The 70,995-nt window shown below is 46.0% G+C and overlaps 3 protein-coding genes across 3 annotated transcripts in view; 2 read left to right on the plus strand and 1 right to left on the minus strand.

Annotated features, from left to right (window-relative positions):
- The window catches only part of LOC120313389 (NADH dehydrogenase [ubiquinone] 1 beta subcomplex subunit 10-like), a 3,839-nt gene extending 1,146 nt beyond the window's left edge, over positions 1-2,693 (minus strand). The window contains exons 1-3 of the mRNA XM_039355288.1: positions 2,496-2,693; positions 1,201-1,339; positions 463-602 (exon numbers count right to left, since the gene is read on the minus strand). Coding sequence (XP_039211222.1) covers positions 463-602; positions 1,201-1,339; positions 2,496-2,643 — 427 coding nt within the window. The 5' untranslated portion in view covers positions 2,644-2,693. The remainder of the gene's footprint in view (positions 1-462; positions 603-1,200; positions 1,340-2,495) is intronic.
- Positions 2,694-4,700: 2,007 nt separating this feature from the next.
- Positions 4,701-32,178, plus strand: LOC120313388 (60S ribosomal protein L3-like). Its single transcript, XM_039355287.1, has 10 exons — positions 4,701-4,826; positions 13,427-13,619; positions 15,006-15,174; positions 15,843-15,978; positions 21,165-21,351; positions 23,235-23,395; positions 24,442-24,543; positions 26,187-26,282; positions 29,533-29,652; positions 31,778-32,178. The coding sequence occupies exons 1-10, from the start codon at positions 4,824-4,826 to the stop codon at positions 31,832-31,834; spliced, it is 1,224 nt and encodes a 407-aa protein (XP_039211221.1). The 5' UTR covers positions 4,701-4,823; the 3' UTR covers positions 31,835-32,178.
- Positions 32,179-48,143: 15,965 nt separating this feature from the next.
- MSRB1 (methionine sulfoxide reductase B1) lies at positions 48,144-58,174 on the plus strand. The gene is made up of 4 exons (XM_039355289.1): positions 48,144-48,229; positions 54,500-54,642; positions 56,013-56,127; positions 56,895-58,174. The coding sequence occupies exons 1-4, from the start codon at positions 48,175-48,177 to the stop codon at positions 56,921-56,923; spliced, it is 342 nt and encodes a 113-aa protein (XP_039211223.1). The 5' UTR covers positions 48,144-48,174; the 3' UTR covers positions 56,924-58,174.
- Positions 58,175-70,995: the final 12,821 nt, after the last annotated feature.

Here is a 70,995-nt window from a genome sequence, read left to right on the forward strand (position 1 = left end):
GACACTGACCATCATAAACATGAATCAGTTGCCAAGCATCTGAATGTAAATCACAAGACCCTGGAGATACTGCAATATTTCAGGTGATCGGTGCTTCTTCTGGGCTCAGCAGAAGTGCCAGGATCAGCGCCGAGCTCCAGCTGGAGCCCGGTGCTGATCCTGGCACTTCCACTGAGCCGACAGCCCCAAAGAAGCGCCAATCAGCTGGAAAGCGGCACTGATCCTGGTGCTTCCGCTGAGCCCTGACAGCCTTGCAGCTCCAGCCATCTCTCGCTCAGGCTTGTGCGGTGCCACCAGTTCAGCTCATTCCCTTCTCCTGCTACCACTTTTCTAGGATGGTCGTGTACCACCTGCCAGGTGCCAATGTATCACAGGTGGTACCTGTACCACTGGTTGAAAAGCCCTGGCCTAGAATATGGGATTTGGTTTTACATAGTTTAATGTAAAAAATGGTTGACTTACATCGATCCCTATAAGCTTTGGCCACATCTTTAAATAGCTGTAGGTCCGTTGCACAATTTTCAGGGGCATTCACGCCTTCCCGGACTCTGCAAGCTCCTAGTCTCTCCCGTATGATTTTCACAATTTCCTGGTCAACTTGTCTATCAAACAGATTTGGAGAATGCTGTAATAAACATATTTACTCCTCCAGTTAGCCCTGCAAGCTCAGTGTCCTTTTACTGTAACTTAAAGCAGCCTCTTTTTAGGCTTATGCCCACTGGAAAGATGGCTCATGTGAGGTTTGAACCACTAACAAATCTTTACCAGCCTTACTATTATATACACGGTATTCTACCTTCAAACAAAATGTTTGCATTAGATAAAATACTGAAGATTGGACCAACCTGGTAGAAAAGGAACCACTTCTCATTGTCCTGTACACACCTTTGTGACTGAAGAGGACCCCCTTTGGAAGATGAGCTTTCTGCTCTTCTCCTTTCTTATTTGTTCCACCACTGTAATTTATAAGCTCAGGAAAAAAACCTGATCCTAGGACATTTTGGACTTTTCTCTTGGAGTACCTGTGGCTCTACCTATATTTCCAAGCTTGCCATATTTTAACTGCTGACTGTATTGCTAGTTACTTAGCAGGCTACAAAATACTTCAAGCAATTTAAGCACATAAGGCTGTAGTTAATGATGGCCTGCATAACAGATCATTTGGCAAGAGACTGGAACTGTGAAAAGATACAGACATACAAATCTCTTTTCCACTGCATCTCAGCTTCGTAGATGCACAAGTAGTCATCCTCCAAGCATTCTGTAATGTCTGGCACACGACGGAACTCCCGATGATAGTAATAAACTTTATTGTTTGCACGCTGGCGTTCAATCCATTCTGTTGAAAGAAAAAGTAACCTTATTCAAGACAGGAGCTAGAGAGATCTTTTAATCTAAAGCTTCCTCCTTCCGTTATGTATTCAAGATGGACAGTGAATAATATTTATGTTACTTATATGTAAGGGTGTAGATCTATACCAGAGGTCTTCAAACTTGGCCTTTTTATGACTTGTGGACTTCAACTCACAGAATTCCTCAGCCAGGCATGCTGGCTGAGGAATTCTGGGAGTTGATGTCCACAAGTCATAAAAGGGCCAATTTGAACATCCTGATCTATACATATGTCATATATAGTATGTTTTACATTTGTTATGTTTGTTATGTATATGTACATTTTGAGAGGAAGCAACTAAATTTCATTTTTAATGTGTGCCATTGTGACCACAGGAAAAAAATGACAATAAAGGTTGTCTGTCTGTCTGTGTCTGCCTATCTATCTATCTATCTATCTATCTATCTATCTATCTATCTATCTATCTATCTATCTCTCTATCATCTACCTACCTACCTACCTACCTAAAGATGAAGTGATCTCTAGGCCCTTAAGACAGCTTGCCCTTTTTTGTATACAATTTGTATTAAATTGTAAAGATAAATACTAAGAAACTAATATATAGTAAGGAAGAAATAAGAAATAAAAAGAAATCAAAGAAAAAGCAAAAGGTGCAAGAAAAGAAAGTTGAAGATTGATAGAAATGAAAGAAGTGGCTTCCGATATTCTTCACCTCCTAGGAAAGCAAGAAGGCAATTCAATCCTAAATGCCCTCAGTGGGCCTTATTTCCAGGAAGCCCCCGTGGAAAGGCCGCCCTGCCGAGGCTGCTCCCCACCTCCATGCCCCGCTCTCCAGGGCAAACCAGCCAGGGGGCCAGCTGACTCCGAATTCCCCGCCCGCCCCCCCATTGGTCCAGCGGGGAAGGCGCCGCAGCTGGAGCGGAGCCGGTCAGTCCAACCTTGGCAACTGCAGGGTACATGGACGTCGGCTCCCAGAATCCTCACCGATAGCCATGCAGGCTGCGGAATTGTGGGAGCTGAAGTCCACACACCTGAAAGAAGCCCCGCCCCGCCTTCCAACCGCTATGGCGGAGGATGACGGGAGTTGTAGTCGCAAAAGCACCGCCCCACCCTCCCTGGAGCTCCTGCCCCTCCTCCTCACCTCTGTACAGGGTGACCGGTCTGTCTACCGTGTAGTAAAAGAGCTTCTCGAAGAAGAGGGTCGGGCCGGAAGACGGCACCGGGGGCTCAGGCTTCGGAACGTCGACCGGGGGCAAATTATACGCGGCCCGCTCCGAGTCCTTCGACATCGCCGCAGCCTCTGGAACGCCTGACCGGACAAAATGGCGGCGAGAGACGAGTGCGCATGCGCACACTAGCGAGACTGCTTTCTCTTTCCGCCGGCCAATCGGTCAGGGAGGCGTCTCTCTCTCTCTCTCTGTCTCTCTCTCTCTCTCTCCTCTGTAGCAAAGATAGAGAACTGTCTTGCTTGTCGATAAACCCGTCCTGCTCCACTTTTTGATCAACACTAATCTTTTAATACAGGTTGCCGTTATTTCCCCAGTGTTACAGTTCCCTACCTCCCTTTTACAGGTCTGATTAAATAAGTGCAAGAGGTCCTCTAATTACAACCATTTCTGTAGTGACCATCTGAAGTTATAACGGAAGTGAAAAAGTGACCTCTGACCTGTTTTCCACACTTGTGACCAGTGGTGGGATTCAGCCAGTTCGCACCACTTAGGCAGAACCGGTAGCTAATTTTTTGTTACCCAGGCCCAGAATGGACTTCTGGAAGCGGTGCCCACACAAAGAACCATTTGTTCCCCTATTTGAATCCCACCACTGCTTGCGACCACTGCAGTATCCCCACAGTCACAGGATCAAAATCCAGGCACTTGGCAACCGGCACGTATTGAGGGCAGCTCCGCTGTCTTGGGGGTCCTGTGATCACCGCCTGTAACCTTCCGAGCCAGCTTCTGACATGCAAGGTCCAGGGGGGAAGCCAGATTTGCTTAACGACCATGCAATTCACTAAACAACTGCAGTGATTCGCTTAACAACTGTGGCATAAAAGGTCATAAAATGGAGCAAAACTCACAACTGCCTTGCTTAGAAACAAATTTTTGGCTCAATTGTGGTTGTAAGTCAAGGATTACTGTAAAGGCCCTCATGCCCTCACTGTTGGATTGATTGATTGTTCTCTCAGGTGAGGGACAACTGTTACTCCCTGCAGATCTTAAATTCTAAATCATTTGAACTAATTTACTATCTTGCTTGGAAATTATACACATTCTAAATACTTCAAATTAAGAAATAATTTTTAGTTTATAAAAATATGAACTGTCATTGAGAACAATTTTTAATAGCAATAGCAATTGCACTAAGATTTATATGCCGCTTCACAATCCTTTTACAGCCCTCTCTAAGCAGTTTACAAATGTCAGCCTGTGGCCCCCAACAATCTGGGTCCTCATTTTACCCACCTCGGAAGGATGGAAGGCTGAGTCAACCTGGAGCTGGTGAGACTCGAACTGCCAAACTGCTGGCAGTCGGCAGTCAGCAGAATCAGCCCGCAATACTGCATTTTAACCCAATTAATATGTATTTATGTAGCACTCTAGGCAAAATTCTGGTACTTTGATTTATTGGCATGGAGTGTGTATTCAGAACATGTTTTTGGATGAAGAATTGGGAGAATTGGAATGTGGCCGTGTTGATTTTTTTTATTTATTCCGGCGCTAATAAACCATAGAAAATGCCTCCGTACAGATTCCTGGCTCCACTATCTCTTTATGAGTTTCTCACGCTATCCCTTGATGCTGAGCTTGACATTTTGAAATTAAGGATTTAAACATTTTGACTTTTAGAAAAAAAAACTTTCGATGCTTGCATAGTTGACTATAAATCCTTTTAATCTGAAAAATCTGAATGTACAGAAAGGAACCCCCAGAACTCTTGTATCTTGAGAGCCTGGCAGAAGCACACTTCCTTTTGGCCAGAGGGGGGTGTTTTTTAGATTGGAAGGAAGACTTGTCACAGGGAGAAATTGCTGAACTGTTTCTTCAGTAGGATAAAAGAGAAACCTTTGTGCAGGACACTTTTTTAGACAAAGCCATTGGGGGGGGGCTGCATGCCCATCCCAGGGGAGCCCATTTTCTCTGGGCTCTGGGCTGAACAGCAAAGGGGCAGAAGAGGCTCCCCTTTCCGTGGGCTTCCTGCTTGGCTCTGGGGTGGGCTCCACCAAGAAGTAGAATTGGTGGTGGATGATAAATTTGTCTACAGTGACCTTTCCTCTCTCTCCCTCCCTCTCTCCAGGCAGTGCTTGACCCATCAACCCTCCCGAGGGTGAAATGGATAGTACACCAGAATGAAGCCAGCTGCTAAATTTATGTTTTGGGGAGGGAGAAACATCTTTGGCATTAGGTAAGCCAGGCACTTGCTGGTAGCCTCTTTCTCTCTCGGCAGTCCAGTCGGCTGAAGACGTCAGATCATGGTACGGGCAAGCAATGGGCATGGCCTTCGGTGGGGCTGGGGGGCTGAGGTAGGGGGGAGTCAGTGTCTGAAAGCAATGGCTTGCAGGAGTTCCCCTTCTATTCCCTCATCTAAGTCATTTATAAAGATATTGAAGAGTACTGGGCCTAAGACAGAACCTTGTGGCACCCCACTGCTTACTTCCCTCCATGTAGATGTAGTACCGTTAAGGACTACTCATTGAATACGGTTTGTCAGCCAGCTACAAAGCCATCTGGTGGTGATGTTGTCTATCCCACATTTTTTTAGCTTACCAAGAAGTAGGTTGTAGTCTAGTTTACCAAATGCCTTGCTGAAGTTTAAATATACTATGTCCACAACATTTCGCTGCTCTATTAATTTAGTCACTTTATCAAAGAATGAAATAAGATTGATTTGGCATGATCTGTTTTTAAGAAACCCGTGCTGGCTACTAGTTATAACTTTCTTTATTTGTTTCTAGATGTTCACAGATCTGTTTTTTTTAAAAAATATTTTCCCCAATATCTTCCCATATATTGATATTCGGTCAATTGGCCTATAGTTTCCTGTGTCTGGTTTTTTTCCCCTTTTTTGAAGATGGGAATCCATCAGGTCCTGGCGATTTATATTCATCAAGGTCAGACAGGTATTCTCTTGCTTATTTTAATTTTTATTTCTAGTCTGTCTTTTACAGTTATGTTTTTGGTAGGTTGGGCTATAGTTTCTTTTTGTGTGAAGATTGATGCAAAGAATGAGTTAAGCAGCTGTGCTTTCTCTCTACCGCCTATTACTTCTTTGCCATCTTCTCTCTTTAGTGGACCAACTGTTTCCTTGACCTTTTTTTGTTATTAATATGTTGAAAGAAACTTTTTAAATTATCTTTGACTTTTGTTGCAAGTCTTTGTTCATTCTGAGCCTTTGCTTTCCTGACTTCATCTTTGCAGATTCAGGCTAAATGCTGATATTCTGCCTTAATTATGTGTCCCTCTTTCCATTTTTTGTACTTATCCTTTTTGTCTTTCAGTTTATCAGAGAGATCTTTGTGCAACCATGTTGGTTTTGTTCTTGGATTTCTTGTTTTTCTTTTTTAGTGGTATTATGTTGGACTGGGCTTTTATGACTGTATTTTTCAGTGTTTCCCATGCTTCTTGAGTTGTTTTCCCCTTTGGGATTTTTATCCATGAAATTTTGCTTAGACTCTCCCTGAGTTTGTTAAACTCAGCTCTTTTAAAGTTTAGGACACTGGTTGGATTATATTCTATTGCTTGTGTTTGCATTATATAGAATTCCAGTATGACGTGATCACTCTTGCCCAAGATTCCGGCAATTTCAACTCCTTCTATCGCTTCTTCTCTATTAGGCCCAGTATAGCTTTTTTTCTACTTCCCTTTTCTACCTTTTGGGTGACAAAGCTGTCAGCTAAGTTGGTTAGGAATCTGTTTGATCTCCCACTTGCTGCAGAGTTTGTCTTCCAGTTGATATCAGGGTAATTAAAGTCTCCCATTACTACTGTGGTATGTTTCTACATACATTTGTTAATTGATTAGCAAGGAGTTCATCTATTTCTTCTGCTTGGCTGGGTGGCCTGTAGTATACTCCTATAGCAATGTCATTCTTTTTTCCTTTTATATTAACCCATATGGATTCTATGAGGTTTTCATCCTTGGTTTTGTTTATTTCTGTAGAGATGTAGTGATCTTTTATGTATAATGCAACTCCACCTCCTCTTTTGTTGGGTCTGTTTCTTTTGAATAGTTTATATCCTTCCATCAATACATTCCAGTCATGAGTTTCATCCCACCATGTTTCAGTAATGGCAACTATATTGTATCTGCCCTCTTGTACTAATACTTCAAGTTCACCCTGCTTCTTCCCTAAACTTTGAGCATTCGTGTACAGGCATTTGAGTCCTTTATTGGTCTTGGTATGTGTAAGGACCCACCCCACTTTGCATCTTAAGAAGACAGAACTCTTGGAATAATTCTTCCAACAGGAATCCTTTATTAAGAGAAAATGGTTGCAGGCATGCTAGACAGGACTTGGGGTTCAAGCTCTCCCATTCAAGGTTTTAAGTGGTTCCCCAGTAGTCCCACCCAATCAACCCCCCTTCCAGTGATAGTTTCAAGTATCACAATTCCATCCCCTTTCTTCTTCCGTCTGGATGGAGACTTCAGATAACTACATGAAAGGCAATTACTCTTCTTTGATATGTTAACGCTTAGAGGCCACAATAAACACACATTCAGTCCTTTGAATTGTGCTGAAGGAAGTGAGGGCCATAAAGCCCCTTTGCTCTCCCCCTTTTCTCCCTCTTATGGCAGAATCCAGAGAAGGCAGAATTGGGAGTTTCTATGTTTGATAATTAAAGATGAAATATAATTGGATTCTGACATCCGGCCCCTCTTAACAATAAGAGAGATCCACCTGAAAGAAAACACCAGTAAAAAATTTAGTTAGGCTTGTTAGGATACTCTGTGTGAAACTTCTTCAATAGCTTCGGGGCTTCTGCACGCACAGTGCAGACGTAAATTGCACTCCCCTATCAGAGATGATGCGTTGGGGTGCCCCGTGCAATCTGTAAATGTGCTGGATGAAAAGTTTTGCTAAGGCCTTTGCAGTGGGAATTTTTTGGCAAGGGATAAAGTGCACCTGTCGGAAAATAGGTACGTGGACTGTTCCAAGAAACAGTATCCCATTGATTTCAGCAATTCCCACTATAAAAATCCATGGCATTTCCTCCAGGGGGACTGAGGGATTGCAATGGGTTGTACAGGCCCTGGCGATTTCCCTTGCAACCTCTTTGCTGATGCACAGGTTGGGCAGCTGGCAACATAACTTTCTATGTCCTTTTTTATTGATGGCCACCAAAATTGCCGTTTAATTAAGTGTAAAGTTTTTACAAATCCAAAATGCCCTGCTGATGTTGTGTCATGGCAAAGTTGCATGAAAGTTAGTCTTTGAGTTGTTGGTATATATAACTTTTCCCCTAACCAAGGCAATCCGTCTCTCATTGTGCACACATGTTTGTTTTTCTGGAACCAATCATCTGTTTCCAAACTTTTTCTGAATTCAATCCCAGTTTGGCTGTCCAGTTGGGGTTTTATTTTGGCTTGGGTTCTTGTGGTTACTGGCGCTGCCAGTTGTGATTCTGCCATTATTGGTCTAGAGTCTGTGGTTCGTGCGCTGTTATATTGGGGCATGCGAGATAGGGCATCTGCCAGGAAGTTCTTTCTTCCTGGTAAATGTTTGAGCTTAAATTGGAATTGGTGAAAATGCTGGGACCAGCGGGCTTGTTGGGGATTGAGTTTCCTGGAAGTTTTCAGGGCTTCTAAATTTTTGTGATCAGTCCATACCTGGAAGGGGATTTTGTTGCCTTCCAGGAACTGTCGCCAAGTGAGTAATGCCCAACGTATCCCATAAGCCTCCTTCTCCCATACGGGCCAGCGCTGTTCTGTTTCCGTGAGTTTCTGAGATGTATATGCACAGGGTTGCAATACTGCATCATCATTTTCTTGTAATAGCACAGCCCCCACTGCCACATCACTTGCATCTGCCTGTATTATGAAGGGCTTGTCCATATCTGGGTGCCTTAGTACTGGTTCGGCAGAAAACAGTCTCTTTAGTCTCTCAAACGCTGCTTGGCACTCCATTGTCCATGTTAGTGGCTGGCTAGGTTTTACTGAGGGTGTTCCCTTCGTTTTTAGTAAGTTAGTGAGGGGCAAGGCTATCTGTGCACATGAGGGGATGAATTGGCGGTAAAAATTTGCAAAAGCCGGAAACTTTGTAAGTCTGCTTCTTGTGCGGGGGTGGTGCCATTCAATACTGCTCTGACCTTCTTGGGTACATTTCAATGCCTGTGGGGATATGCGATAGTAGTATAGTCTATCCTTTCTGTGGAATTCGCATTGGAGAGTTTGGCATATAGTGTGAGCGGGCTAGCATCTCTTTAAACCGCTCTGGACAAGTTGAAGTGTTATTCTTTGTTTCGGTTAAAGAATAAGAATGTCGTCCAAAGTAAACAAGGACCCCCTTAACAGGTGCCTCCTATAGAAACTCATGAATTAATTTGCATAAGATGCAGGGCCCTTGTAATCCAAATGGCAAGACTTGATGGATAGACCCCATGGGGCAGTTAAATGCAGTCTTTCATTCGGTCCCCTTCCTTGATGCTTACTCGGATAGCCGCTCCTTAAGTTAGTTTAGCAAAAAATTTCCCTTTAGCTAGGATGTGACAGCAGTCTTTCATGAGGGGCAGCGGGTATAGGTTGCTTTCACTGATTGTATTCAAGGCCCTATAATCCACGCATAAACGTAAAGAGCCATCCTTCTTCTCTCTAAAAAGGAACGGGGCAGCCACTTTAGGCTTGGCTGGCTCAATGAAACCTCTCTCCAGGTTTTTTTTTATAAATCTTTCCATTTCCTCCTTCTCCTTTGGGCTCATGGAGTATAATCTGGGCTTCGGGAGTTTTGCCCAGGCTTGAATTCAATGGTACAGTCTGTGGGTCGGTGGGGGGGAAGCTCATTCGCCCTCTCCTCACTGAAGACTTCAGCAAGGTCCCTATATTCCTCTGGTATTTCTGTTAATCTTTTTTCCTCTCCTATGGATGCTTTTTCTATTCTTGATTCTGGTAGCCTCCCTTGGGGTTTTAAGTCCATAGGGTCCCCCTTCTGGAATTTGATTTCTGTCATCCTCCAATTTACCCAGGGGTTCCATTTTTTCAACCATTCCATCCCTAGAATCATTGGGCATTCCATACCTGGGGTCACCACCACGTTAATTGCTCTTCATGGTTGCCCGGAGAGATATTGGCAAAGTGGGCTATGGTCCGCTTGGCCCCACCCCGCTAGATCCGTCTAGCTGGCCCAAATGAGATTGGTTGTTCCATTCTCCGGATGGGATGCCCAGATTCCCGCACATAGTGGTGGGCTATGAGGCCTACGGGTAACGCCCGAGTCTCTTAAGGCTTTCCCTTCACAGCTTCGGGCATGGGGGGGAGTAATAATATTATGTTTTGAAGATTGGTTTGATGCATCCACTTACGGGTCGCCCTCCGACTGTCATCGAGGCATCCACCGGCCCTGTGGTGTAGGCTGGAGTTCCTTTCCCCTTGTGAGCAGAGGTGGGGGTTTCTGCAATTTCCATCATTCTCATGGCCGTTTCTTTTGGCTTAGCTGAATACTTTCCGGGTTTGTTGATTGGGATCTGTCTGGGTTGTGCTGGGGGGCCTTTGAGCGGCATTCTACAGCTCGATGCCCTTCTCTTCCGCACTTGAAACATCTCATTTGCTTCTTGGCTGTATCCGATGATTTCACCGGTTGGTGTGTCAGCTCAGGCGGGGGGCGGCTCCATTGTTTTCCTCGGCGGTGCCTCTTCAATATGTCGATCTCTGCTTCCTCTGCCAAGACGTACCATTCCTCAAGTCGATGTGGGTCCCCTCGGGGCAGGCAAGCATCATATAGATCATAGTTTAGTCCGTCTTTGAAATGGCCAAGGAGGATGTCTTCTGGCCAATTCAGTTTGCTGGCAATGGCCCGGAATTCTTGTGTATACTCAGCCACTGGGCGTTTGCCTTGCCTCATCGTTGTTATTCTTTCACGGGCTTTGCGATCAGCCAGGGGGTCTTCAAATCGTCTTCTCAAAGAGGACATGAAACGGTTGAAGTTACTGAGTTCTGGGGCATTGGAGTCATGCAAGTTCACTACCCAATCCGCAGCTGGTCCATCCAGGGCAGATTGCACGATCCGGATGCGGGCTTTGTCGCTGGGAATATCCTGCCCATATTCCTCCATGTAGCTGAGGACTTGGGTTAGGAAAAACCCCAAGCGTGTTGGCTCCCCTTTGAATTTCACTTCCAACGGTGGACGTCTTGGAATGGATCGGTGCCTCTGTTGTGGGTGGTAGTGCCTTCCGTCCAGATTGCCATCTGTGGTCCGGTAGGGGGTGGGAGCTCCTGGATCAGTAGATGTCCCTGGGGTTGCAGGTTCCATGTCCCCCTCGGTGTCTCTCCCTTTGCGGCTCCAGGAACTGGGGCGGCCGTAGGGTTCAGTATTCTCCTCTCCTAGGGAGCTGAGAGTTCTCTTCATCAGGTCAATAGCTTTCTCTAGGATCCAGTCTGAGTACGGTGCCCAGCTTCCTCCCTCTTCACTTGCGTGCAGGGATTTCTCCATCTCCTGCTTCCATTCTGGTTGCTTGGTCCCCCGTCTCAGGGTCACCTTTCTTGATTCCTTTCCCCACTCACTTTCTTTCCAACGCCCATCGACCAGCGAGGCTTGTGGTCCTGTGTCTCCACCACTTCTTCTCCTGAGGAATCTGGCCTCTCGGATCCCAACATCTGGCAAGGTTCCAACTGGGTCAGCGGCTCTCTTTCCAGGGAGTTTTCCCCCTCTCTTGCTCCATTGTCTGACATGGTAAATTTTTGCAAAATCCCCCGGCAAGGGTCTTCCTTCCAGGTGGATTAATTTTGCAAGTCCTGTCTAATGTAAGGACCCACCCCACTTTGCATCTTAAGAAGACAGAACTCTTGGAATAATTCTTCCAACAGGAATCCTTTATTAAGAGAAAATGGTTGCAGGCATGCTAGACAGGACTTGGGGTTCAAGCTCTCCCATTCAAGGTTTTAAGGGGTTCCCCAGTAGTCCCACCCAATCAACCCCCCTTCCAGTGATAGTTTCAAGTATCACAATTCCATCCCCTTTCTTCTTCCGTCTGGATGGAGACTTCAGATAACTACATGAAAGGCAATTACTCTTCTTTGATATGTTAAAGCTTAGAGGCCACAATAAACACACATTCAGTCCTTTGAAGTGTGCTGAAGGAAGTGAGGGCCATAAAGCCCCTTTGCTCTCCCCCTTTTCTCCCTCTTATGGCAGAATCCAGAGAAGGCAGAATTGGGAGTTTCTATGTTTGATAATTAAAGATGAAATATAATTGGATTCTGACAGTATGTTTCTTGTATCTCCTACTTTGTAACTGGGATTTCTATCCTTTCCATCACTTTCTATTTCATTATGTTTTTCTTTTTTATTTCTTTTTTCTCTACTTCCTCCTTATGTGATTGGTTACTAAAAGGAAAAGTAAGAACTCTTTGAACTAGGAAGAAAATTTCTGGCAGTGAGAACAATCAGTCGGTGGAACGGCTTCCCTCCAGAAGTTGTGGGTGCTTTATTTACTGGAGGTTTTTAAGAAGAGACTGGACAAACATTTATCCAGAATGGCATAAGTTTCCTGCTTGAGCAGGGGGTTGGACTAGATCAGTGATGGCAAACCTTGTAGAGACCTAGGGCCCAAAACTTGGCCCCACCCCCCTCCCCCATCCCACCCGCCCCGCACCCGCCCACCCGCAGGGCCACTCACCACCTCCATGGCCTACCAGATTGCCAGATTGCCCAGGTGGCCCAGCAGCACCATGGCGGCCACACCATCCACCCGTGCCCCACAGCACCAACTGCGTGCAGTGGGGCGCAAGGGTGGAGTCTTGTCTCTGCTGCCCAGCTGCCATGTCCTTGGCTGCGCTGCTCTGTGTGGGCTGCGCGTGGGGGCGACTGTCCTCTGGGGGGGCTGCTGGTAAGGAGAGGGCCGTGTGGGGAGGCGGGGCTGGGGCGACGGCACACTTGCCCATAGAGAGGGTTTTGAGTGCCGCCTCTGGCACGCATGCCATAGGTTCACCACCACTGGACTAGATGATCTCCAAGGCCCCTTCCAACTCTGTTATTCTGCTGCAAGGCTCTGTTGATCACAGTTTAAGCAGGGGGAGGGGGAGGAACACAGCATCTTGGAAATAATATACAGAATTATTGAAATGTTCTGGAGCCATCTGGTCATCTTTGTTTAAAGTATTTCATAAACCCCTCCAAGTGGGAATCTCATTGGGAGAGAGGAAAGGGGCCTCTGGTGCGAATGCAAGTCACAGGCAGAATTGCCTGCGCAACCTGTTAAGATCTGGGCTGTCCCAGTTCTTAGAGTAGCAACTAACAAAGTAATATTTGATGCCATAGTTTAGTCATTTGTAACTTGAGCCAGGGGGAGGGGGGATTCAGTAAGTTTTGCTGAATTTGCTTGCTTGTTTACTTAGTATGAACAGGGCGGAGAAACCCCTTTCTTTGTTGTGAGAACTACTAAAGTTAAAAATAGAGGATTTCCCATCTGGAGCAGACTTTCCTCTATCTGGAATGGAATAGTATCTCTATTGCATTCAATAAAAATATGTAGCAAAATTTTATACTATAAATTGGTTACCTATATGAAAGAAAATATCATAAAATAAATTAGGCATATTGCTATGCATTTTACATATAAAATTTACTATATTGAAAATAACAGAATCACGTGTATCTAAAAGTAAAAATTGTAAACAGAACTAGTTGGGACAACTAGGGAGCTTGTTCAAGTGCGGGGCTACCAACAAAGAACAAATAATAAAACGTGGCTTAAGGTTTCAGTAGCCCATCTGTCATCCAAATTGCTCTAGTTTTTTTATGCCATTCTGCTCCAGATGTGTTGGGACTTTTACTTCCTGCCTTCTCTGACAAGGTTTTCATGATCTTTGCAAAATCGTAGAAGTAACTAGTCGCTCTTCCCACCAACTCCCCCCACCTTTCTAGTCTCATCGGAAGTTTTCAGCTCCCAGGCACGGCCACTTGGGTTTCCTTCCTCATAAGAGGAGCCGCCGACATCGAGGAAAAGTGAAGAGTTGGCCCAAGGATGATCCCAGCAAACCAGTCCACCTGACCGCCTTCCTGGGCTATAAAGCTGGCATGACTCACATCCTGCGGGAACTTCATAGATCAGGACTAAGTATGTGCCAAGTTTGTTTCATTCTATTCCTCACTTAGAAAGTTTCATAGACCTCAGCAACTGGAAGGGGCAAATCAGGAGCAGGTCTGACAAGTGGCCCACAATCAGGCTTCTACTTGAACTCATCCAGAGAAGGGCAGATCACTGTTTCCTTAGGTATTAGTTTCTCTGTTAGGTATTTCCTTAGGTATAAGCTACTCTTTCTTGTAGGAGTTCATTTTCAAATTTAATATCAAGTTGTTCCTCCTCCTCCACACGGTAAGTTCCACTCCTGGTTACATCTGTGTACTTAGGGAAGTGGTTTGCTGTTGTTCTCTTTTGTCTTTTTGTCTAGTTACCACCCAGGTTTCCTGATGCTCTCCTAGCCACATACAGGACTCAAAGCTCTGTCTTTGCCCCAGGACCCAGGTTATGCCATGTCCTGCATGCTGGCAGGATCTCCAGGGACTTGAAAAATGCTATCATGTTCCATCCTTAGCTTCAGCCTTCTTATGAGGCCCCAAGAACCAGGAAGCACATCTGGAGTTAACTTCTGAGAAGTTTCCTGTATTGCTTTTCACTTACAGATGAAATCTTGCCAGAATAAAACAACTATTTGTATCACTATGGATATACTTTGGAAATCATTGAGGGGGAGCCGTTTTAACCCTCTTTCCCCCCCCCCCCGACCAAACTTTCCGTGCTCCACTGCCTCTTTGAAATGCAGCCCTTCCCTACTGGGAATCCAGACTGCATTCCACCACAGGTCTCTTCTCAAGGCCAAACATACCCAGTTCTTTTGATCTAGCTCTTCCTAAGGCCTCTAATCTTCCTCATTCCTCCCTTTAACCTCTTCCACTTTCAGTCCTTCCTAGAATATTGTGCTCAGACTAGGGTAGAGTATTCGAGGTAAGGTCTGACCAATACAGAACAGAATGGAAGTATCTGATACCTGTGGGAAATGGAAACACTGATAGTAGACATTTCCATGTGACTTAGTGTGTGGAATTCTTTTCTTTTTAGAAAACTCCACCCAAACCAGCCTCTCCCAAATTGTTAGGACTGCCACCCATGTCCAGAGGGTGCATGGTTTGAGAATGCTGGTGTGGAAAGAGGCCCTCACCAATGGATATCAAATAGGAAATACAGTGAGCTGCATAAATATTGTGCTTGTCTGTGTTTGCTTTTTGTTAATTGAACAAACCTCAATTGGCTGGGTTTTTGCAACAATTTAGCCATAACCCATGATTTATATTTTACAGTGGTAGGCTTTATATATCCCCTTCTAAAAAACTATAAATAATGGTTTGGAAAAGAAACCACCTTATGGCTTAGTTGGATATCGGAGCCCCACCATGAAGCCTTCCTGGATCACATCCTCAGTCTTTTCCCCCCTTTAATCTCCAGAAATCTCTAAGCGAGAGGAAGTGGAAGCTGTCACTATCATTGAAACTCCGCCATTGGTGGTCGTTGGGCTAGTGGGCTATATCGAGACACCAAGGGGGCTGAGAAATTTCAAGACCATCTTTGCAGAACATATAAGTGATGAATGCCGAAGACGCTTCTACAGGAACTGGTGAGGAGGGGGTCAGTGTGAGTGAGCAAGGGGAAAGCCCTGCTTAAACAGGAAAACATTGGCTCATAGCTGTGCTTTGGAAATGCTTTGTGGGCTAAGCATGCAATTATGAATACACACCCAGGGGTTCTGTAAGATTGTAGGTATTTTCCTTCAGCCTTTGGTATGACTTTGGTAGCCAAGAGTGGCTCCAAGTTGTGATGGATGAGGAACAGTAACTTTCTTAAGTATATTCAGCATGATTAAAATAAAGCTCAATTCTCACATGTGAGACTTCCACTAAAAGGGTTTGTTGTTTAACTGGTTGAACACAGCCCCTGTATTGTAAACCTCTATGATAAATCAGAATATCAGTTCAATGTTTTCATAAACCAGTCTCAGAATTATGGGTATTACCTGACTGTAATGTCTGGGGGCTTGGATAGGACTTGGCCTTCTGGGAAGTGCTCCAGCCCTTCCCCGAAGAACCTGAAGTTGAGCCCCACTGTCCGTGGATTGGTAGGTTCCCACTGGCGCAAGTGGCTTCTCGCTCTCCTGGTCTCAAACTAGGGAGGCTGGCGGTGAATATCAGGACAGGCTTCTCACTGTTTTCTTGGGAAAGCCTGGTTCGAAATAATTCCAGTTGATCTTGGATCTGTTGGCTGATTTTCCCTGCCTTTTCTTTTCAGGCACAAGAGCAAAAAGAAGGCATTCACCAAGTACTGCAAGAAATGGCAAGATGAGGCTGGGAAGAAGCAGCTGGAGAAGGACTTTGTGTCCATGAAGAAGTACTGCAAGATCATCCGTGTCATTGTGCACACCCAGGTGAACATTTTCCACATGTCCTAGGAGGGTTGTCTTGCCCACTGGCAAGTCAAACTCACTCATGATTTGTTGCTGGTTGTTTCTGCTTGATTGGACAAAGACTTCACTGCCAGATATTGTCTGTTATGCAACATGGGTTTCATCTTCAGTACTGAATTCTTCACCCTGATGGACAGCTGAGGTTGCTATCCCTCCCTCTCACTTCTGGTTTTGATTAAGAAGCACAAACACTGTGTGTGTAAGTGAAGCCAAAACAGAGAATCCAGTCATTTGTGGTTAGCACTGCAAAGTCTAGGTCCTGGCTGAAGAAGACCTCCAGACCTCCCATGAATAGAGCCCCGCTCTGTAAGTCACTAAAGCAGCCTGCCATTTGAGTTGGGGGGGGGGGGGGCCTTCCGCCTCAGTTTGAAAAAAGCTGCTGCTGCTTTCAGGAGTCCTTCAAATGATGGCAGCCTCACTAGTCCACTTTTGGGTCACACAGTGGCCCACTGGAGGCATTGAGGAAACCCCCAAGTGAACAATGGAGGTGGGAGCCCTCTTTGCTGTCCCTGTGCAACAGCATCCTTGAAGGCCTGATGCCAAGGTGGGGGAGGGACAAGCACCTCGGTTTTAGTGGTCTTAGGAGCTGGTCCTCCAGGTATTCACCCAGATCTCTTTTCCAGCCACCTGATAACAACTGATGGCAAGAAATCGCACCATTCTAATTTAAGCAATTTCCTCACTACAACATCTTCATAGCAACCTCACATAGTACACAGAACATGGGATAATGGGGTTGGAAGGGACCTTGGAGGTCTTCCAGTCCAACCTGCTACTCAAGCAGGAGATCCAATAGCATTCCAGACAAATGATTGTCCAATTTCTTCTTGAAGATCTTGAAGAAGCACCCAGAACTTCTGGAGGCAAGCTGTTCCACTGATTAACTGTTCTCTCTTACGGGAAATTTCTCCTTAATTCTAGATTTGATCTCTCTATAATCATCTTCTACTTATTACTCCTTGTCCGGCTCTAGGTGTTTTTGAGAATAGGTTGACTGCCATTTCTCTGTGGCAACCCCTCAAATATTGGAAGACTGCTATCATGTCATCCCTGGTCCTTCTCTTCAGTAGACTAGACATATCTAGTTTCAGCAACCATTCATTGTATGGTTTATCCTCCAGACTTTTTGCTTGTTTCTTTTTCTTTGTTGCTATTTTCTGCATTCTTTCTAGAGTCTCAAGATCTTTTTTATATCATGGTGACTAGAACTGGATGCAATATTCCAACTGTGGCCTTACCAGTACAGTATAAAGCAATACTAACACTTCCTGTGATCTTGATACTATCCCTCTGTTGATGCAGCCTAGGACTATGTTGGCTTTTTTGGTGGCTGCAGCACACTGCTGGCTCATACTTAAGTGGTTGTCCACTTGGACACTTAGATGCTGTTGAGTCACATACCACCTATTCTGTACCTGTGCATTTGGTTTTTCTTGCCTAAATGTAAAACCTTACTTTTTCCAGTATTCAAGGCTATCAAGATACTTCTGGATCTTGAGCCTTTCTTCTAAACTGTTGGCTATTCCCACCAGCTTGGTGTTGTCTACAAATTTGATGAGTTCCCCTTCTATTCCCTCATCCAAAATCATTTATGAAGATACTGAAGAGTACTAGGCCGAAGACAGAAGTTGTGGTTCCCCACTGCATGCTTCTTTCCATTTAGATGTAGTTCCATTGAGGATTACATGCTGAGTGCAGTTGGTCAGCCAGTTATGAATCCGTCTGGTGGTGAAACTCTCTATCCTACATTGTTCAGTCTTATTAAGGGGTAGGCTGTGGTCTACCTTGTAGAATGCCTTACTGAAGTAAACTATGTCCACCAATTTAGTTACTTTATCAAACAAGGCAACAAACAACAAACAAGGTTTGTTTGACATGATCTATTTCAGGGCTTTTCAACCTTTTCACCCGTTGTGCCACTTTTAGGATATGGCAATATCCGAGTACTACCAGTCGCCTAGCAAAGTGTCAAAAACTTGATGACCAAAAAAAAAAAAAAAAGGAAAAAAGTGATAAAGTACAGGTAGTCCTCAACTTACAACAGTTCACTTAGTGACTGTTCGAAGTTACAGTGGCACTGAAAAAAGTGCCCCCCAAGCCACAGCCGAGCAAGACACCTGCCTGCCCACCCAGCGGCACTCTTCCTCCTGTCCGAGGTTTTCATTGTTGTGAGCATTTCTGTTGAGGATTGAGGGCAGGGTGGGGGGGGGTTTGGTTTTTATTTCACCTGTCTGCTGGGTAGTTGCAGCAGGTTTTGGTCACTTCACATGGCCCTGGGACACTGTGACCATCATAAATATGAATCAGTTGCCAAGCATCTGAATGTAAACCAAAAGACCCTGGAGATACTGCAACAATCCAGGTAATCGGTGCTTCTGGGCTCAGCAGAAGTGCCAGGATCAGCGCTGAGCTCCAGCTGGAGCCTGGCGCTGATCCTGGCACTTCCACTGAGCCGACAGCCCCAAAGAAGCGCCGATCAGCTGGAAAGCGACACTGATCCTGGTGCTTCCTCTGAGCCCTGACAGCCCTGCAGCTCCAGCCATCTCTCGCTCAGGCTTGTGCGGTGCTGCCACCAGTTCAGCTCATTCCCCTCTCCTGCTACCACTTTTCTAGAACATTCGTATACCGCCTGTCAGGTGCCAATGTACTACAGGTGGTACCCGCACCAGTGGTTGAAAAGCCCTGATCTATTTTTAGCAAACCCATGTTGGTTTCTAGTAATAGTTTTGCTCTTTTCTGGACCCTCACAAATCCACTGCTTGATATCCAACATAATTGAAATGTTACAAGCCTGTCCCCATTACTATTAATCTGGCACAACAAGAATTGGATGATTCCTGAGGAAATGGAGAAATAGGACTCATTTTTTTGTAGTCCTAAATCTCGCTGCCCTGATGTTCATGAGATGACAGTGAATGTAACATTGCAAGAGACAGAGAAAAGCATCTCTCCTCCCTTCTCTTAGCTATGTGTGATTTCATAGGCTACTTTTGTGCCTCCTGATCTCTTTTGTTCCAGGCTAGAGCCCTCATCTCTGCCATACTTCATCAAAGGAGAGGGAGGTGCAGGAGGAACATGAAGAAGCCCCTCAGAGCCCCTACTGGTTATCCATGAGAGGTCCAGGTTGGGAGACCCTGGAGCAGAGTTGAGAGTCCTTCTCTCTTCACCATGTAGGGCAGGGGTCCTCACTTTTTAAACGGGCCATTGATTGTCCCTCAGACTGTTGGGGGGCCGGACTATAGTTTGAAAAAAATTAATGATTATAACCAAAGACCACCAGGATAGGCCAGGAGGAGGGGGCAGGGGGATGGCAAAAGGGCAGCAGGGTAGGACTAAGGCAGGACTTCCCTCAGACCCTCCTTCCCTCTCATTCCAATCTCCCTCCTTCCTTCCTCCCTCCCTGCCTCCCTCCCCTCCTTCCTCACCTGCCTCCCTCTTTCTCATTCCCACCTCCTTCTTTCCTCCCTCCATGCCCAGGAAGGGACAAGGGGATGGGGAGAGGCTGCCAGTGGCCAAGGCTTGAAAGGCCACTGTAAATTCCTGGACAAGAGCCATAGAGCCTTAAGAGCAGAGTGGTGGGAAGATATTTGCAATGAGGGAGGGAGAAAAACAGGGAAGAAATGCAGCTGGGGAAGTGTCATCCTTTGTGAGGAATGAAAAAAGGCACCATCAGCTGAAGGTGACCAGCAATTGGCCCTTGCCCACTTCACACACCTGGCTCTGTGGGTTCTAGGGGAGGGGATACCGCAAGCGGAGTGAGAGTCGACATCTGCCGCACAGCCCCCAGCCTGCCCGGTTTCGGCAGGCAGCGCTGCACTTTCCTCACAGCACGGAGAAGCTGGGTTGGGCGAGGCAAAGCTAGCGAGAAGCTGAACCTGCCTCGGTGTGCTCACAGGAGGCAGCGAGCAGCATGTGGTGTCCTGGGTGAAAGCAAACTAAACCGGGCAGGCTGGGGGCTGGGTGGCAGATGCCAACTCTCACTCCGCTCGCGGCATCTCCTCCCCCGGAGCCCACAGAGCTGCATGTGTGAAGTGGGCGAGGGCCAATTGCTGGTCACCGCCAGCCGATGGTGCCTTTCTTCATTCCTCGTGCAGGGTGACTCCTCCCCAGCTGCGTTTCTTGCCTGTTTTTTGCTGCAACTTGTGTGCCTGCCCGGCACAGATGGCTGACACAAAGTTATAGATCGGCTACCGGATGATCTGTTTTATCTCCTCTGCTCTCTACCTCCCCCCTTTTTTTCTCTTTGGTGCAACTCCAGCCTCCTCCCAAGGCTGTGTCTTTTTTCTCTCTCCCTCTCCTGCCAAAACTGCCTTTTATAGCCTCCTCTGTCTCCTCCCTCCTCCTCCCTTCTCTTCTGGGTGTACCGGAAGTGCCGATCCTGGGGCTTTTGTCTGGCCCCAGCAGCCCTGCAATCTCAAGGCAAGTCCTGCACTGCGCCTCTTTAGCTTGCTCTCTCTCCCTGCAAGTCCGGTGCTGCACTAGACCCCCAACGTTTGCCAGCGAGCCGGATAAAAAGACAAGGCGGGCTGCATCCGGCCCATGGGCCACAATTTGAGGACCCCTGATGTAGGGCCTGCAGGGCATGCTTCGAAAGAGTGGTGCTTGGAGCATTGCATGTTAACCTTTAGGAGGATGTCAGCCCTCCTTAAGGCTTGAGAGCCTCTGCTGAAGGGTTTCTCTCTTGTGATTTGGTTTGAGGTGCTTGTAGTGATGGCCAAATTTCTCCCTGCAGCCAGTGAAGGAACATTTGACAGTGAATTCTGTATTGGAGACTTTCCATTACAAACCAATTTCTATAGCCTCAACTCTCTCTTCAGAGGACTGAGTGGGTCCCCTTTTTTCACTGAACATTGGTATTCCCACAATGCAGTTGGCCAAGTGAGAGCACATGAACCCAAAATGAAATGCTGCTCCCCGATCCCAAACACAATTAAGATTACCTATTCCCACATACTAAACTTTTCAAGTGTGTCATGAGACGACAGCCACAAAGTCCCAACCTTTGCAACAGCCACATTCTGCAAACAGGTGGAAGGTTCTGAGAGACTGGATCTCCTGCTCATTCCCTTTGTGGCCAGTTAAGTGTTGATCATGAGCCTTTGCCCCCTCTGCTGCAGGGTACAATTTGTGAGCTTTTTTGTTTGCAGATGAAACTCCTGCCAATGCGGCAGAAGAAAGCACATATTATGGAGATCCAGCTCAATGGGGGCTCTGTAGCAGAGAAAGTTGACTGGGCTCGTGAGAAGCTGGAGAAGCAGGTGGCCGTGCAGAGTGTCTTCAGCCAGAATGAGATGATCGATGTCATTGGAGTCACCAAAGGGCATGGGATGAAAGGTAGGAGGCAGCAGAGCTGGACCCCTGAAGCGTCTTGGATCAAAGGCTGATTGGAAGTGGTCTGACTACAGACTGCATTCCAGATGAATGACTCCAGAAGCCATTCAAGATGTGGGGAAAAGTAGATTTTTCTTTATTTATTTCTGACCAGAGATGTCCACACCTTCCCTGGGGCCTGATAGGTTCCCTCCTCAACCCCACTTCAAATTCTTTTAAGAATTTAAAATGACTGGCTGGAGAATTGTGGGAGTTGAAATCCACACATCTTTAACCTGCCAAAGTTGAGAAACATTGGTTTAAAGCTTGGATTGGAGCATCCCATGTTTTCTGCCGGAATAATATTTTAGAAGAGAATCAAGAGACTACTAAGCCCCTTTAGTGAGTGGTTGCACCCCATGTTGTGGTCAACTTGCCATTAAAAGGCAGTTGGTAGAGAGCATTCTGGGGAAAGGGGGGAACAAACCAGTTTGTGGCAGCTGGCAGGACTGTTGGCATAGGGATATAAAGGAAATAAAAATCAGGGCAGCCATTTTGTGAGAGTGCCTACAACATGCTTCCATAATTCCGAATTTGAGGAAACTGCTCCTGTTCTTTTTTAGCCCCTTTTCTTCTTTAAAAAAGGGATGCTGATCCTGTGATCATCAATCAAAGAAGGCCAGGTCAGGAAAGAGGAATGTCTGACACTACAAAGATGCTTTTTCTTATTGCAGGGTAGAACATAGTAATGGAATCTTGTAAGCGTTTTGAATTTCTCCTGATTTTCACTTTCTCAGTTGTTTTTTCTAAAACTCTCCTTTTAATTCTTCATTCATTTCCTCTCCATCTGAAGACTAGATTGTTTTGTCCTTCTAGATAGTCCTTGGCTTACAACCATTCGTTTAGTGACTGTTTAAAGTAATAACGGCATTGCAGAAAGTGACTTAACAATGAGTTACACATCCCCGCTGCCACGTGATCAAAATTCAGATCTTGGCAACTGGCATTATGACAGTTGCATGTCCCGGGGTCATGAGATCCTCATTTGCGACTTTCCCAGATAGCTTCTGTTCTGGATCGGTTAACCCTGTGTAACCCTGACTAGAGCATGTAGGTCTGTATGTTAGAATGTTTGGCATTTATTGGGTTAAGTGCTGTCTCCTTAAGAGATGGCTTATGGGTAATGTAGTTTTAGCTAGTTAGCTATCTCATGTTAACAGGTCAGTAGTAGTAGGAGCCTCTGAGCTCATTATAGGACATACTGGCTACGTGCCAGTTTGGAATGCCTTTGTTTCATCCAGCCTCATGGCTCCTAGCCCCACGGCTTGGAGGTCCTATGCCAACATGTGAGTTATGCAGAAGAAGAGGGGAAAATCCATTATCAAATTACCTGTGGAATGAGCTATATTGCTGAAATATGTTTCTGGATGTATCTCTACATAACAGTGAGTTATTGTTTAGAATTCCTAGAAATAAAAGCGATATTTCTTTGCTTATTTTCATTGAGTTATCTGCCTGTCTGGATGGAATTAAAGCAACCTATTCTGTCTGGGACAGAACAGCTTCCAACAAGCAGAATCTACGGAGGAAGCCCATAGGGGGAAGCCAGATTCAGTTAATAACTATGTAATTCACTTAATGACTATGGTGATTTGCTTAATAGCCAGCAACAAAAAGAGTCATCAAATTGAGGACAACTCACTCAGTGATGGTAGTTCCCATCCCAATTACAGTTGTAAGTCCAGGACCACCTGTATGGTAGCTATAATTAAACTCCAGCAGCCCCAGCTGTATGGTTAATGGTGAAGGAGGGCAGCTGCATCTGGAGTAATGCAGTAATGCACCCCTGCCTCAGACATTTAGAGGTCCACCCTCCTGCCTGTAACCTCAAGGCTGCCTTTCTGCAGGAGTGACGAGTCGATGGCATACCAAGAAACTCCCAAGGAAGACTCACAAAGGCCTGCGGAAGGTCGCCTGCATCGGAGCCTGGCATCCTGCCCGGGTGGGCTACTCGATTGCCCGGGCTGGCCAGAAGGGCTACCACCACCGCACAGAACTCAACAAGAAGGTATGACTCCTCCCCCTGACAACTCATTTGAAGCCCAAACACACAAACAGCCCCCAATTGTACCCACCTCTGGCGGAATCGGACTGTTTTGGGAACAACAGATGCAACCCACTGATCCATCTTTCCTCCTCGCCCACTACCTGTTTGATAGATATGGCTGGTAGGTGTGAAGCTATCAGGCTTAGCAAGTACACGGCAAGGGTCATCTGGGAGCAGAGAATTCAGGATTAGACCCATTTTACAGATATGGCAGGACTGCAATTTCCCATTCCTTGCTAAAGTCACTTTAGAATTCTGGGAAAGCCCGTGCAATACACCACCTCTAATTCTGCATCTTCTGCAAGATGGAAGGGGGGAGGGCTGTTTTTACCAAGAAACTAGTAGCAAGAAACAAATGAGGTTCAAGATTTTAGGAGAGCTTCTTTATGTCATTTTTGCTTTGCCTTCTGTAGGTGAACACTATAAAACTGATATGTAACTGAAGCCTCCCTTTTTAATATAATCCATTACATAATTTATTACATAAAACCTAATTTATATTTGCAATCCAAAAATATCTGTCCCATATAATCTACTTTTTTTCTTTCTTGCTTTCCTCTCTACAGTTTATTTAGACAACATTAGTGGTAGCCTTTGTGTTATGACATATTTTGAAAGTGCGCTTGCAAAGGCTATTGGTGGCTTTGGAAAACCATCCTGAAACGGGCAAATCGCTTTTGTGTTCTGTTGCCTAGAAAGCTGCAGGGTCATCTCCTGAAGTCTCCAGGCGTCAACTCAGAGGAGCCCTTTGCTTCGAGAGTCCATAAGCCACAGCTTTCAGCAGCTCAGAGCAAATCTGATTTTTGCAGGGCGGGGGCGGGGACTGGGATGATGCAGCATCTGGTGCCTCCTTTGTGCTGATGTGGCCTGTAAGAACAGGATTGAGGCCGGAATTGGGTATGCAAAAGCAGGCTGGGCTTAGGCACCAGTGACCAAGGTAGACTTGGCCAGCCTTCATTCTCTAGTTGGATAAGTTGAAAGTCACTTTGACCAAATCTTTCCTTTAGGTTTATCGCATCGGCCGTGGGATCCATGTAGAAGATGGCAAAGTGATCAGAAACAATGCATCCACCAATTATGACCCAACAGAAAAAACCATCACCCCACTGGTAAGGAGGCCAGAAGGAAGATTAGTTCTTCTGACTGGAGAATGAACCTTTGGGTGTCTCATCATGAGCCCTTCTCTGCATGTACCATCTTTTTATCAAGATGAAAACCCATGTTTTAAAGGAATATCTTGTCTTCAAAATCCACCCCCCCCCAATGAATTCCAGTGCTGTTCTGAAAACAATGGGAAAACCTTTGGAAGCACCAGGGTATTTTCTCTGACCACGTACTTGATAGACAGATACACCTGGTCCTTAATCCTAAAACTCTCTTGGGGAGTTCTCTTCCGATCAGCCTGCCTCTTATACGATTCCCTAGCCTTATTTAATGCTTTCTGCATACACACATCCCAATGTACTTTTCAAACTATCCATCCAATCAGCTTAGGACAACAAGGAAGGGGAGCCCTGTGGTAGTTCTGACATAGGTACAAAATCCGCTGCCATTGCTACCTTAAATGGGTGAACCCAGTGCTGCTATGTACAGAGTTATTGTAGGCTACTTCTGTAAAGGCAGAAGTTCTGCCCAATTGGTCTGCTGGTAGTTCACATAGCAGCACAAGTATTGCTCTATCATTGCATTAGCTCTCTCTTCCCCCCTATTGATACTCGGATGGAATCTAGAACTAAGCCCCTCTGAGGATCCTATCAGTTTGATAAACTCCTGCCAGAACTTTGTGGTAAACTGCACCCCCCCAGTCAGAGATGATGTGCCTTGGGACTTCACGCAGCCTATATGTGCTGTGCAAACAACTTGGCTAAGGTCCGAGCTGATGGGATTTTCGGGCATGCTTGCTTCGAAAACAGATCAATCACAGTCTGGATTACGGTATTCCTGGAACTCTCAGGCAGTTCCACACGAGAAGCTATGTCTGTTCCACCAGCAAGACTGGGCTTCAAATCTTGACACTACCCTGCAGATACCCACCCCCTCCCTGGGCCTGTTGTTACCAACCAGGCATCCATGGGCACCAGGCCTATAGACATTCCGTGCCATATTCTACTTTTAAAAAAGTTTCAAGTTTATTTTAAATTCAAAAATCCACATGGAACGCTATAACTGTAGGAGTCCTGGTCGTGCAGAGGTTAGAAAGCAGCATTGCAAGCTGACTCTATCCACAGCCAGGAGTTTGATCCTGACTGGCTCAAAGTTGACTCAGTCTTTCATTCTTCCAAGGTTGGTAAAATGAGGACCCAGATTGTTGGGGGCAACAGGCTGACTCTGTAAACCACTTAGAGAGGGCTGTAAAGCACTCTGAATCAGTACATAAGTCTAAGTGCTATTGCTATGAAGCAGGCTGCTGCTTTTGTAATTTGCTGCACATAAAATACCATAATGCTTTAGGATTCCATTTGCTTCCATTGGTGTGTTTAGAAAAAGGGCTGCAGCTAGAAAAAGTGAAATAAGTTGTCAGGGGGCATGATATACATCACAGGAGAGTATTCCCGTCGTGGCATTGGCATGTTTGCAATTGGCCATCCTTGCAAAGACAGCCATTTTGCGCATGCTGAAATTTCTTTGTGGCAGCCATTTCTTTTGAATGCCATGACATGCTCCCCAAGGGTCTTCTGGTGGGGACTGCTGTTCCTCAGTGAATAAACACCACCCTCAGCCCTGATGTCTTCCCTGCCTTTCTGTCTTCCAGGGTGGATTTCCTCAGTACGGAGAAGTCAACAATGACTTTGTGATGGTGAAGGGCTGTGTGTTGGGTACCAGGAAGCGGGTGCTGACCCTGAGGAAGGTGAGGGCCTCACTGAGGCATCGCGAAGGACAGCGGATGAGTCCAAGGATGAAGGACAAGTGTGGTTCTTTGGGGGGAGGGTTGACCGATGTGGGGAAGACCGATCCAAGGGGCCAAGGGTTTCTGCTGCTCTCGAGAGGGGGAGGCTGGGAGGATTCAGCCTGAGCAAACGAGCATTTCAGCTCCTGTGGGAGGAGGGCAGCAAACCTGGAAGCAATCAGCCAGCGGCTCAGCAGCACATTGCTGGCATGCCAGAGTCTTATGCAGGGATCACCACAAAATGGGATGGGAAATGCAGTGAAATCCCTACAGAACGGTCCTGGCCTGAATTTCTCAGGAGAAACATAAGAGGTTACGAAATATTTGTATTCATTGTTATCTAAGTCAAGTATCTAGCCCAGGAGTGTCAAACTCAATTTCATTGAGGGCCGCATCAGCACTGCAGTTGCCCTCGGGAGGCCGGGTGTGTGTGGCCAGAGTGGGTGCGGCCTATTGGGTGGGCGTGGATGGAGTGGGTGTGGCCTATTGGGTGGGCATCGTTTGCGTCAAGGGGGCCTGTGGGGGCCTGGGCAGGAGTGGGACTGATCTGAGGGTCTCTGGCAGAAGGGGGTGGGACCAGGGCAAGTGCCAAGGCATGGGCCATTGGAGGAGCCTCACCGTTCCTCTAAGGCCATGCGGGGGGCGGGGGCGGATGGTGGTGCGGGCTGCCCAGAGCCCTGGGCAGCAGAGGTCAAACGCCCAGCCTGGCCCTCGAGCACCCGCAGCACCAAGCCCAGCTGCACTTACCTCCTCCTCAAGGCTGCTGCTGCTGCTGTGTTTGCTCTCCTTACCCAGGTTGCTCCTGATGGGTATGAGGGCAAAGTCAGAGGGAGGCCCATTCCCTCTCCATGGGAATAGACCAGGCTTTGTATCCAAAGCTTCCTTAGCAATAGGATGGGAGACCCCCAGGATCGGCCAGGAGGAGGGGGCAAGGGGATGGTGAGAGGGCAGCAGGGCAGGACTAAGGCAGGACTTCCCTTGGAGCCTCCCTCTCCTTTTTTTCCTTCCTAAGTACAGAGTGGTGGGAAAAAAATTGAGATGAGGGAGGGAGAAAAACAGGCAAGAAACGCAGCTGGGGAGGTGTCACCCTTTGTGAGGAATGAAGAAATGCACCATCGCCTGGAAGTGGCCAGCACATGGCCCTTACCTACTTCACATATCTGGCTTGATGGGCTCTGGGGGAGGGGATGCCATGAGCAGCGTGAGAGTCAACGTTACCTGTGCAATGCTGCCCAGCCCCCCAGCCTGCCCACTTTTGGCAGGCAGCGGGGCGCTTTCCTCACAGCGCTGAGAGGCTGAACCGGGTGGTGCAAATCCAAAAAGACGTGTGATGCCGCCCAGCCCCTAGCCTGCCTGGTTTTGGCAGGCAGCAGGGCACTCTCCTCACAGCGCCAAGAAGTTGAGCCGGGCGGTGTAAAGCTTGCCAGCTTTGCACCTTGCTGCCTGCTGAAACTGGGCAGACTGGGGGCTAGGCAGCATTGCACTTCTCATCAGTTTCGCGCCACCCGGCTCAGCTCTTGGCGCTGTGAGAAGAGCACCCCGCTGCCTGCCGAAACCCCTCTCCCGGAGCCCATCAAGCCGGATAAGTGAAGTAGGTGAGGGCCATTTGTTGGCTACTTCCAGGTGATGGTGCATTTCTTCATTCCTCACAAAGGGTGACCCCTCCCCAGCATGCACCCAGGGGGTGGGGCCGATGCAGCAGGGGCTGGTTCCTCGCTGTTTCCAGATGGCCTTGTGGAGCTAAGACTGAATGCATTTCAGCATAGATGGCCACCACAAAATTGTACATTGGCTCCCGGCCGGCCTGAGCCAGGGCCAAGGCAGTGGGGGCCGTTCCCTCACTGTTTCCAGGATGCCTTTATGGGCCACATGAAACCACTTCGTGGGCTGCATCCGGCCCCCGGGCCTTGTGTTTGACATGTCTGATCTAGGCCCTCTAGACCAGGGCTTTTCAACCTTTTCACCCATTGTACCACTTTTAGGATATGGTAACATCCAAGTACCACCAGTCGCCTAGCAAGGTGTCAAAAACTTGATGACCAAAAAAAAAAAAAAAAAGGAAAAAAGTGATAAAGTACAGGTAGTCCTCAACTTACAACAGCTCGCTTAGTGACTGTTCAGTTACAATGACACTGAAAAAAGTGCCCCCCCAAGCCACAGCCGAGCAAGACACCTGCCTACCCACCCGGCGGTGCTCTTCCTCCTGTCTGAGGTTTTCATTGTTGTGAGCATTTCTGTTGAGGATTGGCAGTGGGGGTGGGGTGGGGGGTGTTTAGTTTTTATTCCCCCCGTCTGCTGGGTGGTTGCAGCAGATTTTGGTCACTTCACATGACCCTGGGACACTGTGATCATCATAAATATGAATCAGTTGCCAAGCATCTGAATGTACATCACAAGACCCTGGAGATACTGCAACATTCCAGCTGATTGGCGCTTCTTCTGGGCTCAGTAGAAGCGCCAGGATCAGTGCTGCTTTTCAGCTGATTGATGCTTCTTCAGGGGTCAGCAGAAGCACCAGGATCACCTCCGCTGAGCCCTGACAGCCCTGCAGCTCCAGCCATCTCTCGCTCAGGCTTGTGCGGTGCTGCCACCGGTTCAGCTCATTCCCCTCCCCTGCTACCACTTTTCTAGGATGGTTGCGTACCACCTGCCAGGTGCCAATGTACCACAGGTGGTACCCGTACCACTGGTTGAAAAGCCCTGCTCTAGACTGTACCTAATTTTGGGCTCACATTTTGCCTATGAAAGGCTTTTGCAATCTTTATTTATTTAATTTGTTTGCCACCCACCTTGTCATGATGTGCAATGATTGTGCATTAGTTAAAATACATTCTGAGCCCTAAATTTCAGTGAGGGGCATGGAAATTTCCCCCATAGATTTGTATCTGCCCTCTGCCGATGAACTCCCAGGTCATGTGCACTTACTGCATTTATATCATTTCTCGGAGAGATCAAGGCAGCAGAAATGGGGATCCCCCTTCACTTAATTGCCACCCTGAGCTGAGAAAATGGGTCTGGCCCAGAGATCCACACTGAGCTTCCAGGGTTGAGGAGGGACCTGTATCTGGGTCTCCCCAGTCCAAGGCCAACATTTTGACCACAGTGTTTGGACCTGTGGCCTGGAGAAGCCCCCCCCCTCTCCCCTCCCCAGTTCTGGGGCTCTGCCTCTCTTCTGGATTTCTGCTGTAACCGTTTCCTCCTGCCTCCCCAGTCCCTTCTGGTCCACACAAGCCGAAAAGCTCTGGAGGCTGTGGAGCTGAAGTTCATTGACACCACCTCCAAGTTTGGCCACGGTCGCTTCCAGACTGCCCACGAGAAGCGGGCCTTCATGGTGAGTTTGTGCTCAGAAATACCCCTCCCAAGCTGGACAAACAAACTGTGGGAGGGGAGTTCTGTCCATGAAACCATGATTTGTTTCGGTCATCCAGGAGTTCTGTGGAAAGTGTTCTGCTGGTGCATTCCCAAATTGACTTCAGGATTTGATCCAAACCGGTTATTTCCTTTGGTAGCTGGAAACCAGCCTTTTAATTAAGAAAGGAAGCAGTGAGGTTTGGAGTGAGATTATTCTGGAACCAATGCAATTTTAAAAAATTTATTTTCATTATATAGTAAAGCTTGAATTATCGAGTGAAATAGACACATCCCTCTATTTGCAGTTTTTGCTGTAAAGACACCAGGGAAACCTGTTTCCATTCACAAATTGATCTAAGTGCTGTTTTCTGTTCCCAATGTGGTTCAGTCCTAACAATTACGTTTTCAATCAAGATTCTGAAGGTTTAAGAAATGTTCTCATCAGATTCTTTTCTTTGTTGCTAAACAATAACATGAAGATTTTTCTTAGGCCTCATCTCCACCCTCCTTCTCTGAAGTGAACACTTTGCTATCAAAAGTGAGCCTCCCTCTTGGCCCCAGCAGAACTGGATCACAGTGATCCACCAAGAAAGGTTTTCGGTCAGGAAGTACAATATCAGCCCTATGCCAGTTTCCAGGGAGCAGGACCCTGAACTGCAACTGGCCTCTGCCAGATGGGCCCCTCCTAGCCGCTGGGGGAGATCAGCGTTGGGGAAAACCTTCTGCCAGCCCAAATTTGCATTTGTCTTTGTGGTCTCCAGCAGCTCATCTTTCCCCCTTTCAGCAGGCCTGGAGTCGTGCTGGAGAGGAGAGAGCCTAGGGAAGCCGGGCGAGGCATCAGGTCAAAACACCCAAGTGGTGAGCCAAATAAAAAGCCGTGGGGCTTTGACCACACAGTCACAGATGCCATCTTCACCTTTTTGTTCACCTCTGCCGGGGAATTTTTTTTGCCATATGGAATCCAAGACAGAAGAGAATTGCGTGTAAAAATACGTTAAATTTTTGAAAACGTTAGGATTCTTCCCACTCAGTAGTTGCAGGTGTGGGGGAACATAGAGAGGCAACCAGTTCCCCCGTGGGCTTCAGAGCTGGTCTTTGCTTCCTTTCCTCCCCTCTGGGGAGGGCTCTTCTTTCACCATCCTCTCTTCAACCATCTTGGACATTTTGGTCAGAATCCAATATAGGCCACCGTGCAGTCTTTTTCTTAAAAAGGGAAACAAAAGCCATGGGTAGGGCTTCTGCACAGTTTAGCCCTATGTGATGATAAGACAATCCTTATAAACTGGTGTGATACGAAACAAATGAAGAAGGAGAAATGTTTTCCCTTTCACGTGTGGCTAATGCTCAGGTTCATCAAGAAAAACTGACCAGGAGAACATTCAGGTTACTGCAGAAATTCTTGAACGAGCACAAAACCCACTGAAATTTAATCTCCTTTTTTAAAATGGAGAAAAATCTCCCAACTACTCTTTCTTCCTGGAAATGTGGAATGAAACCATAGAAAAATGAATCAGGCATTACTGTATTGTTGAACCTTTCTTCTTATATCTATGGAAGACTAAAATGCCCCAATTGCTCAGTCAACTGATATTCAGAATAACAGAGTTGGAAGGGATCTCAGAGGTCTTCTAGTCCAACCCACTGCTCAAACAGGAAACTATACCATTTCAGACAAATGGTTGTCCAATCTCTTCTCACTCCATCAATTCATTGTTCTGTGAGGAATTTTCTCCAATTAGAACGTCTCCTGGCAGTTAGAATTTCAAAGGTGGTTTTGCAGTGTTTAGGTTGGGCCTTGCTGCAACTTGACTCTGAAGATGGCCAAGAAATAGAATTGCAACACCTGGACTGCAAAAAGTTAGACCACTCCCAGAGGGCAGCAGAGATCTGGAAAATATGAAATATTTGCTGCCAGTTAGGGAAGAGGCTGCAGCTCATATCTTGCAGCCCAGCACAGGTCTAGATTCTCTAGAACATGTGAAGGAATATACAAAAGGCAGACTTTTCCACAGAAATCCATCACAAACCCTTGGCATACAGTTTTATCCATTTAATTGTAACAGTCTGAGAATTTGACAACTATTTTTTTTCTGCTTCGGTTTCAGGGCCCTCAGAAAAAACACCTGCTGAAAGGGAAGCCAGAAACTCCAGAGGAATTGTAAAGGTGTTTCTCTGAAGGAAATACTTCTAAATTGTTCATGTCTGGGGCTTTATCAAATATGAGTGCAAACATAGTCTCTGTTTTTGAAATGGAATAGTTTTTGTCAATCTTAAGAAAAATGATCACTATGTTGAAAGAGAAAACCCAATATTTATAATAAGGAATTACAGTATAAAAAATCAAAATGGTACTTGAGATGGCATGATTAAAGTAGTTGTCATATTGACTTTTTTGATCACCTCACCCATGGACGTCTCTGGCAGCGAGGCATTTCTGGACAACCCAGATGTTTGCATATATATATTTGTGCTTTTGGCTGGTGCTAATAAAGGTATTATCATATTATGTAAGTTTGATTTTTCTTCTGTCACATTTCAAATTCTTGATTGAATTGGTTCCTTGGTTCTTCATCTATTTAAATCTTTTAAAAAAATGAACAATAAGCAGTTTGATAGCGAAGATTATTTTTTCAGGTTACTAGATGAAAAGTTCATGAGCATCTGTGGGAGGACCAAGGGGGAAGTGACATCATAAGGGTCATTTCACAGGTAATCTGCCTTGTTCCTGACACCTATGAAACAGGCAAACATCCAGCAATCTGGGGTGCAGATAATGCTGCTGGTGTAGCTTCCAACCAGAGGATATGAAATTTTCAGTCTTGGGTATTAAAATGTATACTCAACAAACCTTGGAAGCCGTTGAAGGATAGTAAAAATGGATGAACTCCTAAACATAAATGTAACTTGTGGCCAATATTTATGAACAATATTTAAGATGTGCAAACAGTCAGCTAAAAATCAATTAACCTTTCCAAAAATAATCATTTTAAAAAATACTGTCTCAAAGTTAGCTTGCGTTTAAAGCTTAAAGCTTAAAAAAGAAACCTGAAATTTCCATCTGAAATGGATCAGTTGTTACAGGAAAGATACTTGTGTGAAACTGAAAAACAGGATAGCTCTTTCTACTGCAAATGTTTTACGTCACTGCTAATGTCAACTAGTTGAAAGCCTTTGAACAACAGAAGATTTTTTGAAATTATATTTTTATGCCAAAGCTTTAGATCTCAAGGAAATCGTCTTTACCCATAAAACATGAGGTTTTCTTAAAATTTTGGAAACAGCATGACCATTAGGGTGAATTAGCTATGGCTTATTTAGCCATGATTTGTTGACTAAATTCAAATCCATACTATATAAGTGGTGCCAGAATGCTTTAATAGTTAATTTAATTTCTGTCCTATGAGTAATAATAATTTATTAAATGTTTATACTGCCAAATTCCCAGTGATTCTGGGCAGTTAGGAACAAGCCCAGCAGGAAAAGAAAAATAAATACTTCAAGGACTGATACAAGCCTTTATTTTCTTTCACATTCTCTCCTGTTCTTGCAGCCATCAGATACACATATTATCCCAGGTTGGCAAAGCCCTTATAGAAGTATCCAGTTCACTAATGTCAATGTGTGCATTGCTGTTTGCTTTCTTGAAACATTGCATTGCAAAGAGTGGCCTGGTGGAGCTGCTATGTGGTCCTGTGCCTCCCCTGGTTAGCTCCAAGACTCCTGCAGTTTGCTGTGGGTGTACATAGGAAGACAATCCGGGAGGGCCCCGGGAGGGTGGGGATAAAGACAAGTAGAGAATCCATGCGCTCAGGTAGAGAAGCACCCTGGTCCCCTGACTCACTGGCGGCAGCAGTCGGTTCTTTCAATTAATGCTGTCCGCCTTCTTCCTGGCCCCAGGAGTTTCTGAACTGAAGCACATTTTAAAACTCAGACTAGGTCATGTTTCCTTTGAGACCTTTGGAGTGTTGATGTCTCCCCTGCCCCGTATTCTTAGCCTTCAGCCTCTACTGGGGTCAGAGTGAGTTCAAAACCAAAGCTTCAGTTCCCAGCTTTCAGGCTTCCAATAGTCAAGAAATGGGGAGGCTGTGAAGAGACCAGATTTTCCCCCAAAAAACTGTCAGTCAAGCATCTTTCCTTCCGCAAGGCTAAAATGGGAATTGCTGAGCAGTTTTGAGTCTTGGAGTTCCCAACTCCAATTGGCTTCTCTCCCCCCCCCCCCGCACGTTACCCCTTTTGTAGTAGCTGAAGGGGTCTTTTGCTCTTATTTCCTCTTTCACACAGACCCTGTTCAATGTTATTGATAGTTCTGCCATTTACCTGATGCTTAAAACTAAAGTTATTTGCAGAGATGCAACATGGAGAAAATTCCAAGCATCCGGGGTCTTGGCATACCTCCTGCCTTTTCTTTCCTATCTGGAGTATTTCCTTCTGCCATAAGACATATCCAGACAAATCTCCTTCATCTGAAAACAGTTCCAGAGAGAAGAGAGGCCAGCAGGGAGACTTGGAGGAGAACTTTGTTCTCAGGCACAGGTTCCCCTATGACCAGGTCTCTGGTTAGCTCTCTCAAGAGACTAGAGCAGGTCAGCTATCAGAGGACATCACCTCACCTGTTTCTGACATCCTCAGCTGGAAGTTCTCCCTGCGATCCTTCTGTGAGAGCATCCTCCAGACCAGAATGCATCAGAGGTAAGATGATGTCATCCATATTTGGTGATTTGGCATCACTAAAATTTTCTGATGGGAAGTGTTGCGTCCTTCGTGAAATGGCAAGACACGAGAAGCCGTTGTAGTTCTCAGGAACTTCTTTATTTTCGGTTCAGCATACTGGTTACAAGACGCCAACAACGCCCAAAACTCCCGGCCTCTTTTATAGGCCATTCCTGGGTCAATCTGCAACTTTTGGCACGCCAGCACTTTCGCATGCGCACAAGTACTGGCGACAGCCTGTCTGGTCCCGGGCAACTTGCACCTTCCCGGGACCGTTTGCAATGCCCCGAGCCTGCTTACACAGGCTCAGGACATAACACCCCTTCTCCCCGGGCTAAAACTATTAACCATGCCATAATAACACATGACCCATTTCGAGTGTGGTGCCATACTACCCAATGCCAGGCATTTCTTTTGCTTCCATCAGTCTTAGTGTTCTGTTTCCTCTGTTAACTCTGTTTTGCCAATAGAGTTACAAAATCCTCTAAATACTTAGGAGATTTTCTGGCTCTCTGTGACCTCCTAACCTCTGGGTACCTGTCAAGTACCCCTTGACTGAGGGGTGGTGCATACCTGTCCCCCTTGTTACACCCTGGTGATTCCCAAGGACCGTGCTCCAATGCCTGGCCTGCTTGCTTGCCCACCGGGCTTGTCAGGCCAGGGCTTCTTTCTTTGTTTGACCTGGTTGTCCTGCCTAGCTGCAGGCTCTCTGGCCCCTCTAAGTGACTGTCACTGTTGGGCGATTCTGTAGAACCTCCTAGGTCTGTCCAAGACCTGTCAGGAGGTTGTCTGTCCCCTGGTTCCCGTTCTGTCCCCGGGCTTGTGGGGGTTTCAGTGCTGTCCCAAAACTCAGTTGTCCCCTGAGTGAAGTCAGAGGTGTTGTAGTCGGGATTTGGTTCCTTGACCACCTCCCTGTATGTTTGCCCCCTTCTAGGGACAGGGGTAGTGTCGGGCCAACTAGAAGGAATGTGTGCCAACTCTCTTGCGGGGTATGGTTTATTGGGATGCTCCCGGGTATCCTCCCTGACTGGAGTACTGAGTGATGTGGGTGAGTAGTGATTATGCCCCCGGGGTGACTCCCTGGCTGGAGTAGGCGTGGATGCCTGATATCTAGTTGAGCTCCTTGAATTCCTGTTTGGAGCACTTGCGGAATCTTGAGATGAGCTGTCTGTAGCTTCCTCATTAATTATGGGCAGCAGCCCATACCCTTCCCTTTGCCCAAAGGGGTCCCCCTCCCCCCGTGGAAAAGACCCAGGAGTCTCAATGGGAAGGTCCCGTCTAGGGCGAAGCTGGTCGATGTGTCGACGCAGGACACGACCGTTGTCCAGGGACACCTCGTAAGACAGAGGACCTGTGACCCTGGATATGGTAGCGGGGACCCATGAATGACCAGGCCCGTAATTACGAGTCCAAACCGGGGCACCCACAAGTAGTTGTCTAGGTGCCCTGGGGTGTGTGAGAGAAGAAGGCAGTCTGTCCGGATGCAAACGGTCAAGCTTGGTAGTCAGTTTGCGCCCCCAACGAAGTTCAGCTGGGCTCCTCCCCGTAGAAGTGGACGGTGTAGTGCGATAAGAAAGGAGAAAGTCAGCCAACCTGTGATGCCAGTCTCCGTAGGTAAGTTTCTTCAAGGCGTCCTTGGTGATGCGAACCATGCGTTCAGCCATACCGTTGGTGGACGGGTGGAAAGGTGCAGAGGTGGCATGATGAATCATGTTAGCCTGTAAGAAAGCTTGGAATTCGGAAGAAGTGAATTGAGGGCCGTTGTCAGACACGAGGACGTTTGGAAGCCTGTGTGCAGCAAAAATCCCCCTCAGTACTTGAATAGTCTTTGCAGTGGTGGTGGAAGAGACAGGTACAACCTCAAGCCATTTTGAATGGCTGTCAACTAGGACCAAGAAGAATTGACCCTGAAAAGGCCCAGCGTAGTCAATGTGCACCCTAGACCATGGAGACTGTGTTTCCTCCCATCTATGTACAGGAGCTTGGGCATTTCGGGGCGCGAGCGTTGGCAAAGGTGGCATGCGTGCACCGTAGCTTCAATGTCTCTATCTAACCCAGGCCACCACAAATGGCTGCGCGCAAGCGCCTTCATGCATACAATGCCAGGATGACCCTCGTGGAGGGAACCTAAGACCCTAGTCCTCATTGAGGTAGGGATGACAACTCTGCTTCCCCAAAGCAGACAACCCTGGAAGGTGGACAACTCGTTCCTTTTAGACCAGAAACTCTGAAACTCAGTACCAGGACAGCTCTCTGGCCATCCAGATAAAACCCAAGAAAGGACACGTGAAAGTGTGTGATCTGTGCCTGATTCAGCAGCTACATCTCTGGCATTTAAAGGAGACTCGGGCAAGGCCTGAATGGAGAGAAGATTGATAGCTGGTGCAGGGTCAGCTTCTATTACCGGCAGAGGCAACCTACTGAGGCCATCAGCATGGCCCATTTCCTTCCCAGGTTTGTGAAATAGGGAGAAATCATAGGCAGAAAGAAAGATAGACCATCTTAGCATTCTGGGGGAGATGATTTGGGGAGTCTGCTTACATGTAGTAAACAATCCCAGCAAAAGCTTATGGTCAGTGAAGACCGTGAAATGCCTGCCATATAAAAAATCATGGAATTTTTTAATTCCAGCAACCACAGCTAAAGCCTCCCTGTCTATTTGAGAATAATTAGGCTCAACAGAAGACAAGGTTCTGGAGTAATATGCAACAGGAACCTGAGTTCCATCTGACCTGAGGTGGCTTAGTACAGCTCCTACCCCATAAGGAGAAGCATCACAAGCGATGCACACAGGAAGGGATTCATTGAAATGTGCAAGTACACTGTTAGAAGTGAGTAAGGCCTTGACCTCATTGAAACTTGCTTCATGTTTTTGTGACCACTGCCACACTGCCTGTTTGTCCAATAGCCTGTGAAGAGGCTCAGCTACACTAACCTTATGTGGAAGAAAGGAATTGTAGAAATTCAGAAGGCCCAGAAAAGCCTGTAGTTTGGCCTTAGACTTTGGCCTAGGAGCATGCATAATAGCTTTCAGTTTGGATTCAGCAGGGTGAATCCCAGTAGCATCAATTTTGAATCCCAGAAAATCAGTAGAAGGCACCCCAATTTTACATTTGTCCTTCTTAAGCTTGAGGCCCGTTTTCCTGAACCTTAACAGGACAGCCCTTAATCTCTCAGCTAAATTGTGTGTAGAGTCTCTTGCAATTAAGACATCATCAAAATAGGGGCAAACCCCTGGTATACCCCGTAGTGTGTTTTCCATTATGCTTTGGAAAATTCCAGGAGCAACATTTACTCCAAATTGTAGCCTCTTCACCTTGAATGCTCCCCTATGGGTCACAATGGTCTGAGCTACAGCAGCATCATCATCAACAGGCAGCTGTTGATACGCCTGAGCTAGGTCAAGCTTTGCAAAAACACGCCCCCCCTTGAGGGAGGCCACAATATGACTGACCACAGGAACAGGATAGGCATGTTGCTGCAATGCCTTATTCAGAGTGCATTTGTAATCAGCACAGATGCGAATGTCCCCATTTGCCTTGAGAGGCGTGACAATGGGGGTTTCCCAGGGACTGGAGTCAACAGGTTCTAGAACTCCTTGCTGAATCAGTTTGTCCAACTCAGTGTCAATTTTACCTTTTAAAGCAAAAGGGACCCTTCTTGCTTTAATTCTAATGGGAGTGACAGTGGGGTCTAGCTTTAGTGACACAGGGGGTCCTTTGTATGTGCCCAGCTGGGGGCTGAAAACATCTGCAAATTCTTTGCAGACTTCTTGTAGGTCAAGCGTTTGCAGACTATTGAGCCCTGTGACGTGTATTCCCAAGGCCTCAAACCAATCGAGTCCTATGAGACTCGTTCGTTCACCCCCTACTACTATTAGATCTAGAGGACCTTCAAAATCCTTATACTGTACGTTAAGGGTGGCCTCCCCCTTAACACAGACTCTGAAGTTTTGAAAGTCTGTTAACACAATGTCGGAAGGCCTCAACTTGGCCTGAGTTCCACTGCCAGAACAAATCTTCCTAAACGTATGCATGGAAATGATCGAAAGTGCAGACCCCGTATCCAGTTCCATAGCCAATGGAACCCCTTGTAGCTTCACCTTAAGTGACAGCTTTTTCTTAATGGGCTTGTGTGTGCCTGTCCTATAGATGCTTCTTCGCGAACCGCAAAACCCCACCCTATTTTGGCTGGGAACCCTGGTACCTTTCAGGCGTAATTCTTCCTGAGGTTGTACCTTCTGACGGCCCAGGCACACAGCTGCAATGTGTCCTTGTTTTCCGCATGCCCTGCAGATAGCGGAGCGGAACTTGCAGTCGGTTCTCTTGTGGCGACCTCCACAACCGAGGCACTTGGGGAGAGCTGAAAAGCTTCCTTTCTGTTTCCCTTCCTTCGTGGGGTAGAGACGGTCCACTTCATCGTCAGGATCCTCCTCAGAGTTCCTTTGGACTTCTTCCTGGTGCACGGACGCAGCATCTGGAGTGCTTCTGATCGGCCGCATGTTCTTGATGGCGTCACCCGCTGCTTCTTCTGCAGTGACCTCTCTCAAGGCATCTTGGAATGATAAGTCTTCTTTGGCAAAAAGTCTCTGTTGTAACTCTCTATGCCTTAGTCCGCATACAAATCTGTCTCTCAGTCGTTCTTCGAGGTCCTTGAACTTGCAGTGTTTAGCGGCTTTTCTCAGCGCGGCAATGTTCTCCGGGTCGTTGATCCCTCTGTTCGAAGGTGTAGCGCCACGCGATGACAGACAGCTTGGGCTGGAAGTGCTCTTTCAGTAGCTTTTTTAAATCTGCATAGCTGACAGATTCTAGAGGAACAGGTGCTGCAATGTTCTCAGCAATTTCGAATGCGTCTTGACCGCAAACGCACAGCAGGGTGGCATTTAAACTATCTTCCCTTACTTGGTTCACCTTGAGATAGTTTTCCACCCTGGCTACGTAGGACTCCCACCTCTCCGGATGTGAGACGTCGAATTCCGAAAGCCTTCCAATTTTTGCCATTTTGTAGAAAGGAAGGGTCTATCCGCCAGCCTACCCCCGATGCTCACTGGATTGGCGGGTTGCTGCCGAGTCAATGCTGTTCCTGCCGCTCAGGACTCACTCAGGTAAGCTTACACCTTTCTTCTGTCGATATAAGGCATCCCACCTTCGTCGCCAGTGTTGCGTCCTTCGCGAAATGGCAAGACACGAGAAGCCATTGTAGTTCTCAGGAACTTCTTTATTTTCGGTTCAGCATACTGGTTACAAGACGCCGACAACGCCCAAAACTCCCAGCCTCTTTTATAGGCCATTCCCGGGTCAATCTGCAACTTTTGGCGCGCCAGCACTTGCGCATGCGCACAAGTACTGGCGACAGCCTGTCTGGTCCCGGGCAACTTGCACCTGCCCGGGACCGTTTGCAATGCCCCGAGCCTGCTTGCACAGGCTCAGGACATAACAGGAAGCAAGAGTGTAAAATTAAAATTAAATCTGCCCGGAGGTTTGCAAATCGAAGGTTTGGTGAAGCCTGTAGTCTCTTACAGTGAGACCAAGGGTGAGGCTGCAGAACATAAGCCAACGTGGTGGGAACTAAACATTTCAGAGAATGCACAACTACAGTTAACAAGGACAGCTATTGCAACACAGTTCCAGGCCTCTCAACTGTAGAATAAACTGTGTTTGGTTTATTCATTTGAATTATTCCATTCTCATCTGTCTATTATTGAGTGTGCACAAGAGAACTCAGCTTAAATACTGCAAACAGTAATTAAAAGGATCCAGATTAAGCAAAGAGGAAGAGAACTGCACACTCGGCAGGGAGGATGCATCCCTAACTTGATTCAGAAGTAAACACGGCAACTTTCAGTGTTAATTAATGCCTTCAATGGATGAATTGCAATGTTAATTAATAATTAATACTAATTAAGTAGCTAGTGGAAGTGTGCGTGGTAAGATAGCTTCATGCTGGGGAAGCAAGTAAAGTTACAGGTAGGAAGATCAGAGAAAAGAAAGGAGCAGAACATGACTTGGAACTGAAGAATCACATCAGGCACTAAGGAAAAGCAGGGAAACTTCTCTCTACTTTTCCCAGGAATAACTGTGCCCAGTGGTCACATCTAGCAACTTTTTAACCATCTCCCTTAAAGATGTGGTTGCTGTATATGCACAACACATATACTTGATTAGGATTATATTTGCCTGTTTCTTTGGGCATGGTTTAATATGTTGCAAACCAACTCATTGCACAGTTTAACAAATTGGGTGGACTCAGAAAATGGGTTAATTCAGAACACCAATTATGTATGTTGTATGAACAGTCACTGGGATTCAGTCTAAAACCACTGCTCATTTGCTTTTTCTTTCCTGCAGCAATTAAAAAAGATGGAGGAAAAGACCAGCCATGGACCTTTCCATATCATCTAAACCTCTTGCAAATTGAACAGGGAGGAATGGGTCTTGCACTTTAAAAGCCTCCTGGGGAACAAGGTTTGACCACCACTTATTAAGTTGCTTCCAGCTTGATTCCTTTTGAAATGCGCTTAAGCAGGTGGCTCTCAACACCTCTTATAGCTGCAAGAACTGCCCAGGTTTATCCCTTAAGGGAGCTGAACTGAGCTCAGCTTAAGATCCCTTCCAATCATTCATCATTGGCTTCCTCAATCAAGTACCTGAAATTCATGCTGGAGCTTCTTCTCAATCCACTCAGTGATGTGGGGGAAAGGTGACTTCCCATTCTCCTAGCTGTGGCCATACCTTCAGATCCAACTGTGGAGGGATCCGGAAACTGTACCTGGGGCAAAAATGATTTTACTCTGAAGCATACCTATACTTCCTCTGTCGTTTCTGCTGGAAGTTGGATGTTTTCCAGTAGGCAGGGAGAACACAGAATACCTCATTTACCTTTCTTTGCTTGCTTAAAACAAGACTCCATCTGGGGATCATATCCCAGCAAACCAGGATTAATGGTTCTCTAGTTCTTAATGGGAATTCAAAAGAAAGAAGGCCAAAGCTATCTATTTAGAACTAGCACTCTGCCTCTTGTTATACTTCTGTCTTACTCGTGGTCCAGATGTGGTTGAACTACAACGCCCAACATCTGTCAACACTGGCCTTGCTGACTAAAGTTTCTAGGAATTGTACCATATTTATAGAAAACACTGAATTAAAGATGACTACATCTTTCCCATCCCTGCAAAATAAATACATAAATAGGGTTATATATGAGTAAATCCAGAGGATCTCTAGTTCTTCAATCTTGACGTGTTTAACTAGTCTCTGAAATTCTCAAAAATGAAAATAAGTTGAGGTTCAGACTAAGCATATGGACCCAATCATTTAACAAGGGCTGGAGACTCTTGAATCAAATTCTATTTTGGGAAAGAATATTAAAGATAGATGTGGAAAAAATATAATTGTCAGAATCCAATTATATTTCATCTCTAGTTATCAATTATAAAAAAACCCATTTCTGCCTTCTATGGTTTCTGCCATACGATGAAGGGAAGGGGGTGAACAAAGCGACTTTATGGCCCTCACTTCCTTCGGTATGCTTCAGAGGAACTGGTTGTGTGTATTGCCAAAAGAGCTAACCATAAGAATGGAGCTATTGCCTTTCATGTAGTTTTCTTTGAAGTCTCCATCCAGCTGGCAGTAAGAAAAAGGGGGTGGGAGTGTAATGCCTGAGTCTGTCGCTGGAAGAGGGGGGTGATTGGGTGGGACTACTGGGGAACCCCTTAAAACCTTGAATTGGAGAGCTTGGACCCCGTCCTGTCTAGAATGCCTGCAACCATTTTCTCTTAATAAAGGATTCCTTTGGAAGAATTATTCCAAGAGTTCTGTCTTCTTAAGATGCAAAGTGGGGTGGGTCCTTACATTAGACAGGACTTGCAAAATTAATCCACCTGGAAGGGAGACCCTTGCCGGGGGATTTTGCAAAAAATTACCATGTCAGACAATGGAGCAAGAAAGGGGGAAAACTCCCTGGAAAGAGAGCCGCTGACCCAATTGGAACCTTGCCAGATGTTTGGATCTGAGAGGTCAGATTCCTCAGGAGAAGAGGTTGTGGAGACACGGGACCACAAGCCTCGCTGGTCAATGGGCGTTGGAAAAAAAAGTGAGTGGGGAAAGGAATCAAGAAAGGTGACCCTGAGACAGGGGACCAAGCAACCAGAATGGAAGCAGGAGATGGAGAAATCCCTGCACGCAAGTGAAGAGGGAGAAAGCTGGGCACCGTACTCAGACTGGATCCTAGAGAAAGCTATTGACCTGATGAAGAGAACTCTCAGCTCCCTAGGAAGAATGGGACTATTACCTTTCATGTAGTTTTCTTTGAAGTCTCCATCCAGCCGGCAGTAAGAAAAAGGGGGTGAGAATGTAATGCCTGAGACTGTCGCTGGAAGAGGGGGGTGATTCGGTGGGGCTACTGGGGAACCCCTTAAAACCTTGAATGGTAGGGGTTGGCCCCTCAGGTCCTGTCTAGAATGCCGGCAACCATTTTCTCTTAATAAAGGATGCCTGTTGGAAGAGTTATTCCAAGAGTTCTGTCTTCTTAAGATGCAAAGTGGGGTGGGTCCAATGATGATGATTTGTTGTAAAGACTATATGGTTGGATGGAAAATGAAAGACGAGAATGAAGAAGTTGGAAGAATGTTGCAACAATTTGAGAAATATGAATGTAAAAATCAATACTGATTGTGAAAAGAAAAAGGAGGGATTTGTGGGAAAAAGAGCTCATTGTTTTTACAGAACTGTAAGAAGACATGCTAGCCTGTGAAGAAAATACACTGTATATATTTTATTCTCATGAGCCTAGCTGAAGCTTGAGAATTGTACTGTATGTACAAAGACCTTGCTGTACTAAAAACCGGTCTTAACCAGAGAAAGGTTTAAAGTAGATAATAGGACATTTGGAACTGAGCAGCAGAAGACAGAAGTTGAACTAAATAATGAATATGTAATTGCTAAAACATAGACACTTTTGAAATTTGAAATGGAAGAACAAGTAGAAGACTATATGGTAAAATTGTCTAAGTACTTTGGAACGGAATATTGATGGAACAAAAGGGAAATATGTGATTTAAAAATTTGAAAATTACATATTATAACTTAAAAGAGAATTTCTGTAAAATGATAAAATGTTGGTATATAACTCCAGAAAAATTGTCTAGAATATGTAAAAATACTTCAATTTATGTTGGAAATGTGGACAACATGAAGGGTCATTTTATCATGCGTGATGTACTTATAAAAAAGCCAGACATTTTGGGTTCAAATACAGATGTTACAAAGAATTTTAAAGATCAACATTCAACTGGAATCAGAACTGCTCTTGCTGGAATTAATGGGCAATCAAGTAGACAAGAGTCACGGAGGAGCATCCTTATATATGATTTGTACCATGAGACAATTATATGTACAAAAATGGAAAGATTCCTAAATATCCATAACAGAGGTTGGTGAAGGTAACAGAATTACTAGAGATAGAAAAATTAAGTTCTTTGATAGGCGAAAGATCAACAACTACTTTATCAGTGACTGGAAATGCCTTGTAGACTTTTTGCTGAAAAAAGAGAAAAATGGACTTGTGATTGACAGGTTTCAAAAAGGGAGTTTATGGAATTCCCTCACCTAAGTTACTGATGAAGATATTGAAGAGTACTGGGCCTGGCTTTCAATTTTGACGTTGTACTAAAACAGACCCAGGAAGAGGGGGCTCCGTCTTTTGCATTCGATTTCACCCCACTGGGGACCCTGGGAGGGTTGAAATTTGCCCTTGAGGTGACAAGCAAGGGGGGGACCCTCATTGATCTGAGGAAGCCCTCCAAACTGCCAAGGGAAAGATTGGCTAGATTCACGTAGCCAGTTGAAAGCTGCTGATGTCAACGCTGTAAACATTGGATGTTCCAACTCTGACAACTGATGAAAATGGCAGCCATTTTCTCTTTGCTTTTACCATGCTTTTTCTAGTATTTAGAAATCAGGGGCAGAAGGGGGGCGGGTTGGAATGAAAGCTTGAGGTCAGTTAGCCATAATAATAATGCTGCTTTGTGAGAACTGAAGGACGAGCTGATGCTTTGGTGGGCTGAGGAGCTGGGGAGAAAGCCCACATTTTAGGCTAATTGGAGAATGTGATTTATGAGAGCTTATTGGGGGTGGGAATTGCACTTTGTTACTTTGTTTTTTGGGGAAGGGAATTTAGTTTTTGGGTTCAACTATGTAGTGCCGATACTTTGTTTCCTGAATAAAATGTTCTTTAAGGAAGAATTTTTGCCTTGAAGTTCTTTTGATGGGTTTCATCTATTGGAACCATGACAATAACCGAAAAACTACCTTTCTACCTTAACCACCTTGGGGTCCTGAGCTCCAGTCACCTTCCCTAAATCAGGGGGTAGGCTGACAAAGACTTGGGGAAGATCTCAGCATGAAGGAAGAAGTACCTGTAACAAGCACCCTGGCCATGGTTGTTGCCTCAGCAGAGGGAGCGCAAGCCAGCACATCGGTGGTGAAAGAAACATTTGATGCCTTAAAGCAATGCCAATTTCTACCCAAATCCAGCTGCTACAGTCGACGTGGTCACAGCCAATCTGGAAGGGGAAGCATCTGAGTGGCTAAACAATCTGTACGATGAGCAAGCGCCTGAACTGGGGAATCTCCATCTCTTCCTCCTTGGATTAAGAGCCAGGTTCGAGGACTCATCCATAGCCCTCAAAGCAGAGAAACAAATTCACAAGATAAAACAAGATGGTAGACCTTTATTGGAATACGTACAAGAATTTCGCAAGGTAGCAGGTCGGATAAAAAGGTGGCCTGAGCAGTCCCTAGTGCGGTGTTTCTCAACCTTGACAATTTTAAGGCATGTGGACTTCAACTCCCAGAATTCCACAGCCAGCATTGCTGGATCACCTTTCCCAGGCCTGTGTCTATTGGGCTGTTCTTAATCAATTGCAGGAGTTGTATCAGGCAGCAGTAAGGCTGGACGTTGAGGTTGCTTGCTACAAGAAGCCACCACCTCCAGAAGCTGGGCTGAAACCAGAGCAAGACAGGTGGCCTCCTCCTCGAAAATCCCCAGCCATTGCGGCCGTGGAATCCCCCATCTGCCGGTCCACCCATCAAATGCTTCAGGTGTGGACAACAGAGGCACCGAGCAGCAAGTTGCCCGATCCTGTTTCCCCAATAGGGGAGCAGATTGGGGCCACCAGTGAGGAAGAAAGCAATCCAGCAGCCAGCGAAGGAAAAATCAAACTGGATCATGCAAGAACCTGTTGCCCAGGTCACATCAGTCACAAAGGAGAGCGCCGAGGCCCAAGCTGGACCTGCCACCATTCTGCCCTCCGACGACAGCGACGATGGAGAGAATGACCAGATGGTGAGTTGACCCATTCCACCTTTTTCTCTTGCTGCCAAACTCATAATCACTAAGACGGGTGTACAAGTGGATTTGAGAATGCTTATGGACTCAGGGTGCTTCCTGTGTGTTATTAGCTTACCTCTTGCCCTTAAAATGGGTATACGAGCAAGGTTGCTCTCCAAGCCCATGAGATTTGAACAAGCTGATGGCTCTTTAATGGGAGGAACTTTAGTCACACAATTGACAAGCTGATACGCTTAGAAATAGGTGAACATTGGGAGTTCCTTCGCTTCATAGTGGCTCTGAAGATGAATGAGGCTGTGATTCTAGGTCTATCCTGGTTAGACAAATGGAAACCTTTTATTTGGTGGGAAAAGGGGATGAGGACTGTGGGATTACCAAACCCCCTCTTAATTTGGTCTACGTTACTGGAGAATTTAGTTCCGTGGTGGCGAACCTATGGCACGTGTGCCACAGATGGCACGCAGAGCCTTCACTGGGGGCACGCATGCCGTCACCCCAGTCTTAGGCCTTCAGCTGAGTTTTATAAAACCTTTTCACTTTAGGCCTCCGCCCTCATGTGCAAAAAAAAAAAAAAAAGTTCAATCCATCAATTTCTTTTTTGTTTTTTTGCAGGACAAAATGGCTATTTTTTTTTTTTGCATTATCAAATAGAGAGGAGAAGCAGACTCTCATTGTGCTATTTTGTTTTCTTCCTCAAATCTTTTTTTTTTAATTTCAAAATTTTATTTATAATACAATTAAAAAAAACATTGGATGTAACGTGACATTCCAATATATACATTCTTGTGAGCCTGTCCCTTTCGGCCCATTGTAATATTTTATATAGTGTCTCTTCCTCTGTGGGAATTTCAATCCATCAATTTCAACTTCTTGGGGGGGGGGAGATCTAGCAAAGTTGGAATTGATGGATTGAACTTTTTAGTCCCACCCAGTCTGCCGTTACCACGGCAACCACGCCCACCCGGCACCCAAGGATACATAAGTGGGTTTTGGGTTGCAGTTTGAGCACTCAGTCTCTAAAAAGTTCGCCATCACTGGTCTAGTTGTTTTGGCGCGCAATTGTGGAGGAAATTTAAAAATAAAAACATATATGCTTTTAGTATTATCATATTTTATATTTTATAATTATCATTGTATAATCAGTTGCCTGAGTAGATGCTTTGAGTATATAGGGAACATACAAGCCTCAGGTGGAGGAAGGGGGGAGAACAGGAGTTACCATGGGGCCCAGTGTGAGTCACCATCGAGGAATTGTTTTTAAGGACCTTCTGGTGCCTGGTACCCCTACTGGATCTAACAGGTGTAGAAGATGGGAGACATCACTCCTCCAGAATTGATATAGGATAGTAGGGGAGGGATCTTATTAGTAAGATGTTTAGGCGCTTCTGATAGATTGTAACCTCCAAAGCCTAAGCCGATGGGGCCATGGGGGAGGGAATGGGACGTCACGATAGGATGTATAATAATATGTGATTTTGGAATTTGGGGTGTGGTTCAGTGCTTGGCTACATTGCATTGCCTTCCTGAATCCACCACACTTTGCAAACCGTTCTTTTTTCAGACTTTTTTGTGAAGTCTAATAAACTTCTTTTCTATTTGTAACTCAGAGTGCATTTCAATCTGTTACTATTTTTGTGTCTAACACAATGCCCTATAGCGCCATCTTGAGGGAAGACGTTAAAGCGGATTATGTCCAGGATTTGAGAACCTCTTTTTCTAATGCTGGAAAAAGTAGGCCTAAGTACATTTTCTTTTCAGTTTTTGGCTGCAATTTTTCTCACGGAGGCCAATAAAGTTCTAGCATGTTCTCCTCTCTCCCACTTGGCCTGCTCTCCGTGTGCCCGCGTCCTCCGTTGCCCGTGCAGGTGCCGGGTAACCCTGAACGGGCCAAGCCATCGGGAGAGGAGGGGGCGAGGAGGGAGGGGCTGGCCGCTCGCCGTTTGGCTCTGCAGATTTCCCCCGCCAGAAGCTCTTTCCCAGCGGGGGGGGGATGCCTTCCCGTCTCGGGCCAAGCAGGCGGCCGGCTCTGCCCAAAATCCAGCACCCGCCCCCGTCTCTGCGTGGCCGACCGGTGTTCCTTCCCCAATGAGGCGATCGCGTACAAAGCGGCGGGGGAAAGGAGACCCTTGCGGGGTTTTCAGGGTTTCCACCCAGGGCTGCAAGCGGCCATTGGGAGAAACGCCTCCCGGTTCCAACGGGCCGCTTTGGGCAAACCTAACCACGTAAAGCCCCCGACGGGCGGTTTGGCCGCCGTAGCCGCTCCTCAGTCCCGGCCCGCCGCTCGGGCTGCCCAGAAGCGGGGCGCCCCTCCCCCCGAACCCTCTGGGGAGGCGCTACCTGCGCAGCAGCGCCCCCTGCCGCCCCTTGGCGGCCCGGGCAGACGGCCGGAGGAGGAGCGGCGGGGGGGGGGGGGCAGGCGGGCGACAGACCGAGCGGGGCGGCCATGGCCTTCTGCAGGTTCTTCGGCGGGGAGATCTATCAGAGTCATTTCGAGCCCGGTAAGGCGCGAGCGCGGCTATCGCTCCGGCCCCGCTCGGCTCTTCTCGCGACTCCGATTGCGGAGGGCGTCCCGGGCGGGTCTTGGTTACTCTTTGAGCCGGCCCTCCCCGGACTGGCTCCCGGAGGGGTCGCGCTCCCAGCTCCCTTCGGCCCCAAGCAGGCATCGAAATTCGGCAGCGCCGGAGGGCAGCAGCTGGGCGAAAGAATCCCTGGGTTGTGTGAGTTTGGGGGGGGGGGACGGGGACCGGCTGGCTGGAGAAAGTTGCGCGATGCCCTCCCCCACCCTTTGTCTCTAGAGATGGCTGCCCAATCCGCTCGCTGTGGCCGCCCCCCTCCCCGATGCAAACGCTTAGCTCCCTCCTGGTGTTGAGGCGGGGGGGGGGGGGGTTCCTAGAAGCAGAGGAAACCGAGATCGGGAAAGTTGCATCCTTTGCATTTGGTGCTCCCGGGAGATTACAGCCACTAGATGAGAAGAATCCCACGGCCGGGAGGAACCTTGGAGGTCTTCTAGGGCAACCCCCTACCCAGGCAGGAGACCTTCCTAGAGAGTTGGGAGGTGCAGCATGTACAGTGCTGAGCAAAGAGGCAGCGCCTGTGTCCTGGACCGAACCCAGGTCTCGAGAGGGATCAGAAATTAAAGATCTACTGGTTTTGCCCCCCACCTATCTATTTAAAGCAGACCACACCCCTACGAGGTAGAACAGGGTAACATCCCCATTATTGATGTTCAGGAAAAATGCTTTTGAACTATGCCAGTGTTTCCCAAACTTGACAATTTTAAGGCACGAGGACTTCAACTCCCAGAATTCCACAGCCAGCGTTGCTGGCTGTGGAATTCTGGGAGTTGAAGTCCTCGTGCCTTAAAATTGTCAAGTTTGGGAAACACTGAACTATCTTGTCACAGCTTGAATTCTTGTCACAGCTTGAATTCTTACCCTGACCCCAGTGCAAGCGTGTTGGGGAGGGTGTGTGCATGTGCACTGAATATTTGTCCTAGCAAATGCAGAAATATCTGCAGCACAATTTCTCCCCTTGCTCACATTTCTCTTGGCATGCAGGCCACTTCTGATGCTGTTTTTCCAGCTTCATATTTTCTCTTCCTTCCTGTTTATCTGCAAGTGAAATGGGAGGGAGAGGTGTGTGTGTCAGCCCTGGGGGGGGGGGGTAGACCAGAGGAGGAAACTGAGTCCACAGGAAGACGAGCAGTACATATGGCGACTGGCTAAAGGTAAAGAATCTTGCAGGCTCCTCCCCTCCCTCTGATGCCCCAGAGGGTCTGAAGGAGCCTGCCTGCATCACCCCAATGCTTTCCTCTCTGAAGAGAACTTCTGGCCTCTCCTGTGTCTGTCTCTGATCAGCACTTGCTGATGGACTTGTAGGGAGGAAGAGAAAGTTCTCAGAAGGTTCCCAGGCTTGACAGGAGGAAGTGTGCTGCTCAGGTCACACACACACACACACACACACACAGCAGTAGGTCAAAAGATCTTTATTGAGCTGCCCGAACCAAGTATACAATTCCCAGCAGCTCTTGAATAACAAAAGCCACACACATCCCCTCTAAGTTGCCCCCTCTACGTTCCACCAGGAGTTCTAAGGAACCGGCAAGAGGGGTGGTCTCAATTCCGGAAGCCAGGCAGAATCCAGAACAAAGGTGCTCGATGAGGCAAGAGTTCCAAGGGCTTGAATGTGTCTGCAGGACAAGGCACCAGGCCAAGGCACAAACCAGAGGTCCAAAGTTCAACACGAGTTTGAAGGCAAAACATGTGAAGCAGGAATCATGGAGCACGGCATCCATGCACTGTCAGGGCTGCCTCTACCCAAATGCTAGGAAAGGAAAACCCTTCATTCCGTAGATTTAGAGAAAAGGTACTTTTACTAGGAAAGAAGTGACTGCAGTTAATTCAGGCGAGATCTGAGACAAAACTGCGTGAAAGCGTTCAAATTGAAAGAAACCCTAGAGTCCACCCCCACCCCCTTGCCTTGTAATTAGGCAACTAGAGTTCAATCAATGGCCAGAAGATGTTTTTGCAAAGTCTCTGTTTCAGGTGCATCATCTCTGACTGCTGCATGCCAAAGCCTGAAGAAATGACCTTGGAGAGATAAGCAAAATCTAAGCTGGCCATTGAAAAGCTTCACCCCCCCCCCCGCCCCTTTCTGTGGCAGCTGACAGCAATGCTCCTCTCTTTGTGTGGGATTAAATAGGCAACATGGTAGGGCTCCTGACGACGGGGAAGACTGCCTCCTTGCAAGTAAACTGGCCGACCGGGTGTTGTGCCTAATGCCTCTCCGCCCTCTGTGTCCTTGGATGGGGGGAAGGGGTGGACTCCACTTCCTCATCCTGGCTGACTGTAGGCAACTACTCTTGTTCTTTGCTTGAAGTCTCTGGCTGACCTGCTGCAGCTGTGGCTCCCTCTGATTGGGCTCAGCCTGCTAGTCATCTGGTCGTTCCAGCTGTGCTGCTCGTCAAGCTAGAGCCCCCCTCTCCCCCTTACTCTCTTCCCCTGAGGGACCCAGCTCCTCCTCCTCCTCTGGAGGCACATCTGTGACAGAAAGTTACAAAATATCTCACCCTTACATATTTATCCTAAGGAGACCCAATTTGATGCAGTGGTTATATGTTAATATGTTAATCATGAGAGAAGGGTCCTCTATACCAGAAATGCCTCCAATATTCTCCTAAACGGTTGCCTTGGAGCATGAAGCAAATGGGGAAGCTTCGGCATGGGCAGATCAACCTATGCAATCTGCTTTTCCATTTTGGGGAAGGAAATAGGTTGTTTAATTGCTGACAGTCAGGAGACTAAGTCAAAAGCTAAAATGATCAGTATTATTTTTAAGAAGCCTTGGATATCAAGTGAGTTTTTCCATTAAAAGCTCCCACTTTCTGGATTTTCAAATTTGGATGCAGTCGTGCCCTGCAAAAGCAGCAATCCACATATTATGAGATGCAGCGCTGTTTCCTCCCATTGCTTTTTTGCTTTAACATTGCAGTAAAATTCCTCTGGGCCACCAGGCCTGTTGCTGTCTCAAAGTGGAAAAACCGTTCAGGTGGTTTCTCGTGAAAATATCCTGGAGGACGGAAGAGGCAGCCTCCTTGTGCAAGAAAATCCCTCTGCAAATAATGATGTCTGATGCTTGTGGAATCTTCATAGCGAGAGACAGTAATGCCATTTTTTTCCATTCATGAGAATATTTCAAAATCATTCTATGGAGATAAATATAATTTCTCTTAAATGTATGCCAAATAGATTTCTCTCTAAGTTTATATCATAGTTTGGCTGTTTATGGAATTCATTTCTGGCAGCAGTTAATGATTTGGGCCTTCCTCTTGGGGCTTCTTTCAATTCTCACACACGTTGTTGAGGGCACAGATCGCCAAGCTCAGAGGCCTCCCAACCCTGATCTTTGCCTTCTCCACTGTCCCCATAGAGTTGCCATCTCCAGCCTGCAGGCCCACTTGGCATTTCTGGTGGCTCCTTCATGCCCTGGCAGCCAGTAGCAAATTTCTTGACTGCACATTCACAGGCCCTGATTTATGCCACCACTTCATGCTCAAGAATAAAATAATTTCTTCCACCATTTCCCATAGTTTCATGTAACAAAGAAAGTCAAACTAGTGTCAGTTGCTGGTTTCCCTGCATTTGTCAGTTTTACTCTTCTTCCCTAGCAAAAGAAAAAAATTGAACTGTCCAGTAACAACTTAATTTTAGGTTTCTGGCTCTGCAGTCCTAACTAATTGCAGCGTCATGGCAGAGTCTGGAAAGTTTCGACTATGGGGTATCTGATTATATGTCCAAATTACAATTGGCTTGGTGATGCATAGCTAATTATTATTTATATTTTTGAATTAAATGTTTTCCCACTTCCCAAACGGTGTGAAAGGGGGAGAGCACAAGGAGAAAACTAAGTTCAGATTTAACCTAAGTCTTTTCAGACATAGGATGTGGTATACTTAGTATTAATCTTTAATAACAATGACGCTTAGACATATACTGCTCTATAGAGCTTTAGAGTCCCCTCTAAGCGATTTACAGAATCAGCCTGTAGCCCCAACAATCTGGGTCCTCATTTTAATAACCTTGGAAGGATGGAAGGCTGAGTCAACCTTGAGCCGGTCAGGATCAAACTCCTGGCTGTAGGCAGAATTAGCCTGCAATAGTGTACTCTAACCACAGGGCTCCTTAATATAATGAAGCTGTACCAGCTGTTGATTGCTCTTTACCAACATGAGAATCCAGATTCCTTGTGAAGCATTCTTGAAACATTCTTCCTCTTGATGCAATCTCAACCCAGGGCTGCTTCTTCTCATGTCCTACATTCCAGTGGATTCACTGCCATCTCCTTCATGGTCCAAGGCAGGAGACCCTATATCATTCCAGACAAATGGCTGTCTCTTTTTAAAAGCCTCCAGTGATGGAGCACACACAACTTCTGGAGGCAACTTCCATTCCACTGGCTGATTGTTCTCACTGTCAGGAAGTTTCTCCTTAATTTCAGCTTGCTTCTCTCTTTAACAAGCTCTCCCCCATTTCTTCTTGTCCTCCCCACGGGTGCTTTGGAGAATAATTTGACCCCCTCTTCTCTGTGACAGACCCTCAAATATTGGAAGACTGCTATTATGTCGCCTCTAATCCTTCTCTTTGTTAGACTAGTTCTCTCATCATACGGTTTAGCCTCCAGACTCCTTATGGTCTTTGTTACTCTTTTCTGCACTCTTTCTAGAGCTTCAGCATTGTTTTTGTATTGTGGTGAGCACAACTGAATGCAGTATTCCAAGTGTGATTTTACTAGTACAGTGGTACTAATGGTACTAATACTTCATGTGATCTTGGTATTATTCCTCTGTTTATGGATCCTAGGATTACATTGGCTTTTTTGCATCTGCAGCACACTGCTGGCTCATATTTAAATGGTTTTCCACTAGGACAACTAGATCTCTCTCACAGGTACTACTGTTGAGCTAGGTACCATCCATTCTATACCTGTGCATTTGGTTTTTTTCGTCTACTCTAAGTGTAAGACCTTTTCTCACCACTGAATTGCATTTAGTTGGACAGGGCCCAGTGTTCAAGTCTGTCACCAACTGGGGGATTGTGGACCCCTGTATTAGTGGATTGATAGTTTCCTTAACTTCTTTCTTGCTTTTTGCATGTTGAAAGAATTTTTTTTATTTTTGGCATTTGTTGGTATTTGGGCTATTTGCTGGTATTCTGTTTTAGTTATATGTCCCTCTTTTGAATTTTTAATACTTGTCCTTTTTGTGCTCTCAGTTTGTCAGAGAGTTCTTTATGCAACCATGTTAGTTTCGTCTGGGTCCCTTGTTTTCTTTCTCTGCTATTGGATTAGGTTGGGTTTTTATAATCTTATTTTTCAGAGGTTTCATAATGTCTTGAATTGTTTTCCCCATTTAAGATTTCCATCCATGGAATCCTCCTAGTTTTATGATAATGTTTACTGAGGGCATAGTGCTTAAAGTCAGATAGGTGAAGTTGGCCACAGCATTGTGTACAGTAGCTAAATAGGGTTAGATTGTTTGTGTATCACATCTTTCAGATGTGCTGAACTCTTTGTGGAATTCCAGTAGCCATTGTGGAAGGTGCCTTATTGGAGAAGGCTGAACTAGGTCAACCAGCTCAATATTTTGTTCTCCACTATGAAAATAATATTTACAGATAGCTAACTTATGGTAGTAGTTAAGCCTGGTGATTATAACTTGTGACAATTGTAAAGCGAGTCACCACATGATCAATCTAATTTTACGCCCTTTTTTGCAGCAGTTGAATAGCAAATGTGAATTTGTTGTTAAGTGAACACTGTGGTCTTTAGTCAAACCCATTTTTCACCATAGGCCAGTTTTTGCCATAAACAAAAAATAAATATCAGTTTATAAATGGCAGTCATATGACCGTGGGATGCTGCAAATGATCATACGGGCCAGTTGCCAATCGCCCAAAATGCAGCCATGTGACGGTGGGGAGGGGGCATTGGAACCTCAGAATTGGGTCTTAAGTAATGCGGGAATCTGACATAACTTCAAACAGTCATTACGTGACCAGTCATAAGTCGAGAACTACCTGTAGGAATGAGTACAGAAGGAAAAAATATGGCAACCTTCTAGAAAACCTGTGATGGTTATCAATTTTTGGCTGATGTTTGAGATGAGTGTAATGAGGCGCGCTTTCCTCTGCACACCAGCCTTCCTGTGAATGTGTGCCTATTTAATTCCTCCGTGTCATATATATTCTTCTTCCTCCTTGCCTCCATCACAGGTATATACATTTGTTCCAAATGCGGCTATGAATTATTCTCCAGCCAGTCCAAATTCCTTCATTCGTCCCCTTGGCCAGCCTTTACCCATCCTATTCACAGTGACAGCATCTCCAAGTACTTAGAACGGCCAGGAGCTTTCAAGGTGAGGACTTGGGTTGTGTTGCAACGGACTCAAACCTTGGCAAGGGCAGAGTTCTTGAATCAGGATCCCAAATGCAGCTGAAGCTTGCTGGTAAATCTGGCAATTCCCAGAGTTGCATTTGAAATTGTAGGGATTGTTTCCAAGGTTCGGCTTTGAAGAGAAGCTGTTTATTCAGAATGCAAGCAGCTTCTCTAACAGGGGCGAGGTAGATTTATCCTCTTGTTTTTGCTTCCTTTTACAGCCAGTGTCAGAATCCAATCATATTTCATCTTTAATTACCAAATATAGAAACTCCCAATTCTGCCTTCTTTGGATTCTGCCATAAGAGGGAGAGAAGGGGGAGAACAAAGGGGCTTTATGGCCCTCACTTCCTTCAGTACACTTCAAAGAGCTGAATGCTGAATGTGTGTTTATTGTAACATCAAAGCGTTAGCACTAGAGAACCTTATCATAACAAAGCAGGATACTTGCCTTTCATGTAGTTACCTGAAGTCTCCATTCAGACGGAAGAAAGAAGAAAGGGGGTGGAATTGTGATACTTGAAACTATCACTGGAAGGGGGGTTGATTGGGTGGGACTACTGGGGAACCCCTTAAAACCTTGAATGGAAGAGCTTGAACCCCAAGTCCTGTCTAGCATGCCTGCAACCATTTTCTCTTAATAAAGGATTCCTGTTGGAAGAATTATTCCAAGAGTTCTGTCTTCTTAAGATGCAAAGTGGGGTGGGTCCTTACAGCCAGTGTTGATGCCAGTGCATTACAGTTTAAACAGTTCTTGTCTTTCTCTTTGTTTTAGATCAGGTCTACGGGCTTTCCTCAAAACCTATATTTATTTGTTTTCTCTAGACACCCATCTCAGTCAAGTGATTCAAATTGTTTTAATTCTAAAACAAAACTGTACAAAATAAATATGTACAGCAGCTCAGAAAATTACAGTATCAGAGTAATTGTCAGTAAAGCCAAGAAACGGGACCCAGGCTCTGACCCATGGCCAGATTTTTAAAGCCTTATGAAATTTTATAAGTATGTTTAGAAAATATTATAGTGCTTTTGAGGTATTTTATAGATACCACATTTTCAATTAGAAGCTTCTTGAATATATTGATCAATAATGAAATATTATAAATAATCAAAGACTGCTTTCCAGGAGGAAGACAAAAAACCCAAGGAATGAATAGTAAGGAAGCAAGTAAGGGACTGCAGAGGGAATAGCATTTCCTTCTGAACAAACCTTGTAGGAAAAACGATGGGACTGGACATGGAGTACTCTCTGTTATGGGCTGATTTCAGGAAAAGGGTCTTTGTATAGAAGCAGCTGATATATGACAGCAGAGAGGTTGTACTCTTAATTCCCTCTAAATTTCCTTGCAGGTCTCATGCGGCAAGTGTGGGAATGGCCTGGGTCATGAATTCCTCGATGGTGGCCCCCAAAAGAGCCAATCTCGTTTCTGAATATTTAGCAGTTCTCTCACATTTGTTCATAAAGGTATTGTTAACCTACCACCTGCCCTTCCTTACCCAGATTGCAAAATTATTTTTAATACTATCTCATAATGTAATATTTGGAAAAAATAGTTTTGGCCGCAATGTTCTATGGACTGCATGCAGTCTCACTGTGAAGAGTTCTAAATGATCAGAAAATGTACCAGTAGCTTTCAATAACACAGCAAGCCTTTCCAGAATTGTATTAGAGGCTATCCATTCTTCTATCCATTCACTGGGGTAAGCTCAGGCCAGGGTTTAAGGGCTGGTGTTTAAAGGCTCCATTCAATCTATAAACTATACAAATCTGCCTGCCATTGGGTTGAATTTTTCCAGGTTGGGAAAGAAATAGACACAAAATCCTTAAGCCCCATGATCCCCATCCATTCCCTCAAAATAATTGAAATATGGGGACCAGTTTACTCTTCCTGGCCATCAGTTGAATTCCCTTTTCCAAATAAAGGGAGATCATCCCTCATATATACAAACCACGTACCCACGATTCTTCACCAGCAAATGCTCTGGGCAGCTGACCTTGAAACTCTCCCCAAATAGGGTGGAATGTTAGTTAGTTGCCCAATTTTTCACAGTGGAAAGTCCAACTGTTAAAGTCAGGGGCAGTGTACATTTTGACATTCAACAGTTTACTGAATTTATTTTGACTTGCTGCCAAAGAATGCTTCAAATTTTATCTGTAGCAAAGCAGCTCCTAAAATTCTGTTTGGAATGAGAACTGTTGAACTTGCTATCTCTCTTTCTCTTACTTTCCAGATCAATCTGGGAAGAACATGGAAAAATAAACAGGCTGACAGCACTTTGGGGAAACTCCACTCTGAGCCTTTGGTGTTGGATGGGAAGCTTCCATTGCAACGTGATCTTAAACTGAACAAAACCAACTTGCTGGACTTCTCCTCTTCCTCCATTCAGATCCAAGTAACCAGCACCTGGTCCGGCCATGAGATGCTTGGCAGAGTGCTCCAAGTGTGGAAAGCCGCACCCCAGAATTCCCCCAAGAGTTCCATATGCCAGAATATTTTGCCCCAATTCAGATGTGAACTGCTCAGGTTATTCTGCTTAAGCTAGCAGGCCAGGGCTAGCTTAAAGGGGGCTGCAAGTGAATAGACCCCTGTCTTAATGGAGCATGGCAGTGGCATTTTTCAGAAGCCTTTTTCAGTGGCATTTTAGGCTTTCTGGCTTCCCCTCTTCTCACTGTCTGCTTCCACTGCTTATGTTATGCCAGAGAGAGGAGAGTTACTACCAATTGCAACCCAATATTTGCCCCTCTTTCTTCACTTGGTCCTGAGTGAATGGGCTCCTAGCCTTCGTGCCAATGTGGTATCAGAGAGATGGGGTGTGCCCTTATAGACTACTTCTACTTGCGAAACCCACAAGAAATGTGGCAGGAAGCAATGGTGCCTCTGGAGTAATTTTTTTGGGAAATGTTTAAGATGTATGTTGGTGTTTCTGGTGGAGCTTAAGATCCCTGTGATGCATCAGATCCCACCAATCATCTCCCTCTAAGCACATTCCTCCATCATCACTCTGCTCCAGCAGGAGGTTAAGCAAGGTAATAATTTTAATGGTCTGCTCCTGGCCAGAAGAAGCTGCCATGGCTGTTGTAAGATTTACAAATGGGCTGTATTTAGATTCTCCAAAAGGCCCCTTCTTCCCTACAGCAGACAGTCTGCAGTCCTGGGTCCCTCGTCCAGGACGCACTATAGAACACCCTAAAATGCTGCTACTCCAAAATCTTTCCTTGTGCCCCTCCACACATCCTCAGAAATGTACTTGCCTTTTCCTCCAGACTGACCTCCTCTCTCACTGTTTGTGAGCAAGACTTTCTGGCATCTGAAATCATCCTTCTGTCAAGGTGAAAGTGGCGCCTTTCCAACTCCCTGACATAACCTTAGCATCTGGTGGATGCCCCAAGCATCATGATAACATTACACAGTGGATGTGAATATGTAATATCTGCATATAGATTGTGATGATGTCTTGATGCATAAGCATCACTGTGGCTTCTGCATATTATATAATTCACATTGTTTCCATAATGTTGCTGATGCTCATAATGTGACTGACTTTCCCCATAGGTGTCCCGTGTCTATCCTGGGGGGGCATTTTCTGGTATAGCATCATGGTATGAATTGCCCTATGTAAACCCATTTTGGAAAGCAGGGGTGAGGAGCATCTATATGAGCCTCCCAGAAAATGCCCCAGGGAGCAAGTATCGCCTACCTGGCACCTTTAGACCCACAGAATTCTCAGGAAAAGAAAATGAGTAACCTAGTTGGCATTTAATGTTTGCATACAGCAAAAATGAACTAAGTTTTTAAACTGTTGATTGAGAAACAGATGAATTGGGTGTCCTTTTGACTTCAATGTGAGCCCACCTCAGGTGCATCAGAATCCCTTTGCGTCACCATTAGAAACAGGTCATAGGAAGGCAAACAAGAGCCTTACTTCTGAGAGCTGCCAATGAATGAGAAATACATGAAAGGAGAGGTTGCAGGTCTTGTCTAGGTTGCAACTTGTTGAGGTCACTTAAAATTCCTAGAGCACACTGTGGGTGACAAAGTTGGATCTGAATTAGAATTTAGATGCCTGCACCAAAGAAAATATCATTTGGCTGGTGGTTATTCTCTGGAGCCAAAAACTGCATCCCATCACATGTGCAGGCTCTGAATGCTAACATAAGAAACCAGTGTGACCTCTCTGCTCAAAGGGCTAATAGCATAATATTACAGTGGTCAAGAGCTCTCACTTCTTTGCCTTGCCTCGTGATGATATCTTTCCTGAAGGAGTTCGGTGAAGCCTGGCCTTTGTTGGTCATCCAACTGTGAAGATCCACCTCTGGCCATTACTTGAGCTTCACTCTGATGGAAAGAGTCAGCTTTCAGAGAGCTGAAGTGAGACAATTAAAGGGTTCCCCCCCTCATGTTTTCACATTCTTTTTCTTGCATGTGCTGTCAGATAAAGTCCAACAAATGTGAATAGTCTAGAACAGTGGTTCTCAACCTTTTTAATGCCGCGACCCCCAACTGGTCGTACGTCGAGGACTACCCAACCGGTCGTAAGTCAAGGACTACCCAACTGGTCGTAAGTCGAGGACTTTCCCTGCCCGGGAGTTCCGCGCATGCGTGGTGCTGCCCCCTGCGCCGGCCGAAGCGTAGCTGGCAAGCAGCAGGGACGGCGCAGGCCGACCACCGGCTGGGCCACCAGCTGGCCCAGCCCAAGGGAGGTAAGGCATCCGCCGGGCCCCATGCACGCCAGCAACCCTCCCTGTGCCTGCCGACCTCCCACCCCTGGCCCTCTTGTACTTACATTTTTAGTAGTTGCTCAGCAGGGAGGGGTGGAAACTTCCAGACAGCTCGCCTTCGCTGCAGACAACTTGCAGCATCATTTGCAGAATGGGACTTTTGGCGGGCTCAGCATGGCAGAGACAGCCTGGACAATTCCTATTGGCTTTTGAAAGCCAATAGAATTAGACTCTATTCAAGAGAGTCTATTCTATTGGCTTTCAAAAGCCAGTAGAATAAAAGGGAGTAGCACAGCTAAGGAAAAGGGGGGAAAAATGGCGGACTACGTTGTTTGGCGACCCCCATGAAATGGTCGTTCGACCCCAAATGGGGTCCCGACCCGCAGGTTGAGAACCGCTGGTCTAGAACATTTGCAAGAACTTTAGATTCAGGTACATGGCTAGTTGAGGACTGGATATAGGGATTCCACCTTGAATAGAGACTGGGGTAATCACTTTGTTTAGCTCTAACTAAGGGGGCGTCTGCTTTGAAAGGCAGAGCCAAACAATCAGCTACTTTTCTGTCCTGTCTTGTGATAAGCGGACCTTTTGGACTCTTGTTCCATAAAAGATCAGTTGGACATGTGAGAAGTAGGTTGAAGGGTTCTCCTGGTGTATTAATTTTCCTACAATCCCGAAGACTCCCCAGATTTGCACTTTTTTCCTGAAAGCTGAAAATAGCTTGGATGGTTTTGCTCTAGTCTATAGTCTCTTCTCTGATGGATACGGCAGGTTTCAGTTGTCAAGCTATGAACCTTTAGGATCACTGCGTGCTTCTAGCTTGCTAACATAGGCGGGGAGGAAAATGGATTGAACTTTGAATCCATAGGTGTTCTTGCCATTGTGAGACCCGAAGATTTGTTTTGATGAACTAAAGAGTCTTCTCTAATAATTACTGCAAGATATATTGGATAATGTGACCTGAACTGTCAAGAGAGGAGAGGAGGAGATTCGTTCTATTAACTAACTGCTTCCCCCCACTTCTTCAGAGCTAGCTTTCACTTTGAACCTGTCGTAATGATTCTGTTCAATAAAGATCACATTAGAGTAATTAATGGCTCTGGTGTTTTTCTTAGTTGGGCTTTTTCAGCTGGAGGTTGACATCAATATCAAAATACAAAATGTTAGCAGAGGAAAGTGAGCGATCTCTCAAGATCTTGAAAGTAACACTGAATTTCTCTGTTTTCAAACAGATTTTGAAGTCATACTACACATAAAGGTTGCAATTCATCTGTACTGTGAAAAACACAAATCTTGACATCTTGTTCAGAGGTTTGATGATTTTTTTTCCCCTTGGGATGTTCTCTTGAACTTTGTGTTCCTGGTTAATGTGACACAAGAGGTAAAAAATATTGATTTTAAAAAGCACACATGAAGTTTTCCACCTTAACTGGAGTTGGCAAATCTCTTGAAGATGGAGCTGATAACAGTAAATAAAATTTGAAGAATATGATTTTTGTCTATTTTTCACAAATTATTGAAAAACAGCAAAATCCCTAAAAAGCACTGGGATTTTGGAAAATACTAATATATACTTAGCTATAGTTTCTGAATTGTGTTTTTTTTTTTACTCCAGACACAAGCAACACATGCAGTGTGAAGTGTGGGTCTCTGGTTGAAAGGCAGGTGATAACCTTCATTCACCTCATCTCCAACCTAATGTCTCCTGGTAATTAGTTACAAGGAAAAATATGCTTGGAAAATATGTCACTGATAATAAATGGGGAGATCATTTCCTTCGTGTGGATCTGTCTGGGCCTTTGTGTTCACCTGTCCCTTGGACAAAGAGGAGGGGATCTGTTTGGCAATGAGGAGAATGCAGAGGACTCTTCGGACTGACCCCTATTTGTTGGAAGTTTGGGTTGCTGCTTCCCTTTGCCATGATATTGCTGCTAATTACCACTGGGAGTCTCCCTTCACATTTTATGTTTTCAAAAGCATCCCAGATTTTTTGTAAGACTTTGTGAAATGCTTAGAAAAAAAGAGATCGTTAATACAAGCAATGCACTACACCTCAAAGGTATTTTGTTTCCCAATTGAATAGCAGGTTCCAAAGTTTTGTGATTGTCTTGAATATCTTGCATCCTATTTAGTTTTTAAATGTTGTAAATCTAAAGCAGGGGTATCAAACTGCCGCTCCACGGCCAGATGCATCATAGCAAAACTGGCAATGGGGAAAAAGTTACAATACGTCATGTGATATTATGAGTTTGACACCCCTGATCTAAAGCATCCATTTCTTACGTATGAATAAAGACTAGTACTGTTTGGCTGAATCAGTATCACTGGTCATTCTGGAGCATGTTCCCCACAACAGGTTAAGCCTAGCTTAGTGATAGCCATGATTATAAGACCAACTTGATACACTGTAGGTCACCTAATAACGTACATGTTGCTTCAGTTTGTCAAGTATCTTGGAAGCAGCTTGTCAAATGACATTACTGGTACTTTTTTTAAATAGTGAAAATTTTAGAAATCAAAACTCAGGTTGGCTCAAAGGGGCATTCCTTTGTTTCCATTTAGTCTTTTACGTTGTTTTGTGTGTGTGTGTTTGTGTATGTGAAAACACCTGGGAGCTGTTGGAATGCAAATTTACAGTTGCTTCTTCCATATAAATAACAAGAAAAAAGCCAAGGAAACAGTTGGTCCATTTAAGAGAGAAGATGACAAGGAAGTAACAGGCAGCAGAGAGAAAGCAGAGCCGCTTAATCAGTCTCAACACAAAAAGAAACTATAGCCCAACCTACCAAAAACAGTTGTAAAAGGCAGACTAGAAATAAAAAATAAAATAAGCAAGAACACCTGTTCTTGATGAATATACATCACCAGGACTTGATGTCACCCTCCATCTTTGCTTGCTTGCTGTCAGCTGTCATGGCAACAAAGGGGAGAGGGAGCAATAAACAATTGAAAGGGGAAATGCACTTTAGGAGACAGAGATGGTGGAATTTTTTCATGAAGTTGTGTAATAGCCAGCTTGGGTTTTGCTCATCTCTCCAAGGTCGTTTCTTTTAAGTTTGGTATGCAGCAGCCAGAGATGGTGCACCTGATTCAAGGACTTTCTCAAAACATTTTTGGCTGCTGCGTGAACTCTGGTTGCCTAGTGTCAGAATCCAATTATATTAATTATATTTCATCTCTAGTTATCAATTATAAAAAAAACCATTTCTGCCTTCTATGGATTCTGTCATACGATGAAGGGAAGGGGGGTGAACAAAGGGGCTTTATGGCCCTCACTTCCTTTGGTACACTTCAAAGGAACTGGATGTGTATATCACCAAAAGGACTAACCATAACAATGGGGCTATTACCTTCATGTAGTTCTCTCTGAAATCTCCATCCAGCCAGCAGAAAGGAAAAGGGGGTGGGATTGTAATGCCTGAAACTGTCGCTGGAAGAGGGGATGATTGGGTGGGACTACTGGGGAACCCCTTAAAAAATCTCACATGCCCCAATATAACAGCGCACGAACCACAGACTCTAAACCAATAATGGCAGAGTCACATCTGGCAGCACCAGTAACCACAAGAACCCAAGCTAAATTAAAACCACAACTGGACAGCCAAACTGGAATTGAATTCAGAAAAAGTTTGGAAACAGATGAATGGTTCCAGAAAAACAAAAATGTGTGCACAATGAGAGACGGGTTGCCTTGGGTAGGGGAAAAGTTATATATACCAACAACCCAAAGAATCACTTTCATGCAGCTTTGCCATGACACAAAATCAGCAGGGCATTTTGGATTTGTAAAAATTTTACACTTAATTAAACGGCAATTTTGGTGGCCATCAATAAAAAAGGACATAGAAAGTTATGTTGCCAGCTGCCCAACATGTGCATCTGCAAAGAGGTTGCAAGGGAAATCGCCAGGACTATTACAACCAATGGCAAATCCCTCAGCCCCCTGGAGGGAAATAGCCATGGATTTTATAGTGGAATTGCCAGAAAGCAATGGGAATACTGTGGTCTGGACCAGCGGTTCTCAACCTTCGTGTGACGGTGACCCCCATCACACGGACGTGTCGCGCATGCGCGGTGCGCATGCATGGGGGCGCCCCATGCGCGGTGCGCATGCATGGGGGGCACCCCCATGTGTGGCGCACATGCGCAGGGTCGCCCCCATGCGCGGGGTGCATGCGCGGGGCCGCCCCATGCGTGGCGTACATGTGCAGGGCTGCCCTCATGCGCGGGGCTGCCCCCTGAGGGGGAAAAATGGCAGATCGCATTGTTTGGCGACCCCCGTAAAATGGTCGTTCGACCCCAAATGGGGTCGCGACCCATAGGTTGAGAACCGCTAGTCTGGATGGTCACGGACTTGTTTTCCAAACAGGTGCATTTTATCCCTTGCCAAAAGATTCCCACTGCAAAGGCCCTAGCAAAACGCTTCATCCAGCACATTTACAGATTGCACGGGGCACCCCAATGCATCATCTCTGATAGGGGAGTGCAATTTACATCTCCATTTTGGAAGGAATTTTTATCCCTCTTAGGGACCACTCAGGGACTGACATCTAGCCATCACCCTCAGACAGATGGACAAACAGAACGTTGTCATTCAGTACTTGAGCAATATTTAAGATGTTTTTTGAATTTCCAACAAAGTGATTGGACGGACTTACTCCCTTTTGCAGAAGTTGCCTACAATAATGCAGTCCACTCCAGCACAGGCTACACTCCTTTTCAAATAGCCAACGGTCAAAGTTTCAACCCCATGCCAGAATTAACCCCAAACAAACCAACGATCCCATCACTGAAAGAATGGATGGAACAATTACAATACACCTGGCCAATAGTTAGAAAAGCACTAGATGAAGTTAGGCAGGCATACAAAGCACAAGCCGATAAAAAAAGGGTTGAGCCTACACCATTCATTATAGGAGAAATGGTGTACTTATCTACAAAATACCTAAAGTCCCTTCAGCCCTGTAAAAAACTTGGACCAAAATATATAGGACCTTTTCCAATTAAAAGAATCATAAGCCCAGTAACAGTAGAATTAGAATTACCCAAAAATCTCAGGCAAATACACCCAATTTTTCATTGCAGCTTGCTGAAAAGAGAGCGTCTTTCACCTCTACGGCCAAAAATTCCTCCCCCACCACCTCCAATCATGGTAGAGGGCGAACAACACTTCAAAATAAAGGAAATCCTTGACTCTAGGACAGTGGTTCTCAACCTTTCTAATGCCGCGACCCCATAATACAGTTCCCCATGTTGTGGTGACCCCCAACCACTTATACATCACCGGGTGCCAGGGGCATGGCCAAAGAAAAGGGGAAAAAAATGGCGGACAGCCTTGTCTGGCGACCCCCGTGAAATAATCATTCGACCCCAAATGGGGTCCCGACCCACAGGTTGAAACCACTGCTCTAGGAGATATTATGGAGTGACTCAGTACCTAGTTGCCTGGAAACACTTCCCTCCCTCACAAAACGAGTGGGTCCATAAACGTCATGTCAGAGCCCCGAAGCTATTGAAGAAGTTTCACACAGAATACCCTAACAAGCCAGACTAACTTTTATACCTGGTTTGTTTTCTTTCAGGTGGATCTGTCGTATCTTTGAGGGGCAGGATGTCAGAATCCAATTATATTAATTATATTTCATCTCTAGTTATCAATTATAAAAAACCTCATTTCTGCCTTCTATGGATTCTGCCATACGATGAAGGGAAGGGGGTTGAACAAAGGGGCTTTATGGCCTTCACTTCCTTCGGTACACTTCAAAGCAGCTGATTGTGTGTATTGCCAAAAGAGCTAACCATAAGAATGGAGCTGTTGCCTTTCATGTAGTTTTCTTTGAAGTCTCCATCCAGCCGGCAAAAAGGAAAAGGGGGTGGGATTGTAACGCCTGAAACTGTCGCTGGAAGAGGGGGGTGATTGGGTGGGACTACTGGGGAACCCCTTAAAACCTTGAATGGGAGAGCTTGGACCCCAAGTTCTGTCTAGAATGCCTGCAACCAGTTTCTCTTAATAAAGGATGCCTGTTGGAAGAATTATTCCAAGTGTTCTGTCTTCTTAAGATGCAAAGTGGGGTGGGTCCTTACACCTAGTTGCAAGGGGGTGGGATTTTGCATTTGTTACAATTTGATGCTTCAAATTTGCCTCACATCTTGCCTAAATTAACTGCAGTCACTTCTTTCCTAGTAAAAGTACCTTTTCTCTAAATTTATGGAATGAAGGTTTTTCTTCCCTAGGATTTGGGTAGAGGCAGCCCTGACACCTGATGGATTACATCCCAGAGTTCAGAAGGAGCTGGCAGATGTTATCTCAGAACCATTGTACCATATCTTTAAAAAATCCTGGAACATGGGGGAATTACCTGAGGATTGGAAAAGGGCTGATGTAGTTCCCCTCTTCAAAAAAAGAAAAAAACAGACCCAGAAAACTACAGACCAATCAGCCTAACATCAATACCTGGGAAGATCCTGGAAAAAATAATAAAAAAACAGATCTGTAAACATCTAGAAACAAATAAAGTTATAACTAAAAGCCAGCATGGGTTTGTTAAAAACAGATCATGCCAAACCAATATTTCATTTTTTGACAGAGTGACTATATTAGTAGACCAGCGAAATGGGACAGACTTGAACACTGGGCACTATCTAACAAAATGAAATTCAATGGTGAAAAAAGCAAGGTTCTACATTTAGGCAAGAAAAAACAAATGCACAGGTATAGTATAGGGGGTACCTTGCTCTATAGTAGTAATTGTGAGAGGGACCTCAGAGTCTTAGTGGACAATCACTTAAATATGAGCCAGTAGTGTGCTGCAGCTGCCAAAAAGGCCAACACAGTGCTAGGCTGCATTAACAGAGGGATAGAATCAAGATCACGTGAAGTATTAATACCACTTTACAATGCCTTGGTAAGGCCACACTTGGAATACTGCATCCAGTTTTGGTCACTGCAATGTAAAAAAGATGTTGAGACTCTAGAAAGAGTACAGAGAAGAGCAACAAAGATAATTAGGGGACTGGAGGCTAAAGCATATAAGGAACGGCTGCTGTAATTGGGTATGTCTAGTTTAATGAAGGATGAGGGGGAATGTTAAGTCCTTTGAGTAATCAGAGGCCTGGAGACTCATTCTGCAATAACTCAGCTCTTTATTCACTTCTACAGCAAAAGCAACAGACAATAAGAGGCTCGCAGGCCTCTTAAGTGTGCCCGGATCCCCGGGCAAAATCGATACAGCTGATTGGCGCATTTTTGCGCCTCGTGCATGTGCACGAGGCTGGCGCCACGCTGTCTGGTCCTGGGTAGCTTGCAGCAACCCGGGACCATAGCAATATCCCAAGCCTGCTTCTGCAGGCTCTGGACACAAACCCCTTTCCCCCGGATTAAACATTTCTGCTCATATATGCAACCTTACTGACCGGACGTGTTCTGGATCCATCACACCCTGTAATAATTCCCATAAGATCTTTGGGTGTGTGATTGATCCGTTGCGACCTTTTCGGACCTGGGGAACAACCTTGTCCTGCCACGTGCATGGCACATGTCCTATCATTTTGGAAATAAATGAATCAGAAATCAAAAGAAAACCTCAATACAAGACAGCCGCTTTACCTGTGGACTCTTCCTTCAGCAGTTTCCTTCAAAACTGGTCTGCAATTAACATATTCACTGAGGTATTTTGGGGGGTATCTGGTCCTTTGCGACCTTTTTGGATCTGACGAGGGTGCAGGGGCCATTTGCTCTCCTGCTAGCTAGGTGAGCCCAACGGCTGCAGCCCTGCGTTTCCAAGCACCCTTGGAGTTGTTGCCTGGCCTGCCTGCTCGCCCACCAGGCTCAGCAGGCCAGGACTTTGTTGCCCCGTGTACCCGGTCAACCTGCCCCCGGCTGGCTGCTGGACTTTCTCTGTCTAACCCAGCATACCTTGGAGGGGTGGTAGTCTCCAGGTCCACAATGGACCTTCTCTGGGAGCACTGTCCCTTGGCCCCGAGTTCAGCCAATGCTGGACGCTGGGCATCAGGGTCACCCCTGAGCTTGGGAGTTTTCCCACCTGTGCCTGAGGTGCTGGAATCGGGAGTCACCTCCTTGGCCACCCCACTTCCTGCTGACCTCCTTTGTGAGGTAGTTGCTGGGATGTACCATCGCCCTTGCTGGAATTCCTGGTCATTGTTCCCTTGTGAAATAGGAGGATACCCCCTGTCAAACTCCCTGTCTGGAGTGATTGTGGATAAGTGGGGAAAACCCCTATCTCTTGAATCTTCATACTGCATATTATCATTCCCCCCCCCAGAGCAGAGCCAGGAGCGGAAGAGTGAGAGTCCAATCTCCAACGCAGCTGATCTATGTGTCTGTGAATGTCATGGCCGTCTCCCAATGTCACTTCGTATGATAATGGTCCCGAGGCCTTGCAGACCATAGCTGTCACCCTGAGATGACCAGGCCCATAGTTACGTGCCCAGACCGGATCACCCACTTGGAGTCTCTTAGGTGCCTAAGGTTGTGACACCTGAGAAGCCACCCGGTCAGGATGCAGTCTGTCGTTATGAGGCGACGACCCCAGCGGAGTTCAGCAGGGCTCTTCCCGTGGCAGTGCATGGTGTGGTGCGGTGTGCAAGAAGGAAATCTGCTAACCTGTGATGCCAGTTACCATAAGTCAATCTCTTGAGGGCATCTTTGGTAGTGCGCACCATTCTCTCAGCCATTCCGTTGGAGGACGGGTGGAAGGGAGCCAATGTCGCGTGCCGGATCATGTTGGCTTGCAGGAAAGCCTGGAACTCAGAAGAAGTAAATTGAGGGCCATTGTCTGGCAGGCCGTGTGATGCAAAAATGCTTCTCAACACCTGGATGGTCCTGGCAGTAGTAGTGGAGGAAACAGGAACAACCTCTAGCCATTTGGAATGGCTGTCACCACAATGAGGAAGAATTGCCCCTGAAAGGGCCCAGCGTAATCTATATGCACCCTGGACCATGGGAATTGAGTTTCCTCCCACTTGTGTACTGGGCCCTGAAGCATTTCAGGCCAGGACTGTTGGCACACTTGGCACCCGTGAACCTGGGCCTCGATAGTCTTATCGAGACCCGGCCACCAAAGATGGCTGCGCGCAAGTGCTTTCATCCTTCTATACCAGGATGTCCATCGTGCAAAGAGCACAAGATCCTAGGCCTCAACGAGGTGGGAATCACAACTCTGCTACCCCATAACAGGCAACCTTTGAAAGTGAAAAACTCATGCTTCTTTTTCCAAAAGCTCTGAAACTCCGTATTGGGACACTTGTCAGGCCACCCTGACAGTACCCAAGACAACACACGTGTGAGTGTGTGATCAGTGGCAGTTTCTGCAGCCACATCCCTGGCATTGAGGGGACACTCTGGTAATTCCTGAATTGACAGAATATGAACAGCTGGAGCCGGATCAGGCTCCAATTGCTGCAAAGGCAATCTACTCAGGCCATCAGCATGACCCATATCTTTTCCAGGTTTGCTAATTAGAGTAAAGTCGTATGCTGACAGAAACATGGACCATCTCAGCATACGAGGAGAAATGATACGTGGGGTCTGTTTGTTAGTGGTAAACAACCCCAAGAGAGGCTTATGGTCAGTATAGACTGTAAATTTGCGGCCATATAAGAAATCATGAAATTTCTTAATGCCAGCCACTATTGCCAAAGCCTCTCTGTCAATTTGAGCATAATTACGCTCAGCAGGAGACAGGGTCCTGGAATAATAGGCTACAGGGACCTGAGTCCCATCAGCCTTCAGATGGCTGAGTACTGCTCCTACCCTGTAAGGAGATGCATCGCAGGCAATGCACACAGGCAGCTGCTCATTGAAATGAGCTAAGACAATATTGGAAGTTAGCAAGGCCTTAACCTCATTGAAACTCTTTTCATGGACCTCAGTCCACTGGCAAGGAGCCTGTTTGTCCAAGAGCCTATGTAAGGGCTCTGCCACAGCAGCCTTGTGAGGTAGGAAGGCATGATAAAAATTTAAGAGGCCCAAGAAGGCTTGCAATTCACCCTTGGATTTAGGGCTAGGGGCAGCTTGCAGCTTGCCTTCAGCAAAAATTCAGTGGAATTGACTCCAATTTTGCATTTTTCTTTTTTCAGTTTAAGGCCTGCTTTTCTGAAACGAAGCAAGACAGCTCTTAATCTCTCAGCTAGTATTTGAGATGACTCCCCAGCAATGAGGACATCATCAAAGTAGGGGCAGACCCCTGGAATTCCACGCAGCATGCTTTCCATGACACTTTGGAATATGCCAGGGGATACACTAACCCCAAATTGCAGTCTCTTGACCTTAAATGCTCCTCTATGAGTAATTATAGTTTGTGCTACTGCAGCTGCCTCATCAACAAGCAACTGTTGGTTGGCCTGTGCCAGGTCAAGCTTTGCAAAGATGCTGCCCCCCTTAAGGGATGCCAGAATGTGACTTACCATTGGAACTGGATAAGCGTGCTGTTGTAAAGCCTTATTTAGTGTACATTTGTAATCTGCGCAAATACGTATCTCCCCATTAGCCTTTAAAGGGGTTTCCCATGGGCTGGAATCTACAGGTTCTAGAATACCTTGCTGTAGCAGTTTGTCCAGTTCGGCATCAATCTCGGCCTTGAGGGCAAAAGGAACCCTCCTTGGCTTAACCCTGATGGGGGGGATTGTTGGATCTAACCTTAATGAGACTGGAGGCCCCTTGAAGGATCCAAGCTCTGAACTAAACACATCTGCAAACCTCTTGCAGACTTCTGCCAGGCTTGACGTTTGCAAACTGTGCAGCCTAGTGATTTGGATGCCAAGAGCCTCGAACCAATCAAGTCCAATAAGGCTTGTGCGTTCCCTCCCCCCCCCAACTACCAACACGTCTAGAGGACCTTCAAAATCCTAATACTGCACGTTAAGGGTGGCCTCCCCCTTAACACACACTTTAGAATTTTGAAAGTCTGTGAGAATTATGTTTGATGGTCTTAGTTTGGTTCAAATGCCACTACTGTTGCAAATTTTCCTAAATGTATTGTTAGAAATAATAGAAAGAGCGGACCCTGTGTCCAACTCCATAGCTATAGGAACCCCTTGCAGCCTTACTTTTAAAGACAGTTTTTTCTTTAAGGGTTTATGTGTTCCTGTCCTCAAAATGTTCCTGCGTGATGCACAGAAACCCACCCTGTTTTGGCTGGGGACCCTGGTACCTTTCAGACGCAATTTTTCCTGAGGTTGTACCTTCTGTTGACTCAAGCATACGGCTGCAATGTGGCCTCGCTTTCCACCCCCTCTATATGTGGCGGACCAGAACCTGCACTCAGCTCTCTTGTGGCTTCCACCGCATCCGAAGCATTTGATGGCTGTAGTGGCCTTGTCCAGATGCCCCTTCTGCTTCTTCCCCGATGGCAGGTAAAGTCTATTCACCTCCTCTTCAGGATCTGTGTCTGACTCATCTTTGATGTCTTCCTGATGGACAGTTGCAGCTCCTCCTGCTGCTTCTTCAGCCGTCACCTCCCTTAATGCATCTTTGAAGGAAATATCTTCTCTGGCAAAAAGTTTCTGCTGCAAAGTGTTATCAACCGTATGACAGAATGGGACTTCTTACACATTCAACACTCTGAAGACTATCAGAGACAATCCTCAAATTTA

Source organism: Crotalus tigris, unplaced genomic scaffold, assembly GCF_016545835.1.
Source record: "Crotalus tigris isolate CLP2741 ecotype Arizona unplaced genomic scaffold, ASM1654583v1 scf7180000018654.113956, whole genome shotgun sequence".
Taxonomy (NCBI): domain Eukaryota; kingdom Metazoa; phylum Chordata; class Lepidosauria; order Squamata; family Viperidae; genus Crotalus; species Crotalus tigris.

Coding starts and splice junctions, on each gene's coding strand:
- LOC120313388 (XM_039355287.1), top strand. Junction 21,352..23,234: donor CAAAGGGCATGGGATGAAAG/GTAGGAGGCAGC, acceptor GCCTTTCTGCAG/GAGTGACGAGTCGATGGCAT. Junction 29,653..31,777: donor ACGAGAAGCGGGCCTTCATG/GTGAGTTTGTGC, acceptor CTTCGGTTTCAG/GGCCCTCAGAAAAAACACCT.